The 71,943-nt window shown below is 36.9% G+C and overlaps 4 protein-coding genes across 6 annotated transcripts; 2 read left to right on the top strand and 2 right to left on the bottom strand.

Moving 5' to 3' along the window:
• Positions 1-932: 932 nt before the first annotated feature.
• LOC110738289 (zinc finger protein CONSTANS-like) lies at positions 933-4,043 on the bottom strand. The gene is made up of 4 exons (XM_021918658.1): positions 3,472-4,043; positions 1,858-2,004; positions 1,564-1,695; positions 933-1,148 (listed from the first exon to the last, which is right to left on the bottom strand). The coding sequence occupies exons 1-4, from the start codon at positions 3,874-3,876 to the stop codon at positions 1,023-1,025; spliced, it is 810 nt and encodes a 269-aa protein (XP_021774350.1). The 5' UTR covers positions 3,877-4,043; the 3' UTR covers positions 933-1,022.
• A 10,440-nt stretch (positions 4,044-14,483) lies between these two features.
• LOC110738416 (uncharacterized protein At4g15545-like) lies at positions 14,484-21,857 on the bottom strand. Its single transcript, XM_021918812.1, has 10 exons — positions 21,441-21,857; positions 21,281-21,349; positions 19,051-19,101; positions 18,832-18,892; positions 18,629-18,703; positions 18,270-18,530; positions 17,783-17,828; positions 17,625-17,703; positions 17,049-17,172; positions 14,484-14,895 (listed from the first exon to the last, which is right to left on the bottom strand). Exons 1-9 carry the CDS (start codon positions 21,702-21,704, stop codon positions 17,080-17,082), a joined length of 999 nt encoding a protein of 332 aa, XP_021774504.1. The 5' UTR covers positions 21,705-21,857; the 3' UTR covers positions 14,484-14,895; positions 17,049-17,079.
• Positions 21,858-38,916: 17,059 nt separating this feature from the next.
• Positions 38,917-45,372, top strand: LOC110738415. 3 transcript variants are annotated; one of them, XM_021918811.1, is made up of 7 exons: positions 38,917-39,279; positions 39,378-39,454; positions 43,990-44,273; positions 44,377-44,580; positions 44,679-44,771; positions 44,866-45,003; positions 45,125-45,372. In XM_021918811.1, exons 3-7 carry the CDS (start codon positions 44,025-44,027, stop codon positions 45,350-45,352), a joined length of 912 nt encoding a protein of 303 aa, XP_021774503.1. In that variant the 5' UTR covers positions 38,917-39,279; positions 39,378-39,454; positions 43,990-44,024; the 3' UTR covers positions 45,353-45,372. The 3 variants fall into 3 exon arrangements, with proteins under 3 accessions (XP_021774503.1, XP_021774501.1, XP_021774502.1); XM_021918809.1 differs by having other exon boundaries at positions 44,374-44,580; XM_021918810.1 differs by having other exon boundaries at positions 39,362-39,454; positions 44,374-44,580.
• On the top strand, positions 45,357-50,779 carry LOC110738414. Its single transcript, XM_021918808.1, has 8 exons — positions 45,357-46,270; positions 46,433-46,690; positions 47,126-47,433; positions 47,520-47,705; positions 48,604-48,714; positions 48,825-48,909; positions 49,022-49,120; positions 50,427-50,779. Exons 1-5 carry the CDS (start codon positions 45,359-45,361, stop codon positions 48,653-48,655), a joined length of 1,716 nt encoding a protein of 571 aa, XP_021774500.1. The 5' UTR covers positions 45,357-45,358; the 3' UTR covers positions 48,656-48,714; positions 48,825-48,909; positions 49,022-49,120; positions 50,427-50,779.
• The last annotated feature ends 21,164 nt before the right edge of the window (positions 50,780-71,943 follow it).

The following is a 71,943-nucleotide window of genomic DNA, read 5'->3' as shown; positions in this document are numbered from 1 at the left end:
GGTAATTTATGGAGGTTCAGAATATTCAATAGGAGGAGGTTGAAGGTGGGTGTGAGAATTGCAAGAAAGGGAGAATCGTAAGAGTGATTGAAAAGAAGATGATTGTTAATTGGGTGGGCCCCACTACCGTCTACAGTTACAGTTTTCGTTATGTGGTAGCAAAATAAAAAGAAATAGAGTTTGAGTGGTAGTTAAATAAAAAAAAATTGTTCTAATAGTTATTTTCAAAATTGAGCATTTTAAAGGTAGTAAAATACAAAATTTCCTTATAATTTCTCTACATATATGTGCCCCTTTCATGTAAATATTATTTGTGCCTCACTCACATATTTTACTTCTCTCTCTCCCTCTCTCTCTCTCTCTCTCTCTCTCTTTTTTAATTTATTTTTTTTAAATGTATTTCATCGTTTTATGTACTTCCTTCTCTTATTTTTTAATTCTTGTGAAATTTGATAAATAGGAAAAGTAATATGGGATAGAGGGAATATTATTGTAATTTTTACCTAAGTCTCCATATCAAGTAAAATATTCTAATTGTTGATCATAAAGATGCGAAATAAAAAAAAATAAAAATAAAAAAAACATTGCAGGCACACTAAGGAAAAATCGTCTGTGTTTGTTCGCGTAAGACAAAGACGCAGGGTGCAACGGTATGAAAAGTGGAAGAGTGTGATCATGGAGAGGTTAAACAATGTAGAGGCCAAGGAGACCGAAAGTGACTTGGTTGGAATGGGGTAGGAAGGATATGAAACATATGGATTTGCATAAGAATGAGATATGTGATCTCAAGGGATGACGGATGAAGATTTTTGTATATGACTATACGGAAATCACTTTTTGTTCATGTAGCCAACTCCACTTATGTGATTAAGGCTTTGATTAATAGATTTATACTCAAAATGAACACAATTTCAAAATTTCATTACTAAAAATGAATAAGATTGTTCGTACAATATTGTATTCAATTCACGGATTTAAAAGAAGCACAATTTGTATGTAAATGCTTTGTCTTCCTCTAAATCCTACTTGTAGTCACTTAAAAACGATGTAGTTCCATTGGGATGCCAACTAGAGATAGAAGGCACATATAGTAGGCTAGACATTGCTTCTTGCACCCATTCTCCGTTGAAGTCACCGCACTGATAGATCTGCATGGTAAAAATCATTTTTTGTTAAAAAAATAAATAATAATAAAAAACTAAATTCGTCATACTTAACTAATAATTCGTATAATTTTTTGTTGGTAAAAAGAAAAGCCCTATTAGTCCTAAACCTAGCCTCAACTGTCAACCCATTCCAATTAGTAGATTAGATACTTTAATTTAAGAACGGAGGTAAGGATAAGCGAATTCCTATATTTATAGTACCCTGACTTGTAATGGAGATTGACGCCCTATTTCAAAGTTGGAAGATTCCTTCTTTATCTTAGGCCAAATTTTTTTTTTTTTTTTTTTTTTTTTTTTTTTTTTTTTTTTTTTGGTTTACCGGAAGTATATAAAGCTATACATTATAGTACTACGGAGGAGTACGTACGTATTAATTTGATCTTTAACAACAACATACCTTGTTACTAGCCTTATCTTGGACTATGTTACGATAATGATCGTAACTAGAAGGTGATTCTTCTTCTTGATTCTTGGCAAATCGACCTCGAATTCGAACCCTCCTATCAGCTAACGTCTTACGACAAGCATACTGTTGTTGAAATGACAAGAATATAAGCATAAGATTGAGACATAATAGTGACTTACGTAGTACATACGTACTTAATATTAAAGCTAAGTCGATCGCATATGATAAGTAAGAGAGTGGCTTATTCAGACAGAAAATTTAAAGATAGATTATATAATAGTGTACCTTGATAGTTTTACGGAAGTTTCTTTGATTTCTTTTCTTAAGATAGCGAAGAATCCTTTCTTTTTTCTCTTCCACCGAATATTTTCCCACTTTATTACTACTGTTCTCTGATCCTGTAACTTGTGAAGTCGTGTGGCCTTGAAATTCCTGTCCAATAGCTTATTAGATCATTAATTATTAGGCAGAATAAAATTATTTTCAGTTTCTCTAATGTGTGTCTATGAACATATATTACGTTACAAAAATACAAAATTCTAGAAGTCTCGAATTTCAAACGATAAAAATGTCTTCATCATAGTGTTACTACTAATATAAAGTTTTTGGAAATAATTTTTATTTTAACTATTTTGCCCCTATATCCCTAATTTTAAATTTTACAATGCATCTAAGTTATGACTATTGTCATGATTTGTAATGTACCCTTTTTTGTATTGTCTATAAATCACACTAGTATGTTCTTTCAAAAAATATTAATACATTTTTAAGTTAAATCCTTAATTATTTATCTAAAATGATCTTATTAATTGAGCAAGTAGATCACGCTCAACTTGAATACTCCGTAAGAATCCACTCTCCGGATCAAGAAGCTTGATTACTCTTATTTTCGAGATTATTTTCAATTAAATCAAGTTTTATTGATAATACCATCAACAAAAAGAAAAAAAGTTAAAAACTAGTAGAACAAAAATTAGTAATAGAACAAAATAGTACTAGTAATTATAATTGCTAAAGCTTGAATTAATCGAGTTAAGTTTAGATTTGATCGGTTTACATACTTGACTCATTTTGGTATCAACTCGAGCTAAAAATCGAGCCATACTTACTATATCACCAATAATATTAAGTCATAAAGGAGAGGAAAAAAAAAACAAATAAACAAAAGTTACATTTCGTGAGCAATTTGTGCATAAATTGTGAGAAAATTAATTATGGGACTGTAACGCATTAACTTATAGCATAATTGTGCGATCTCTGTTTAATATAGGAATATCTTGCAAAAAGTATAGGCAGTAACTTTCTATAGTCTTACAAAAATTAGCAAGTGATGATCTCATCACATAAGATAAATCATGGTGTTTATATGCAAAGTACTTAATACAATGTCTTTAAGCTCCCATTTCTCATCCTATGAAAAGACAACACACACTCTAATAAAAGTCATCGAATAAAAAGCAACTTAAGAACTTATAAATAAGTTAAGGAAATCATATTCAATATACTTTGTGCAAATCATGCTCACGATAAAATACACATAAGGAAAAAAAGAAAAAAAAAGTAATAATAATAATAAAATTGTGAATGTCAGCTAGATTACTTGGTTAATTTTTTATAGTCTTGGTAGATCATCCGGTTCTATACACCTAATAAATTAAAAAATATATATATTTATACTCCTCAAATAAGTACTCTTATTAACCTCAAGCATGTATAAGTACAGTTTCACGCATCAACTAACATCGTAGTTGGAATTGTCATTTAATAGTTCAAATTACTTTATAATTATGGCCATTTGCGTAAACACCTAGATTATATGGCTACATTTTTTTCCCTGGATTATATGATAATTTGCATCTAAGGAAAAAAAAAAAGGAAAAAGCATAAACATATACATACCCAACACTCAGGCGGAGTGGCAACATAATTGTTAGCACTAGGGACATAACTATGTAACGCTCCATAACCATTACTTTCTAATTCATCATATGTACTCCCTGATGAATTAGTATGTCCATTGCCATGGTTGTTGTAGTAGTCAAAAGCTGATGTCCCAAAACATGGTACTTCCATTAAGGTGGAGCTTGAATTACATGAAGAATCAATACTAACATTATTATTGGTATTTTCTGAGAGAATCAAGTCATCAAAGCATCCGAAATTGTTCGAAAATGGGAAGAAACAATCATCTTGGTCTTGGCCTAGCCACATTGTAAGACCATAATGCATAGGGTAATTAACATTTGATTGAGTCACTTGATTTTGTGGTGTGAAAAAAGTGTTTGAAGGAAGAGTTGAAGCCATTGAGAAGAGAGAAAATGATGAAAAGGAATAATGACTGGTTGGGTGTTATTTTTGGTTTGGGCTGTTTGTAAGTATGTTGAAGTACTTTGGGAGTTTGGTAAGATGATGTGTATATATAGGAGTAAGCTAGCTTAATTTGTAGTGTTTTTGTGCAAGTGGTATTGCCCTAGTCTGGAATTCCGGGAGTCTAGCTGCCTATGTTAGATACCAAAAATAGTATACAAGAATAACTGTTTTAGAACATAACTAGCATAGTACCTGTTGTGCGATGCACGATTTATAAATCAAATTATTTATTTCGTAGGAAAAAAAAATCAAATATAATTCAACTAGAATGAAGGGCTCACTTGCTAATGATCGATACAAAAATAAAGGATTGTAATTTAAATTTGAAAGTTATTTGATTTTGATAACGTTATTTTATTAATTGAAAAATAAATGAATAATGCTCCACATAACTAATATAAGAGAAGTAGACTAATTCATATTCTATCTCCATAGGGAAAAAACTAAAATTTTCTTGTCATACCATTCGCTTTAGTTACTAAAATATGATACATGTTTTACCCGTTGCATTAACCAAATCTATAAACACAATAATAACCTTATATCCGACTCACCAATATTGTATATGATGTATTGTATGTAATATATGGAATAATATTTATAGTTAAGAATTAATAGATATGGAAAATATTTTAAGATAGATTAGGGAAACATGTGAATAGAAAATATCATAATAATATGATTTGTTGAATATTTTGTACATGATTTATAATAAGTAGTTGATGGCATCTATTAACTATTACTAAAACAAAACGTTGCTGACGTCATCATTGTCCACATGTCACTCACATAATAAATTTTTTCCCGCCTAAATGCAAGGATGATGTCATCTTTCTTTTCTTCTTTTTTTTTTTTTTTTTTTGTGGAGCTACCATATTTAACAATTTTGAAATTTGAATATTAGAAACTTCTACATTACAACTACAACCTATCAATTTATCCCTAAAAGCTGAAATGATTGTAAATAACACACTAATAAATGGACTGGTACATTGAAATATGCATTAGGCGACGTTGAACAGGTTTTATATCATAATTTTGATGAAAATCTAAAACTATAAAATTACAAATATTTTTGTACAAGGTGCATAATTCTTATTTATATTTTTCCATTTTTAAAAAAAATGTAAAAATATAAAAATATATTTTATATAAACCGTGCATCGCACGGTATCTAACCTAGTTGACAAAAATAAAACAAAAAATAGGAAAATAAAAAAAAAAGGCAGGGGGAGTTTTGGAGGTAAAAAAATAACACCAGGAAGTGACATGTATCATTCTTGGTGTCTGTTTTAGTATTATGTTATTATTATTGATTTAGACTTTTTTTTTTTTTGAGGAAATATTGATTTGTACTTTGTTAAAAGAATAATTACCCAATTTCAATTCAACAAAATCAACAATTTTTTTTTTTGGTAGGTTTTAGGAAAAAGAATCGTTTAGCAAAAATGATTCTTTTGAAAAATAAATAAATAAATAAATAAAAACCACTTTGAAACTTATAATAGTACAAAAAATTAAAATTTTATATGTGGCTAGCAACACGATTAGTTGATGAGAGGACCACTTCACATATAAGCAATTAATTAAGTAATATGGGTCGGGGTTATATTTAAGGAAGAATCCACTTCAACATGAGAGGACGAAACACATTGAATTGGACCGTTAAGCTTACAGTTTTTTATTCAATAATTTTAATTAGAAACTACAATAAGTTTTGTTTTGAACATGTTCCCGTATTTTTGGTAAAAATTAATGTGGACGGCTACTCTAACTCCGTTTATAGGTGGACCCGTGAAGGGTGTGTTTGGTTTATATAATTTAGATATTAGGTATGAGTTTAGAATGGTTTAAGTTCATACCTTATGTTTGTTTTATGATTTTAACAGTTTTATATTCCCATACCTCAAACCCCCAAAGGATGGGGTTTTGTTAGATATATGAGATATCGAAAAATATATGTGTGATAAATTTTCCATAAATATCATTAAGAGAATAATATATTTAGGTTTATTTTATGTTAAGATATTATTTAGAGAATATATCTATAAGATTTATGGTTAGGCTAGAACATCTCTTAGGAAGATTATTTCCTATCTTATAAGCTTAGGTTTTGTATAAATACTCTACCTAATGATCAATAATAAACAAACCCATTCCATTATCTCTTTCACCCAAATTTGTCATGGTATCAAGAGCAGGTTAAATCTTGGGGTTGTTCATAAAAAATTTCCCCTCGCCAGTGGGTTAGAAATTAAACCCACCGGTGGGTCGTAACAAATTTCTAGTTCCAAACTTCATTGCATAATCATATCAAACGTCGTATGGTATTAAGAATAAAGTTCCAAACTTATATCCTAACTCCAACCCCATACCAATCTGCCAACAAAACTCCCCCTACTAAAAGTTAGACGTAAAATATTTTTGAAACACAAATTCTTATATATAGTTGGTCACACCGTATGCCCAGCCATAATGGGTTATTTCATTAGTGTTACAGGGGTTACTTATAAGGGTTACTCGAGGGGTTACTATCGTCAGTATTACAGGAGTTACTTGGTCAGTGTTATAGGCGTTACTTTGTTCTTTTACAATCAGCCACACACAAGACAGATTGTTTTTGAAATTGTTTCATTCATTTCTAGTTTCTATACCTTTATGCAATCTTATATATCGCATAAGAAATGAAATTTCTTTTAAATTAAAAAAAATGAATACATAATCATAAAAATTCAATAAGATGATAAGTACTCCGTAAAACTTTAGATGTTTGTTTGGTATCATTGTAGTTTTGTTTTTTTGTTTTTTTTTTAAATAAAAAAAAATCATATGATATATGTCATGTAATAAATTTAAAATTAGTCAAATTTATTAAAATCATAATAATTTAAAAACTGATAACTAAAAAGTAAAAACAACTTTCCATTGTTTTATGTTTTTGGTATTTATTTTCAAAAAAAAAAAAAAAAAAAAAACCATGTCAAACAAGTTGAATCCCAAAACCGAATTAATATGGTTCGGTTTCGGTTTTAAGATTTGAAAAACCAAAAACCAAAATTCAAGCCAAACTATGCCCCATATCCAAATTATAGCCTAGCCCAATATTAATTTCTACCCTACATATATAAAACCAAAAAATAATAAAACTTGTGCTTTTTTATGTCCTAGAATGTCAATTAATGTGGGCGATGTTGGAGTGATGACCAGTTAGATGGAGCAAAAAAGAAAAGGATGAAAAATTTCAGTGTGGTTCGGTTTTCTTTTGGAAAACCGAATTTAAAATGGTGTGGTTTGGATCGGTTTCAATAGTAATATGGTGCGGTGTGGTTTGAAAAATCCCAAAACCGAATTAATGTGGTTTGATTTTGGTTTGGGCTATAAACCACACCGCAAACCGAACTTTCACCCCTAATTACGGGCCTTAAAAAATTGTGAAAAGCTGCTTCGATCAATTATCTTTTATATACAAAATTATTAAAAGAAAAATTAAATACTTGGTAGTAAAATTTGGTTCTAGGGGTCGGAAACTCCTACTAATATATATGATGACTTATCATTTAGAGTTTGCGCAGTCGAATGGCCGCATATAAAACCGATCTAGAGGGGTGAAGCAACTTGGTAGTGGTATCAGGTGCCCTTCTACTTTGCATCTTGTAGTACACGGTACACCTCTTTTACCTTCTGAATTTGCTGTCCTTTACACTTTTCTGTAACACAACAAATTACGTAATATTTTTTGTACATTGCCTAGTTTCTACATGCATGGACAACTTTCTAATAGAGGATGATTTATAAAAGAAAAATTAGGTAAAATTGAAAAGGCAATCCCTATTTTAGGTCCCTCACTTTAAATAATCCCAAGTATAATTTATTTAAATAATTTAATTTTAGTAATGCAGTTTTTAACAGACCCAAGTGACTAATAATAAACTAAAATTGTCAAATTTTCAGTTATATCCTACTCACAAGAGTCACAACAACCACATTAACCAACTTTCTAGGTCAATAAGTGGAAATGTTACCAATATTTGTTGGTTTTTAGTCACTTGGGCCTGTTAAAATCGGGAGAAGGTATTGGGTGCGGACTGTCGCACGAAAATTTGCGTGTGGCAGGCTGGCTGATATATACATTTTACTTGTTGGCTGATATATTTCATGTGTTGACAGATATGTTTCAATTGTCGGCTAATATGGTTTTTGTGTTGGCTAATATATTCCTATTGTTGGCTGATATGTTTGTTTTTTATTTTTTGATATGTTCCTTTTGTTTGCTGTTATCAGATATCAGTTAGCTGATATATTTCTTTGATAGGTTGATATCTTTATTTTGTTGGGTGATATGTATAATTTAATTGTTGGCTTATACGTTTCATTGTGTTGGCTGATGTGTTTATTTTGTTGGCTTAACTGTTGCTTTTGTTTGCTGATTTCATCGTTTTGTTGGCTGATATGCTTCATTTGTTGGCTGATATGTTCCTTCTGTTGGCTGGTATGCATCATTTGTTGGATGATATGTTTCATTTGTTGGTTGATATGTTCCTTGTGTTGGCTGATATATTTCTTGTGTTGAATGATACGTTTTTTTTTTAATGTCTGATATGTCCCTAATATTGACTGATATAATACATCAATTGGTTGATATGTTACTTTTATTGGCTGATATACAAAGTATATACAATTACAAACTATTTTTATTTCTTCTCTCTCCTCTTTCCTCCTCTTCTTCTTCCTCTCTTTCTTTCTCTCTCCTGTTAGCAGCTTCTCACACCACCCTTCACTCCCTCTCCTTCTCTTTCATTCCCCACATTTCCTTTTCTTCCTCGATAAATCAGTCCGGCCACCGACCCTCGCCTCGTCGTTTGTGCCGCCGCCGTTCATCGAACCCACCGCACCCACCTCAAATCGCAGCCCACCACCACAAATTACAGCGCCACCACCACAAATTGCAGCGCCACCACCACTAATTGCAGCACCACCACCAATCGCAGCCCACCACCACCAATCGCAGCCCACCACCACAAATCACAGCCCACCACAAATCACAGCCAAAGTACACTTCTCCGGGGAAACACTACTCTCTGGTGATTGAAGAAGTGAAGATTGAAGAACCCTAACAATTCGATTAGTTCTGGATTCTTCATGGCCTTTGTTAAATCGATTAAGATGAAGTATGGTTTGATAATCTTGAATCTAAGTTTTTGTTGATTCGATCTTTGATCGACGATTACTCCTTCGTTGCAATGAATACGGAGTTTCCCAACGACTTTTCCGGCAGTTGCGACCTCCACCTCTGCCGCTGCCACTCCCAATACCTCCTCGTCGCACGAACTATTGGGTGCGAACTTCCACACCCAATAGTTTATGTAAAATCAGATGCCTGTTAAAGATTAAATTATTTAAAATAGCTTATAGTTAAGATTATTTAAAGCAAATAGCCTAAAGTTAAAATTATTTTCACCAAATCTTCCTTAAATATTTCATTTATTTGGTTTTAAATACAACACTTTCCTAGCAATATAAAAAACTCTCTTTCTCCCTCCCCTCTCCTCTCTTGTAGGGTTTAAATAAGTCTGGTCGTGCATTTAGGCTGGACATAGTCAATTTTCAACCCTTTCTCTAATTTTCTTTAGTTTTGCAATTCAGATTTCAATAAATCTACACACAGTGTAGAGATGTTCGTTTATCTTCCTATGGTGGATTGTTGTTTATTATTGGTTAGTTGTACCGCTTCCCCTCAGGGAATCTTTGTGTGTTAGGCTTTATCAAAAAAAAGTAATAATCATCTTTTGCCCTATTATCAGATTATTGGTGAAAATTTGTGGCGGGTCGCAACAGTTGTTCAATTTTCAAATACATTCAAGTGATTCATGTGAAATTAAAATCATCCTCACGACTACAACAAGACGTTAGATCGTCTCTTCAAAAAAGTTATATATTACATCATTGTACGCGATTCATGCATACAGCGCAAGATCTATTCAACGAACGTAACTTTGATGAATGAAACTTTTGTTTAATTCTATTTTATGTATTTTTTAAATTTAGATTTCATTTGTAAATGTCGTATAATTATTACTAAAAAATTGATTAGCTCAAATAAAAATGCAACACTTCCTACATATGAAAATGTCATATTAAAGAGTACTTTTCTTTTTGCGCAATTACATTTGCACCCTTACCGAATAATACTACTTGTATTAGTTTATTCCAATCCTAATTTTATATAATTGCCATATCCTACCCCTTCCCTTCACCATGTTTAACATTCCACCACCAAGACATAGCCACACCTCAACCAGCACCACGCCACCCTGTGCAGGCATGCAGTTCGTTTTATGCGGCGAAAATGTCATGAGTTCAACATGAGCGACAAAAGACAATGGAATCGCTTTATTTGAAAAAATTAAAAACAGTGGAATTTGCTTTGTTATGAACATCATGAGTATATGAGAATCTTTGACACGTACAGTTGATAGGATCTTTACTAATCAATATACATACTGCCCATCAGAAGAGTCCTAAAATGCATAGACTACAACCAGGAATAAAGTGTAAAAGAAGATGAAGGAAGAAAACACTTCCTCAAGATATGGTCTAAAATAATCCAATCCACAACTAGAAAGACTTTAAACAAAGCTTGTCACCCTTGTAGTCTGTCTGTTAACTAGTACTCCCTCCATCCCTTATTTTTTGCCCCATTGTAATTTTATGGGTCAAACTTATAGAACTTTGACCATAAATTCCCATTAATCTATACGTAATAATATATTCATACGGGGTCTTGTTACAATCATCTTATTGTCTATTTTATTAATATCAAATTTTTATAATTTTTATGCGTATAGAAATTGAGATATATGCGTTTAAACACGTGTCTTAGAGACCGTGAAAAGTCAAATGGGACAAAAAATAAGGGACAGAAGAGTACTTCTTTAATTTCAAATTAGTTGACATAATTACTTTTATCACGCACGTTTTCCATCGTATTATCTAACTCTATAAAGCTGATATTTTGATCGAATATACACAATGAGGGAATTTCAATTTGATCCATCGGTCCATCTCACATGAACACATTTTTTCTAAATTATTATTCACAAAATCTAATCAATATAGAGCTTTTTCTGAAACCAAATCAATATAGAGCTTATGAAAACCTATAAAAAGTCAAATCATGTCAGTTATTTTTTTTAAAAAAAAAATAATAATAGATAGCAATAACTTGGGCGTAATTTTACAAAGAAAGTAAAATCAATAAGAGTTTAGTAATAACTAGATTAAAATCTCGTGCAATGCATAGTTGTTTAATATTTTTGACAATAATATTACAAAATATAAAGTATATAAAAGATATTTAGAAATATTTCATTTGAGTATATATGGAATCCGATTGTCAAATTGGAAAGAAAATATCATAAGGTATAAATAGTTTACTTATTGATTTTGCAAAAAGTAAAAAAAAAAATGCGGGAAATTTTTTCACAAATAATGATTTGCTTTTAGTATAGGTTAATAGATAGATGTCATATATACCATTCCCAAACAAATGTTTTCTTTGATTTGATCACAAGTTGCAATAGTCAATAGATAATACTTCGTAATAAATACATGAAGAAAATTAGACAATTGAGGTGAATAAGTTAGCATTACATGGGCCTTGATAAATGACTTTTGTTATGAACTTTTAATATTAATTGATTTTCATTAACAACTTCAATAGTTATAGCTAGGAATTTGCTTGCGATTTAAAATATTCCATAACTATTAGCCTAACTATTGGAGCTTGAAAAAGCAATTAGTTTGGTCAAAGTTAATTTGCTTAGAAAAAAACTTGCCAGATTAAAGTAAATTAAATAAAATACAAAAAATCAACAAAGGAAGTAGAATTTATTTAAAATTTTTAAATAGTTAGCCACTAGCTATCCATTGAAGCTGAAATTAATTAAAATGACAATTAGTTTAAAAACTTACGTGGCATAACAAGCTCATTATTGATTTGCTCTACCAAACCGTGCATTAAGGACACTGCGCACTCATCCTTGCATGAAAAAGAATAGAATCAAATAAACCTATGAAACATACATCAACATCTGAATTAAATAACAACGTGCAATCTTTCAAAAAAAAATAGCAACGTGCAAATAAAATCAGTACTAATGCTTAATGCCCCAGTCAAGTGACATACGTATTGTACATTTCTTAATACGAAGTATCTTTTTATCCCTTCTCATGGAGTCATGGTTATTGATTTGGCTGAAGATGTACTAATTGTCACTAACATATTGCAATAAAGTCAATTTTTCACTCATTTGTCTTACAATTACATCTTACCCTGTAAGATACCAATAGTTAAGTAGACGGTACAGTTATTGTGTAATACTCAATGTTTACAAACTTCAAATTTAAAGGTAATACTTCGTATATATTTCTGATTTACAAATAAACATATAAATGGTACATCATCAATAACTTAATACTAAAACAGATACCGAAAGTGACACATGTCACATCCTGGTGCTGTTTTTTCCCTCTAAAATTCCCCTTTCCTTTTTTTTTTTTTTGTGAATATTTGATACAATTATAATAATATCATTTCAAATTTTTTATATTATCTTTATGACAAAAATATTCCTTTTTATTTGGTGCTTATAATTCTTCCCTAAAATATTAATCTAACTCCTTTTTAATTATCTGATAGACGGAGTAACATTAGATTTTGCTAAATAAGTAATACTCCATAATAAAATTGATTCATATTATTGATATTAAAGAAATTACTTTAAAGCATCACTTTTATTTGTTAGACATATAATTTTTTTATAAAAAAGTTACAATTACTGTGCATGGCACGAAGCCTAAGCTAGTATAATATACACCAAAGTGACAAAGTATGATCTAATTAATTATAGTGCCAAAAAAGCAACAACGTAATTAATAATATTTCAATGATATTACATATCCTCGTATTAGCACACAAAAAAAACACCTTAATACCCCCCGAAAACTCCTCTATATACCGGATATCGATTAAGAAAACTCCTCATATTGGCCCAACCTGATTTTAGGGTTCCGGCAACTTCACATTGCTGCACGTTTCTTCTGAGGACTGAATCTTAGACTGCTAAACTTTGTCGGCATAAAATCACTGGAGAAATCTTATTAGAATCTTACCCTTTTTCAAATGGAAATGACCAAATAATCTAAAATATGTAATCTTTGGAAAATTTCTTTCTGCAAAAAATATACTTGTATATCATTGGGAGTCTTCTTTTTAAATTAAGGGTACTTTTTTATACGGATTTGTTACACTTTTTGTATACAAGCGTCATCTTTGTGCTTGAAAACATGAGAAATGTTGGCCCTAATATAATTGGTTCCTTGATCAAAGATTTGCTTTCCAGGGTGGATATTTCACTCTTACATGAGAACGACATAGGCTATGATATTCATATTAATTTGACTACCAATTTTAAGATCAACTTTTCACAATCATAGAATGCAAAATAAGCATAACATATTATTTTGAATTTACAAAAATTATTATTTTAGAACAATAAAAATATATATAAAGTTTTAGGATAAGATAAAACTCGAGTTTTTTCAATATAACCGCATAGAGTGTGTAAAAAACAAGATTTAATAGAGCAATATTTAATTAAAAAAAAAAGTTAATGTGATAGAGAGTATAGTATAATTAATTGAAAAAGTAGATTATACACAAATATTTTACAAATAGAAAGTTTTCAAATTAGTATGAGATAGTTAAATTTTTTTATTGTTTAAAGAGTTACAAGGGCGAAGGTGTGAATCAATCTCAAGATCTCCTGGAATTGGGAGGAAAGCTCTAACAACTTGAGCTATCCCTTACTTTCAAAGTTCAAATTATTGTTGAAGAATAAAGTATTCTAAAGGCGCGTAAAGAAAGTGAGGCTTTAAAATGATGCGAAAAAATTGTAAATATTTCTTTATTACCAAGTAAAATAAGATTTGAAAATGTTAATGAAAAAAAAAAAAGATGGCTGCTTTAAAAAAATAAATAAAATAAAATAAAACAAAATAAAAAACCTTTAATTGAAATTTTGGTTAGAGAATTGTGTGTGACTATAGAACAAGATTATCAATCTTCAATTCACCACCAAGCCAAATGTAGTACCATCTGTTTACAGGGTAGGGTCCGTCAATAAGGCAACTTGCGAGAATCTACAGGTTCTGGGAGCCACGGCAGGAATCTTATGCCCTTTTAACTATGGCTCGTGGGTCTTTACACCCTATTCACATTTATTTCAATAAGGCAACTCCGTACAATACGCCCGTTATATACGAACATAAACTTGCAAGCATCTTCACTAATCAAAAATTACACTGCATCACCTGCCCACTAATCAGTACAGTTATCACTATAACCACTATAATCCATTATGCACAGCAACGGATTACAATACCCATCTGACGGTAGGGAGTGTAGACACGAGTCAAAGACTAAAAATCATTACCTGAATACACCATTCTAACAACAATTACGCTAAAGAAGTCACAGCAGGTCAGGCAAAACTTCACTCTTCATCCAAGTCAGGATACAATGCAAGGAACCAGAACCTTAACAAGCTAACATGTTCACGAATTTTACCGTCTTGACATAATATATGAATGCAGTTATGAATTTATTGGTCTTGCAATTGCAGGAAGTAATAAATAAGCTTTCATCAGAGAATTTTCGCTTCAAGCAAATCTACAATCAGGGCAAGTTCTCTTCAGATCTAACTCTTCTCAATTTTGCAGGTGACACAAAGTAGAAACAATTTATTTACATTGTATAACCTGCATGAAAATTGTACAATGATGTTGACAACAGTCAACCTTCCTTTAAATAAACTACATTAGCTTCTCAATTTTACATCGCATGAGTAAGCAGATGACATTCAGCAAGCAGCTGGAAGATGTTTGAACAAACACCTGCAAACGGTGACCAAGTTGGCCTATCATCAACAACTAGCAATACACTGAAGCCAAAATATTCAAACAAATAGAAATAAATTAACATGCAGCACAATTTTTCTTCATCAGAGTGTCATGATTCATTGAAAATCATAATACAGGATCTAAGTGTATGAATGTGGTATACAGTGATAGTTGATGAGCAATCTTTTTAACTACAAAAATGATTGCTAGAGATCATGCACCTGACATTTTTTGTAGTTATGTTAATATTTCTTTATGCTACAAATTGAAATTATGCACATTTATTCTTACTAGTGAGTGCATGAGTGAGTGAAGGAGGCACCAAGGGCTTTGTATAGAAGCACGTAAAGTAGGGATAGTAACCTTTTAAAAGATAAATGTCCCAAGTTTTCCTTTAACCTCTTGTATCATCGGCCTTGTTAACAGTTAATCCGTAGGCATTCAGATTTCAGAATAAAAGGAAAGTGAACAAAATGATATTATCAAGCCAAAGAGAGATTTTTTCCCTTTCGTTTCATGAGCCTGTAGCACTCTTATACTACCTCTATTCTTATATATTCTTGATGTTTACTATTCTCACGGGAATTAAGGCAGTAGGAAAAAGAGTATTAATGAGGTGAGTGAGTGTAAGAAAAAATAGAGAAAGTAAAAGAGAGTTAAAAGATGGTTGAATGTAAGAAAAAGGTGGAAAAAGTAAGAGTGAGTGGAAAAATACAAGTATTGCGGGGTAAGAGGGGCAGGGTAGTACATGGAATTTGCCAAAATCCAAAAATAGAATAAAGTAAAACTGTAAGGAACTCTGAAAGAACAGACTAATGAGGAAAGTGTTAAAAACATTTAGGAAAAGAGGTAATACATTTTTAGATAAAAACAGAAGGGGAAATATTCCCTCAAAATTGTTATGGTCAAGAAAAACAAAAATTTGGGCACACTGAAATTTAAGTGAATATACAGAAAGGGACCAAGCAAACATACCTAGGAATTGCCATATATTAATAAATTATCTAAATAAGGATTGATAATTATCTAGTTCCAAAATATGCACAAAAGATGAAATAAACAAAGCACGGACTGATAAAGATAAATTAACAAAGATAAATAAAAGGAAAAATTCACAAGAATAATCCAACCTTTTACATGTCTTCTCAAAATAATCCCAACTATTGAAAATCTAGGAATAATCCAAACTTTAGGTAGGATCTTCTCAAAATAGTCCTAAAAAGCGGTTACCCTTTGAAAGGGTTTTTATCAGGTCAATTTTTTTTTTTTTCCTCAAAATAATTACTTACCCATACTCCAATAAGGGTTGTGGCATCACACCTGGCAAATAAAGCTTCAAAGGTTGGGCTGTTCACTCCTAATTTCCGCTATTACTGCAACAGGGGAGATCAACTAGTACTCCCTAATTCGATATTTCACTTACAAAAAATCTCTTTCCCATTAAAGTCATTAATTAGTGTTATGTAGAGGGGATAAATCATTGCTTTTGTGTGGTGGGTAATTAAAGAAAAGTGGTAATTTGAAATTAATTAAAACACAATCTGATTCAAACACTAATTTGTGGGGCTTTTATTTTAAATAAATTTTTACCTTAATTTCAGAATTCTAACAACAATTCATGACATTTATTGTGCATTAGTGTGCTTACAGGCCATAACAAACACCCATGAAACTTCAATCTACAATTTGGAAGCACAATTGAATGGGTGTTGTACTGTTGTGGTGGCACTTATAGGTTAAAATTCGGAACCGATTCAATGATGATGACCCTGACGAGCCGAATTTAGTTTCAACGTGGCATGTTAACAGGGGAAGGGAAGGAGAATACATGGAAATAATTTTTTTTTTTTTTAATTAATGGATCGTGGTATGTTTTAGGGGCAGGGAGAATGGTTAATGGGGGTGTTTGTTCTGGTTGATGTTATCTAAGAGCAAATACAAGAAAATTAATAACCTTACCAACTGTTAATGCCACATAAGGAAAATCCACTGCCTATAGCAGGTCAAAAACAACATAGGACTATTTTGAGAAGATCCTGCCTAAAGTTTGGATTATTCCTAGGTTTTCACTAGTTAGGATTATTTTGAGAAGACATGTAAAAGGTTGGATTATTCTTGTGAATTTTTCCTAAATAAAATTGTCATACCACAAGGCTCGAAACTGCATGTTTGCAAAAACTAGTTCACGTTGCGGTTGAGCAGCCCTTGGAATGAGAGGTAAAGATCTTTGTTATCTGTACCTAGTATTTCTTCTGCTTTCCGTAAAGTTTCCTGATATGAATAAGAACACAGAAGTGATTTGTCTGCTTTAATAAAAAGGAAAATGGCTGTTCCTATCTCTATGCTTGTGTCAAAGAAATTTCACAAACACCAAGTCCGAATTGCCTAAACATCATGCTCAAAAAGAAATAAAACAATAACATTTTCTGATTATCTTTCTTCCTTGATTCTTCTTTTACTGACTTCTATAGAAGAAGAGAGGGGGAAAAAAAATCAAAGGCTCATAGCTCATATAGCTTGTCTCCTTTCACTAAAAAGGGCTGACAAATTATCTTGACTAAATAAACAGTTACAGGAAACTAGAAGCTCACAATTACAGGATCAGATTTAGCTCATGTTAAGTACAACTAAAATTTGTTAAACATGTCTTACCACTCTACAAATTTACTAGATAGAACCAGCCACACTAAGGGTAATGCTTCTTGAAATAAAGCTAATATTACCTCTCGTGATTGCTTGTGATCATTTAGCTGCTTAATATTCGCCAGGAAAGCACTAAATTGCTCATATGACAATCGGCTCCTGATACATAAGAAAATTTAGATGTAACACTTTCATAAAACACAGTAAATTATTGTTTTAAATAGAAAACAGAACTCACCGAGCCTGCCGGAAAAACTCCTTCCCATCAATTCTAGGGGTTCGACCTACATTGTTAAGAGCGATTTCAAAATGAGTAAACAAAATAATAGCACAAACCGTAGATGAATACAGAAGTTATTCTCTCATGTAAGCAACACAACACCACTGACCACAAAGAGACAAGCTAGCAATAAGAATGGTCAGATATACAACAATGAACACAACTCAAATGTATAGAGATGGAAACAGAACTAGAGTGGACAAATTGCGCAGATACAGTTCTATGGTCATTCAGCAAACTAAATTTTCAGAAGACAGGATATATTGCTAAAAAAAATTGCAGTAGTATCCAAAAAAAACAAGAAACCTTTGAGCATTGGTAACTTGACACAGCTATATGAACCATAAATTCTGGCAGAATTCTCCCTAAAATTGGAATTATTACGTAGATTGGCTTTATAGATAGATACAAATCAATCAAAATCATAGGTAAGAAAATCCCATACTTGGCAAAGCCCGAGCACGAGGTGGTGAGTTTGCCGCTGATGATTGCTGACTTGACGGATACCATGATGACAATGAAGTTCGCCCATCATATTGCATTTTAGTAGGAGTTGTTGCCCCAGAGTTTTTCTGAGGAGACCCAACAGCGGAATAAGATCTGGGGGAACCAGTAGCCGAAATAACTTTGGGTGTTCCAGTAGGAGTCAGCCGAGGGGTGATCTGATAAGGAGTCAATGAAAATCTTTGACCAGTTTGTTTCACAGCTACAGAACCAAAAAAAGAAGTCATTACGAGAGAGATGCTAAAGCATGCGGCCAAATGAGAGTCCAAAGATAAAATCCGAAAAATAGAAGCAACATACATTCATTGCTTGAGTATCTGGATTCAGTGGTGCCATTATAAGAATAGTGTCTTGTGTGGCCATTAGCACCGTCAGCTTCAGGCAGTAGTTATATTTAGAAATACATAAGTTCCTCATAAGAAGATATCACATTCATATCACATTACCAGATCTCATCAAATTAATATGAACTTAACAAGAAAATTATGAGCTGAATAGAATACCTTTGTCTGGATAGGATCTTGGAATTGACTGATCACAGGTCCCGATATCAACAGTTTCAGTCTGTCATTCATAAAACATATACTCATTCATTGCTACAGTTAATGAAGATCACAAAACAAGACTACACATTTTGGTGATATCAATCAAGCACAATTTGGGAATTCAGACAGATCCAACTTCCATAATGATTAAAAGGAAAAAAAAAAAAAAACACTTACAGAAGAATCTTCACTAAGTGATTGCATTAGTTGTCTCTTGAATGTCTCCAGCTGCCATGTAAGGGAAGGACTTAGATATGGACAGATGAAATCCACTAAGCACAATTCTAAGGTTGAACCAATTATTGATATATCATTCTCAAACCAAATGAAATAAGGAGCAGCAGATGTTGAATTACATGTAGTGCATGATGTTCTGGTTCAACAGCCCATATGATGAAAACATGATGCCAAACGCCTCATTAAATAGGAGCTTAAAATATTGTTCTCTTACATATAGATCAGAGACTGAAATTGAGGTCATACATTAACAAACTCCTAATAATTAACAAGGAAGGCTGCACTTAGTTTCCTTCCAATCTATGCCTGACCTTGAAAATCGAAATTTGGGGAAAACACTCATCATTGTAGCATTAGGGTCATTTTTGCTAATTTATTCTCTCTTTTTTTCACCTTTTTGTGAAATTATTATTACTTTGTTAGTTTCTATAACCATCAATATCAATTAATTTTACTAATATTTTGATTTTCTATGTTTAAATGAATACATGTCTTTGATAAATACACATTTCTTTATTATATAAATTTCTATTTGATGTATGTTCCAATGTTGAATTTCAATTTCTGCTTCTATTTTGTTGTTACTAATGGTAATGAGGTTAATCATCCAGATTCTCAGAGCATAGTTAGTCGGATCCAAACTCAAACTTGAACTCGGATATTGGATTAGTTTATTGATCAATTTAGGTTAAGATACTATCAAGTCTAGCCTGAATCCGACCCGTAGGCCGTAGCTGTTCCTAAATACAGCAAAAGGACAAGGTATCTTCACAAAGTAGCCAAAAAGACTACTACAAGTTAATCCAATTCCTTTGAATTTCTTACACACAAAGATGCAAACAAACTACATGTTAATCCAATTCCTTTTAATCACTAACTCCACAAAAACAAAATATAGTCTGACCATATACTCTACAAGATTTCCATCACAGTATTACTTTAACATGTCTTCTTCTCCTAAGACATTCCAAACACCACATTCTGAATTAGCAATCAACCAATAATATTCAAAGGACAAACCATTTCTCTTTTTTCTAGATATAATAGCCTACTCCAGTGAAGCTAGCTTGTAGTTTATACATAGTTTCTTTTCCAATGTATCTTTAGCCACTATGAATACAATTTGGCTTCACTCTCTCTTCCCCACAAACAATTAAATAATTATGTTCATATGTTGCCATATGAACCCCTTTGACAAGCTAGTTGGTATCAAGTACATTCAAGCTACAAGTGAAAATCTATTGTAAGATGTAAGTTTATATTGGTAGTTTTGGCAAGATTTTGTAAAGTTATAAGTTCAAGGGTCTATGGGGAGGCTAGTCAATAAAAAAATAAAAACCAAGCTAGCCTAGACCCCAAGGGTATATCTCAATGGCAATTCATGAAACAATATTGATAGTATTTTAGCTAACATATCCCCATCCCCCCTCCCCCCTCTCTCCCCCTCAAGCTTCACTATCCCACACTCTCTTAACCAGTTAACCGTCTTACGAATGGCAAATGATCCCTCTTTCCTCCTATTCTAATTTCTTCATAAATTTCTTATAGTAAACATAAAGGACATCAACACTCCACATATTCAAACAAAAATTCTTGCAAACCATGATTAAGTAGCAATTAATTAACCAATGGAAAAAAAAAAATGCGCATATCCATACAATACACTAAAGAAAAACCACTCTATAAAGTTTCCCTTCCAAAATTCCCTCCTTGAAACATCAAGAATTAAAATCTACATTGGAGATTTATGCAATGGTTGTACTTTTTCAAGGGGTATGAGATGAGCCCCACGATACCCATGGGTAGGGGGGCAATGAGCATCAAACCCAAGACAAAGCCGAAGTAACCGAAGCTAATACATCCTTGCATTTACATCACTGGTAGATTTTAGTTAATTAATGCTCAAATTATTAACAAATGCATTAGAAATTATAGCTTGATATAAAGATAACCAATTTTTCCATAAATTAATTAAATGCACCAAAAATTACACATTGACTCGTGAAGTAGGATGTAACCAAGTTCAATTGGAATTTAGAGTGAAAAGTTCCAAAAATAAATGATAGACAACAATTTTTCTGCCCCATCGAACATACTTCGTATATTACAGAAATAATTAAAACTCACAATTCTACCAATTTCAAATTCCAAATGAGGTAGAAATTCAAACCTTTCCCAAGTCCCGGTTCAATTTCTTCACAGTCGCCGACAACGAATCTCTCTCCTGTACTAATTTCATCTTCAAACAACCAAATATAAACCAAAATCAAGACCTATATCAAACTACAAAGAAAAAAAAAACCCCAAAAATCAGAGGAGAATATTCATACATTTTCATCAAGGACAAGTTTCAACCGAGAATCAGCTTCCTGAAAAACTTGCTGAAGGCGAGAAGCTTTCTCCTCAAGTTCAAAAATATGGCGGTCTTGATCAGAAACCTTCTTCTTAAGTCGACTAGTCTCAGACTCAAGATTCGAAACTCGAGAAGCAATCGCCATTGAAGTAATTTTGCGAGCTAAATCAAGCTGGTCGTAAGGATCCGTCGGAATGACTGCTAAAACTTCGTCAGGTAGGTGAAAATCCGGCGCCTCCATTGCTCCGGCGTTCAGCAAAACCCTAGAAATTGGGAGGAAATCGAGAGGAGAGAGAAAGTGGGTGAGAAAATTGGGAAAATGGAGTGTGACGATAGCAGAAGAAACAAGTGACGTTTGGGTAATGGATTCTGGATTGTTTGCTTGTGTTTGGGTTATAGTGGGGGCGATGCTTAAGGAGTCAACTGCAATTTGAGGGGTATTTTTGTCAGATTCTGGACAAAGTTTTTAAGGGTTTAAATTTTGAGTATTTCCCTCCAATTATTGTTTTGATTTGGGGGTGGGGAAAGAGGGTGCTAATTAATTATTGTTTGTCACCATTTTTGAAATTTATTATTCCGTACTTCCTTTATTGTTATATAAGGAGTACATCAATGATTCATTAGCAATTTAGCATGGCTCATATTGGGTTGTTCAGTATTCCTTAGTTTAAGATAGAATCGGATTGGACTGCAACAAATAAAATCGTACCAGGCCAAAAATCAAAATTGTAAGACCTTACAAGTTTTGCTTCAATTGGAATGATAAAGTTGGTTTAAAACTCATATCTAGGGTTGTGCACCGATTCAGGACCGGACCAAACCAAAACCCGAATTTTAGAAAAACTAAGACCGAAGACCGGACCTATCACATTCGGTCCATGACCAGACCAACCCGATCGGCTCGGTCTGAGCCCTGGACCAAATAGATTTCTTAATGATGATGAATAGTTTCTAAACTAGACTTGTTATTAGAGCACTTACAGCAGTGAGCAAAAATTTTGCCCACGAGCTAAATGTTGAGCAAAATATATAAAATCGTATTGAAAGCAATGAGCAAAAAAAAATTTGCCCGTGAGCAACTCTCAATTTGCTCAAGAGATGGGCAAATTTGCTGATGAATAGTGCACGTGGGACCCATTCAGAAGAACCAACAAAAATCTGCCACATGTCCAAGCAAAATCAAAATAAAAAAATAAAAAAAAGGACAAATTGTTTGTTGACACTTGTCCCAGCAAAATCAGAAGAAAAAAAACAACCAACCACAAGCCGCCACGTGGCTGGCGAAAATCAGAAGAAAAAAAATAAAGAGAACGCTGACTGGGCGCGTCAGGGGAACCAATCCAATGTCGCCACGCGTCCCAGTCAGATTAAATAACCAATCAGATTTTTCTATCCGTTTTGCAACGGCTATTTTATTTAAAATGATTTCCGTGCTTTATAAAATTACAAATAAATAAATAAATAAATTTCCAACGGTGATAAAATATTTTTCTCTACAAATAGACATCCATTTTTATATTTTTTGGTATAATTTCCGAAAACACAAAAATCCTCTATAATTTGTAATTTTCCAATTCTTCCTAAATTAATATTATTGTTGTTAAAAGCCTAAATTCAGGTATGTAAAAAAAATTTCAATATAATTTTTAGTTATTAAATATTATAGCTAATAATTTGTTGTGTTATAATATTTTTGTTTTGCTTAATAATATATTTTGGAACAAAAAAATTTTATGGTTGTGTTGTTAAACTTTGTTGTTGTTATTGTTATTTTCCAAATGTACCTAAATTTTTTTTTTAAAATATATGTTGTAGAAATTAATTTCTTGTTTAAATATTGTTATTTTGAGCATAATTACATATGTAGAAAAAAAAAACATTTCATTATATGGTTAATTATTTTAAAATATGTTGATGTAATGCAGATAAATTTCAAATGGATCCGAGCAACCCAAATTTCCGTCAACATTTTTCTGATTTAAGTGATGATTTCCTAACCAATCCCCAATTTCAAATGTTCTTGCAAAGATTAGGAAATACGTCTTTGCATCCTCCTTCACAACATCAAACACCCACTGAATTCCTGTACGAAAACAATGATGAAGAAGAACGTACACCTCCAACTTATCACGGGAGCAACTCCCAATTCGTTGACAGTGAAGAGGAAAACGTACCAGACATGCCTCAATACCCTCCACAAGTTCCCACAATACAATCCAACCAGGTTGCTGCACGAGCATATCGTGTTTGGTATGTTGCAGAAGATGAAGTTCTAATTGGGTTGTACCTACAAATAAGCGAAAGATGCTATTGTAGGTACGAACCAAAAAGCATCTGACCTATCACTACTACAAAAACATGAAAAGAAACCCCCTAAAATTGGCCTAAGAAACCTCAATAGAGGGGGTCTTAAGCTCAGTGGTCTCTTAAGTTAAGAAACCACCTTTTTTTAGGGGGTTTATTTGCTCAACTTAAGAAATCCCTTTTTGGAAGAAGGGGTTTCTTAAATGCTTCTGAACTGATTTAATAAAAGAATTAAAGGAACCCCTTTTCCAGAAAAGGGGTTTCTTATATTATACTTAAGAAACCACTTTCTAAGAAGGGGGTGTCTTTGTTATGTTCGTGATTAAAAAAAAATTATACTATAACTATCAAATACATACTGTTTCGTATATATGATGGTTATACTATAATTAAATTATACAGTAATTCTCTATTTCATGCCCTTTCGTATGAACCATTCAGTTAAAATCCACATGATTAATATTACAATGTCAAACAAAAAATTTCATATACTTAGACATTATTGGTATATGATTTACTATAAAATTATACATATAATCAAAATTTTTACTATAACTAATTATCTAAAACCTCTATATAAATTACAATTGTCTCCAAACAAAAATTGAAATACTTCCATCGTGCTGTTAGATTCTTCGAATGCTTAATTCCTTTGTTGAATATTAGTTTCCACCTACAAAACACAAAAAATAAACAAATTAATAAATTAAAGGTTAAAAGAACAAAGAAATAAAATACGAACTTATATTAATTAAAAAATTTGGAATGGAATATCAAATACAAGATATAGAGAGTAGTAGAGTAGTATGAACAGCTTTGAAAAATATAAAAAGTGAAAATTAGGCTCAAACTAAAAATTGAAAATAAATGTTAAAAACAAAATTAAATAATCTCAATACAAAATTGAAAAGCAGATTAAATCCGAATATATATTAAAGTAGAATATAAAAAAACGAAAATAAACAATTGTTTCGGGGTTTTCTGATGTCCTGCGGGAGAGTTACAATTCCGAGACTGGAACCGGACGCCTGTACCTGCAAAATAACGGAGACTCCTGAGAGCTCCGCCTCCAACGGTCAAGTTAGTACCTGATTAAGGAGTAGTCAATACAGAAATTAAAGTAATGAGATCTCTCTAGGTGAGAGTGCTTAGTGTTGGTAATCTGCGTCGTTAGCGAGATTAGCCGGTTGTTGATGTTCCGTAATAACTCTGTTCTTCTCTGCTTGATTACTTTTTTTTTCACCCTTAATTAATGAGGATTAATTGAGTATTTATAGCCTTGAGAAGCGTGCCACTCTCTAGGTTTAAGGTAAACCTAGGGCTGATCGGGCCTCTAGACTGAATTGGGCCTTGATGGCCGGTTTTCCCATTTGGCATGGGTGGACACGTGGCGTGTCTCAATTGGTCCGTAGAGGACGTATCTGTGATTGACACGTGGCAGGCTCCTGTTGGCCTTCGTGAAGGACACGTGGCGGAACCTGGTTGGTCCACTCGTTAGACGGTGATTGGTGGATAAAAATCCCCTAATCATTTGCCCCTCACAGGTGGCACGTGACTGGTCACGTGTCGCCTGTGACAGGTGTCGCACGGTGACAGGCGACGGCCTGTTACAGGTGTCTCCTTGCAAACGGCCGAGAGATTTTCCCGCCCACATTTTGAATTTGGAAGCGACCTTTCGCCTTCTCACCTTGCCTATATAAGGAAGTGCTGACTTCGGTCATTTTCACATTTGAGAACTTTGCGAGAACATTCGGACCCCTGAACTTGCTCTGACACTTCGGACCTTTTCTGCCTACCGCCTGTTCTGACAAGCCGACTGACCCGAACTTCCAGGACTTCATCAACCGTCACTCGTTCAGGTAACTCAGTTCTCTTACTCTTAATTTTCTTTTTATTTTTTGAAATGGCACCACGGAAGCACACGACACGACCTAAGTTAGTGATCAGCCGGTCACCGGGGACGGCTGAATCTAGGACTAGGAGTGCCGCCTGCCCTTTTCTGGACCCATCTTTGCTCTTTATACAAAGTCCGACTGTATCTGTGTCTATGCAGAACGTGATGGCCAGAACGAAACAGACTGCTATGATATCAAACTCAGACGGCTCCTCCCAAAGGGTGCTCCTTAGTGAAACATCTGACCAGGCGCCAGATGTAGAATTGAAACGAGGCGACTGTCAAGCCGACAGTTCTGAGAGAGGGGCCAAGGTGGTCCCTTCTCATCTTACCGTTGACATGTCTAATTTCCCTCCTGCTCCTTCTAAGGGAGAGGAGGCGGGCCCCTCTAGGAGAGGGGAGGAGTCGTCCTCTTCGGACTCGTCAGAGGACGAGTCCGAGTCCAGCTCCTCTGGCCACAGTTCTCCTGGCTCAGAAGAAAAACATAGCCGCCTACAAGAGGCGAGACGTTCTCATGCAGTTGAGAAGGGAGACAATTGGGCGGAGCCGTCCGCCTCTTCCAGAGAGGAAAACGCCCCCTACTACTGCAGGGTACCCCGGGGCCGGATCGCAACCATGCAAGACAACGTGGCGAGCTTTATTGCTAACCACAAAATGGGCCCGGAATTTTTACTGTTCGTGCCGGATCCAGAAGACACTGTCGTCTGGCCGGCTGGTACCAGCTATGGTGACGGCTGCTTTGGCTGTTATGTGGCGGCCATCAAAGCTGGACTGCGCTTCCCATTACATCCGGCTGTTCATCGGATTTTAGATGGGTATGATCTGGGGTTATGGCAGTTAGCCCCCAAATCTTGGGTAAACGTACTCGGCTATGTGGCCGGGTGCGAAATGAACGGGGTGGTGCCAAGCTTTGAGGCTTTCGCCCACATGAACTATCTCAGCCGGACCCCTAAGTCGGGAGGTACCGGCTGGTATCAATTAACAAGCCATAGGGGCTACCTCATGACGAGAGGTAAGGCGAACAAATGGAAGGATTGGCGGAACACCTTCCTTATTATCGAGGGTTCAGACACGGAGCTGAACAAACGCTTTAACAAGTGGAATAGGGATTCGCCTCTTCTCGCAGGCGGCCGCAGCATGCCGCCTGTTCCCCCAAAGGCTAAAAGAGAGATCCTAGACAAAGGACTCTTCAAAGTAGAGACTAGGGTGAACTCTACTTCAGGGGTACGAGAGCAAGTACCCCTAAACTGCGTCCCGAGCTTCAAGTGGCTCTATGACGAGTACTTTTTGGCCGCCTGTGGCCTCAGCAGTCGGTGCTCTAGAGGTAGCCGGCCTGACAAATACTCTGTTTTTTCACGCCTTGTTTTCTTGGGATTTTTACTAACTTTGCTGTTTATTTCTTGCAGCTGACGCCATGAGTAAAATAACAGCATCCAAGACTGCAGCGGCCATATTGCGGGCCTCGCTCATGAAACAGTCGTATGCCGACTCCCCTAACAAGGAGGCACCCTTGGTTAGCTTCGAAAACTCTTCCTCTTTTAGTTGTCTTATGCATATACTAACTCTTTTTGTTTTCAGTCTGGTACTCCAAGGGCTTCTTCCTCGCAACAGCCGGACCCCAAGGCCCGGAGGACGACTGTTGCAAGCTCTCCTGGGTCTTCCAGGAAAACAGTGGCGGCTGAGAAGCAGTCGGCCACTTCTTCAAAAACCCAGGCGGGGCCGCCTAGATGTATGGACACTCACTTGTAAAAACTCACCCTTGCTTCCTCCTTGATTAGGTCTAACTTGTTTTATCCTTTCGCTTAATGCAGCCGGCCCCCAGGGACTTGACTTGGTTGAGGTAGCCAAGTCTATGGTTAAAGTAGTTCCTCCATCTGACAGGGAGGCGGTCAGGGGTGCCGGCACCCTTGACCTTGATGGGATTTCAGGGGTCCTAGCTGAGGTATACTTAGCATATTTTTGAGCTTTTGAAATCCAGGACGCCTGTTAACTTTTTTGATTGGAAACTGACGCCTGTTTTTCTTTGTACTTAGGCCCTGCTCCGAGTCAACAGCCTTCGCAAGCCGATTGATCGGAAAAACAAAGAGGTAAAGGCCGCAAAAGCTATGGCCGCCTCCAGCTGTGATAAGGCAATGTTTCAAATTGCCCAAAATGAAGTACTGACCATTGATCTTCTTTATTATCAGGCGCAGGCTACCGCCGCTGTTCGGGCCCAGTTAGAGGCGGCCCAAAAGAAGGTTGACGAGCTGGAGGCGACCGTCACCAACCTTAAGGCCGAGCTGAAACCTCTTCGCCAAAAAATGCACTCTTACGAAGCTATGGAGAAATCTTTGGCCAACGTAAAAGAACGCTTGGTGAACCAAGAGAAGAGTCTTACCCAAGAGCTCTCGGATAAGGCCGAGCAAGAGAAACAAGAGCTCGTCCGGGAGATGGTGGAAGACTCCGCTCAAATCCAGCGCATGACCTGGGAACGACTGTTCCCCAGTGCCGACTTTGCCTCATGGGAAAGAACGTACCGCCAGTGTTCGGAAATATATAATCAACAGATCCTGGCGGCTGCTGAAGAAGAGGCGTTGGACGGTGCGTTGGAGGAGGAAGAGCCGGTTGTGGCGCTTGTGCCACTTGGGGGTAAGGCATCAAAAGAGGGTGCAGCTAAGGCCGAGTCCAGCAAGAAGAGTGCTGACCAGGCGGCAGCTGCTGATACTGAACTGCCCCCTTCTTAAGCTTTAAGTATTTTTTCTTTTCACGGCCTGCGTGCCGTTTGCTTTGTAATTACCCGGCCAGGGGGCCGGGGTTTTGAATATTCTGCTGGTCTTTAATGGCCGGCTCATTTATCAAATTTTTGTTTTGGTTCAAATTTGTCTAAGTATTTTTAATTTGTTCACTAGACCGACTGTTGTGTATGGCTCTCCGTTAAGACAGGTACGAATAGTAAGTATGCCGCCTATGCCCCTGGACGACTGGTTGTCTGTTTCCAGGATAGATGATCAGTCGGCCATTTATTCAATCGGTATTCGAACTCTTTATTCAATTTGTCTGGCCAAGTAAATAGAAATACCTAGTCGCCAAGGAATTAAGTAGGAAAACAAGCGGCGGGTACCGGTTGTTTCCCTTTATTGCCAATGTTGGCTTTTAACTCGTAATTTGTTAACCTAGCAAGAGTATTGATTGAGAGCCTTTGTTTATTAAAAACAAGTGGACGACTCATACCTTTTAGGCTCCATACTAAGTTTGAGTGACTATTAAGTTAACATAGGAGTTACTTAGTCTTCGTCACAATCTAGATTGAGTAGTAGAGGTACCAGGCGGCGTAGGCCGGCTAGACCCCTTGATTCACCAATGTTTGTTGGCTATTAACTCAATAGGTTATCTAGTAGGAATAGGGGTTCGAGTGCCCTTGTTTGTTTAAAACAGGCGGACGACTCAAACTTTTTAGATTCCATACCAAATTTGAAGGAGTGACTATGAGTTAACTTTGGAGTTACTCAATCGCCGTCACTTTTGTTTGAGAAGTAGAGGTACCAGGCGGCGTAGGTCGGCTAGACCCCTTGATTCGCCAATGTTTGTTGGCTATTAACTCAATAGGTACCCCCTGCATTTATCCCAAGTAATACAGGCGGTCATCTGACTCAGATGTCAACTGCTACCACTGGTTTGGTTAGTGATAGAGTTATCCTTGTCTCAAAAACGGCTACGTGGTTGCCCTTGGGGACAGTCGTATAGGTGCCGTGTAATTAGTTTATAGAACAATGTTCCACCCAAAAGGGAGCTGCTCTCTGCGACGAATTTCATCCGGAGGGATGCCGTCGGACGCCTGCTAGGATGTTGGGACAGGTCGTATTAGTTTTGTATATTTGATCAGGTGGCTTGGCGCCTGGTCTGATCATTCGGCCGGTGGCCTTGGTAAAGTTCTTGGTGAACGTAGGTGCTAAGTAAAAGAAGGGTAGCCGCCTGTTAGGCACAGGGTCGGCCAGGCCCTAATCTTTTTAGCTAAGTATTGTGAGTAAAATACTCAATGGAGAGTAGCCGACTGTAAAGGAACAGACGGCATGCCCCTCTGAAGATTGAGTTAAAAAACTCAATGGAGAGTAGCCGACTGTAAAGGTACAGACGGCATGCCCCTCGCAATACAAAAATTGAATAGTAAGTGCAAACTTTATTAAGTAGCTCTTTACTTTACATCTTTCAGAAGAAATATTTTTTAAGGTTATCTACATTCCAAGTTCGAGGCAACGGTTGTCCGTCTGGTGTTTCCAGACGGTAGGTACCGTCCCTGACTTCCGCATAGATTCGGTAGGGTCCTTCCCAGTTGGGAGTTAGTTTGCCAGACTCATTAGCCCTACCAACTGCTTCCATTTTTCTAAGTACAAAGTCCCCTACTTTGAGTGGACGCCTGTGTACTTTTTTGTTGTATGATCTAGTCATTCTCAGGCGATAGATCTCATGGCGCAAGACAGCATTGCCCCTCTTTTCAGGAAGTGAGTCTAATGCCAGGCGCATGGCCTCCCAGTTTGCCTCTTCGTCATATAGCATTACTCGAAGAGTCGGCTCGTAGTGTTCTATTGGAAGAACAGCTTCTGCACCATAAGTTAGGAGGAATGGAGTTTCTCCAGTCGCCCCTTTTTCAGTCGTCCTAATGGCCCAGAGAACATGCGGTAGTTCATCCGCCCATAGGCCGCCTGCTCGTTCAATCTTTTTCTTGAGACCGTCTGAGATGATTTTATTAAAGGCTTCTACCTGGCCGTTTGCTTGTGGACGGCCGACAGATGCAAAGTAATGTGCAATTCCTTGGTCTCCCAACCAGCTTTTGAGAACAGGCGTCTCAAATTGGGGACCATTATCAAAAACCATAGACATGGGAACCCCGAACCGAGTGATGACATTTTTCCAAATGAATGAAATTACATCTTTCGTCTTGATTCCCTTTACAGCCTCCGCCTCTACCCATTTAGTGAAGTAGTCAACGGCAACAAGTATATACCTTCTGCCGCCTGTAGCAGGCGTATATGGACCCAGAATGTCCATGCCCCACTTAGCAAACGGTAGTGGGCTGTGAATGGTAGTGAGGTCAGTAGCCGGACGGTGAATTAATTTGCCAAACCTTTGGCACTTGTCACATTTTTTCACCATCTCCATTGCATCTGCTTCCAAAGTAGGCCAAAAGTAGCCCTGCCGCCTTGCCCTTTGAGCAAGCATCCTACCACCTATATGGGAAGCACAGAAACCAGAGTGAAGATCATCTAGTATCTCTCGTCCCTTTTCAGGAGTAACACACTTTAAGAAGGGTTGAAGGTACCCCCTCTTGTGAAGTTCTCCCTGTATCATTTCAAAACAGGAGGCTCGTTTTTTCAGTGCTGCCGCCTGTTGAGGATCATCCGGCAGTGTACCGTTTGTCAGATATGCCCTGATTGAATCCATCCAGGTTGAGCTTCTGTCTAGGATTCCAATAGGGTTTATCTCGATGCTTCTCTTCTCCATTACTTCCCAAAAAACAGTTCGAGGAGTATCGGAGGAGACGGATGATGCTAATTTCGAAAGTGCATCTGCCTGGTTGTTTTCTGATCTCGGCACTTGGATCAGATGGAAATCCTCAAGGGAGCCGACTGCTTGTCGGACCGCCTGTAAATACTTGATCATGGCCGGATGTGTTGCTTCGTATTCGCCATTGTACAGACTCACTATCAATTGTGAATCAGAACAGGCGTCTATTTTTCTTGCCCCTGCCGCCTTGCACATGCGGATCCCGGCTAGTAAAGCTTCATATTCTGCCTCATTGTTTGAAGCCTGAAAACTGAAGCGTAGAGCATACTCGAACCTGTCGCCCTCTGGAGATTGACATACGACGCCTGCTCCACAACCGTTTGAAGTAGAGCTTCCGTCCACATATACCTTCCATACTTGGTTTGGAACTTGAGAGTCAGGAGGACGAGTCATCTCTACAATAAAGTCAGCAAAGGCTTGCCCCTTCACTGCTTTTCTAGGCTCGAAAGTAACTTCGAGACTCTGCATTTCTATGGCCCATTTGATCATTCGTCCGGACGACTCCATGGTGGTAAGGGGCCGCTTGATTGGTTGGTCGGTATACACGACGACTGCATGTGCCAGAAAGTAGGGCTTCAATTTTTTAACAGCCATGAAGAGTGCAAGACCAAATTTCTCCACTAGGGGATACCTCAACTCGGCATTTTTCAGTACGTGACTGACAAAGTAGACCGGGAGTTGACAGCCGTCCCTTTCAGCAAGGAGCACAGCGCTTAACGCATGATCAGAGACGGCCAGGTACATGTAGAGATTTTCTTTGGGCAAAGGGCTGACCAGCCTCGGCAAGGAATGCAAGTGAACCTTTAATTTTTGGAAGGCGGCCTCAGCATCCGGCCCCCATTCAAACCTTGCCTTTTTCTTAATTGCCTGGAAAAAGTATAGGCATTTGTCGCCTGATCGGCTTAGGAATCTCCCCAAGGCCGCCAGACAACCTGTTAACTTCTGAACCTCTCGGACGGTACGAGGCGACTGCATGTCAATGACCGCCTGTACCTTCTCAGGGTTCGCCTCTATTCCTCTCTGGTTGATAAGGAATCCGAGAAATTTCCCAGACTCAACTCCAAATACACATTTCTTGGGATTGAGCATGACATGGTGCCGCCTGAGTGTGGCGAAAGTTTCTCGGAGGTCCGTCAGATGATCTTTCTGAAGTTTAGTCTTGACAATCATATCATCAATATATGCCTCGACGTTTCTCCCAATCTGATCAAAGAACACTGTGTTTATCATTCGTTGGAAGGTAGCCGGGGCGTTCTTAAGACCAAACGGCATGACCGTGTAACAGTACAATCCCTGATCAGTGACGAAGGCCGTCTTCTCCTGATCTTTCTTCCATAAAGGAATTTGATGAAAACCAGAATAGGCGTCCATAAAACTCATCAAGGCATGTCCGACTGTTGAGTCGACCAGGTTATCAATTTTAGGCAGAGGGTAACTGTCTTTGGGGCACGCCTTGTTCAAGTCTGTGTAGTCTACACACATTCGCCAGGTGCCATTCGGCTTTTTAACAAGCACCACATTTGCAACCCAATCTGGGAAGTAACATTGCCGAATGAACCCTGCATCAAGTAATTTTTTGACTTCGGCGGTTGCCGCCTGACCTCTTTCTTCACCATGGTTCCGCTTCTTTTGCCGTACCGGCTTCTTTTTCGGATCCACAGCGAGTTTGTGTACTGCCAGATCAGGACTAATGCCTGGCATTTCATGGACTTCAAATGCAAAGATGTCCTTGTACTCTTTCAACAGGTTGTGAAAGTCGTCACCAAGGTTTCTCAGAGCAGTCGTCCCAACTTTGACTGTTCGGTCAGGACGGGAGTCGTCTAATATCAGGTCCGCATGCTCACCAGCCGGCTGAGGGCGGAACTCATCCGGCCGCTCCTCTGCCAATGATTGCTATTTTCTTGCTTTTCTTGCGGACTCTGTTTGGGACGCCTTTCTTTTTTTGTCGCCTGTTTCTTGAACAGGCAAACTCTCCTTGACCTTGTCAAGGTCTGTTTTTTCTCCACTTGACCCAGTGGCCATAACAGTGGGCTTGACATCCGAGAGATAGCACTCTCGGGCCATCCTCTGATCTCCCCTTAGGGAGCCGACTGTTCCATTATCCCTTTCAAACTTAAGCAGCATAAGTGACGGGATTATAACAGCCTTGGAATTATTCAGGGTTGGTCGACCCAGAATCATGTTGTAGGCCGAGAGTTCCTCTACTACTAGGAACCGGACTACCATGTGTCGTCCTTCCCCTTTTTCGCCCAGGCGAATGGGTAGATCTACTCGTCCCAGTGGGTGGACGACTCCTCCTCCAAACCCTATTAAAGGGTGGGAGGCCGGATGTATGCAGTCCGTCTGATATTTCAGTTTTGACAGACATTTGCTGCTGATGAGATCTGAGGAGCTCCCGGTATCTATGAGGATTCGGCCAACTCTCTGGTTGGCCACTTTACATTCAATAACGAGAGGGTCGTCATGCGGCCCCCTTATTCCTCCTAGATCCTCTTCAGTGATGACAATCTCAGGAAATGTATATTTGGACGGCCGTTCTTGGTGAACGGAATTTACATCTAACCGCCTTATATTATCTTTGTTGCCCCTAATAGTGGGGCCGCCTCCTGAGAAGCCGCCTGCAATGGTGTAGACGACTGCATCATCTGTATCGGAACTGTCGGCCTGTTGATTCTTTTTGGCCGACTGCTTTTTTGAGGAAGTGTTCCCCGTAGATTTCTTGACATAAGTGTCAAGATCACCTTGATCAGCCAAGCGGTCTAGGTACCGCATGAGACTGATGCAGTCATTGGTGTGATGACCAACGTCATCATGATAAGCACAGATTTTGTCTTGGTTCCGGTTGCTTGCAGAACCCTTCATGGGGAGCGGCTTCTCAATTGAGAGCCGTCCCTTTATTTCTTTTAGGATAAACTGGTTATCCTTGTTAAACACATACTTCGGGGAGTATGGTTTGAATTCTTTTTTCTTTTTCTAAGTCGGCTGTTTAGAGGAATCAGCCGCCCAGACCTCTTTTCTTTTCTCATCTTTGTTGGAAGACTGTTTCTGTCGTCCCTCTCTTTTGTCGAACCTCTTCCCGTCCGACTGTTTCATCGTACACAGATCAGTCGCCTGTATATAGGCTTCTGCTTCAATCAGGGCCTCTTGAAGAGTCGCCACCCTTTTTCGAACTAAATCAAATTTGAAGGTAGACCCGTCTTTGAGACCTCTAAAAAAGTCAGTATAAGCTACCTCATCCGGTAACCCTTGAATCTGTATTCTCATCAGGTTGAACCGCCTGATGTAGGAACGAAGCCCCTCCTTCTCGCCCTGCTGAATTGTTCCCGAATCAAGGGTCGTTTTCTTCGCAGGGATGTTCATTGCGAAGTTGGAGGCAAATAAGTAAGCAAGCGTCCTGAAGCTGTTTACACAACCAGTCGGCAGGTTGCCGAACCATTGCTGTGCAATTCCCTTGAGAGTCGCTGGGAAACACTTGCACCAAGTGGGATCATCCAACCCTTGAAGGTACATCAGGTTGGTGAATGCCATCAGATGGTCTTCTGGGTTAGTAGTGCCGTCATAGGCGCCTACTAGAACATTTTTTACTTTGGCCGGCTGAGCGGCTTCAGTAATTTCCTTGGAGAAGGCCGACGGCTGTTCACCAAGTCTAAGCAGCCGTAGCTGCCAGTCCATAGGTTGGACGTTTTTTGCTGCAGGTCCACCAAATGGAGGTGGCTGCATAAAATACTGTTGTTGCGGCACAAATGGTAAGTTTGGTACTGCCTGGGCACTATGAAAGCCGTACTGACGGGAGGTGCCGCCTGACTGACTCTCATGGTACGACTGAGTATGCCTCATCGAGGCATTTCGCAAACTGTCCTGAAAATTTGAAGTAGAAGCCGACTCTGATAATCGGTCACTCTTCTTCTGTTCTAGCAGGAGCCGAGCATCTGTGAACGTTTGCTTTGACCCGTCCGCCTGAATATGACGAACCGGTTTCCTATTTCCCGTAGGATAACGGAGTTTTGTAAAATCAAGAGCAGGTGGCTCCCGCTTCTTGGATTTAGGATGGGGAGTCGCCTCTCGCCCTTGAACTGGCTTCCTCTTCAGTGAAGTGGAAGGTTTCTTGGCCGACTGCTCTTTGACTGAAGCAGGCGGTTTTTTGTTGATCAACTCTTGAATCTCTCCCTTGAAGTCCCTCATGAAGGTCATGAGTTCGTTCCTTGTGATGGGAGCAGACCCATCAGTCGGCTGTTGCCGAGCAAGCGGTGCGCCTGCTGGCTCGCTTCCTGTTTGAAGATGCTCCCGTTCCCTCCTTTCGGTATGGCGGGTACGTCGGGCCCTTAGGGTCCCGTCTGGAGCTGTATGAGTTTCAACTTCAAATTCACTTTCGGTATCATGGTCCGACTGAACTTGAGGGTCGTCTAGGGGACGCCTCTCTTCTGGAGTCGGTACAGACTTGGATGCCATCTCTGAAGTACTCTCCCCACAGACGGCGCCAGATGTTTCGGGGTTTTCTGATGTCCTGCGGGAGAGTTACAATTCCGAGACTGGAACCGGACGCCTGTACCTGCAAAATAACGGAGACTCCTGAGAGCTCCGCCTCCAACGGTCAAGTTAGTACCTGATTAAGGAGTAGTCAATACAGAAATTAAAGTAATGAGATCTCTCTAGGTGAGAGTGCTTAGTGTTGGTAATCTGCGTCGTTAGCGAGATTAGCCGGTTGTTGATGTTCCGTAATAACTCTGTTCTTCTCTGCTTGATTACTTTTTTTTTCACCCTTAATTAATGAGGATTAATTGAGTATTTATAGCCTTGAGAAGCGTGCCACTCTCTAGGTTTAAGGTAAACCTAGGGCTGATCGGGCCTCTAGACTGAATTGGGCCTTGATGGCCGGTTTTCCCATTTGGCATGGGTGGACACGTGGCGTGTCTCAATTGGTCCGTAGAGGACGTATCTGTGATTGACACGTGGCAGGCTCCTGTTGGCCTTCGTGAAGGACACGTGGCGGAACCTGGTTGGTCCACTCGTCAGACGGTGATTGGTGGATAAAAATCCCCTAATCAACAATGAAAAATGAAAATTATGAACAAATCTTATAACCAAAAACGGAGATCTACAAAATTAAGAAATGTATGAAGAGATAAAAAAATGTAAACGAAAATAAATTAACAAGATCAAAAGTAAATTCAATGAAATTCGAAATTCGTTAAAAATGATGATTAAACACAAAATTAAACGGGAAAAAAAAACAAAGAAGAGATTTAGATAAAATATAATTGACAATAAAAACAAATTATAAAAATAATTGATAACTCTTACCTTTGATTGCTCCCTTGAATTCTAGACCAAAAAGAGAAAGCACTAGATCTATGCGCTTGAATAGAGAGATAAGTTAGAGTAGGCTAGGCTTCAATGGAGGAATTGTATGTAGTGATTGTTTAGAAAGGGGGGACGAAAGAGAGAGAAAGAAGAGAAGAATAGAAGGTGGCGGCTAGGTATATGGGGTATAACTAGGGTTAGTCATCAAAAGGGGGCAGCCGAATGATGAGTGACATTTATGTCGCTCTCAGGGTAGTCTTTTCTACTAGTTTAGTAATAATTTGGTCCATTTTAGTATGTTTTTGCTATGATCCGCCTAGTTTGAGTATTCTACCTTTGTGATGCGTAATGTGTATTCATGTGGTTTAGGTAGTCTATACTCCCCTCCCCTTTCGTTGTATTACGCTTTGCCTTCCTGTTCCATGATTGTAGGTGTATGCCGTTGATTCAGAGATGGAAGGAACAAGGGCAAACCGAGAGAATTCCTGACCAGACAAATAGTGCGGGCGCGCCACCAGAGGAGCGAGCGCGCCACCTATATGCGCGGTCGCGCCTCCCTTGAGCGCGGGCGCACTGATGAGCTGGACCAACCATTAAATACCCACTTTGGAGCGGGCGCGCATTTCGAGGAGCGGCCGCGCCATCATTTAACGCGTGAGCGCGCCTTTGTTTGGCGCGGGTGCGCTTGTCTGCTGCGGATTCAAATCCCGAATTCAGTCCAATCAACAAAAGGGAGGAAAAACAGCTAACATGGGACAACATTCTATCATTACGATACTTTAGCATAGAAACCTTGGAGGAGAGCTTTTGAGGAATTTTTCTAGGTTATTATTTTAGCCACTTTTGTATTGAAGAATCTTGATAGTTTTTAGTGTAATTTCATTGCCCATCAACATTAGTTTTACTCCTAGTTTTTGAAGAAGTATTTTGCAACATTGATGTATGGTCAAGCTTGGAGCTTGGACGATGTATGGTTCTTTACTTGGATTTCAATGAAGGTTTTGGTATATTTCTCTATTTTCTCTTGTTTTTATGATTAAAGTTTCTACCTTTGTTAGTTTAGTTGGTAAAAACCTTGTCTTTCTTACTATTTCATTGGTTATAATGTTGCTTAGTATGATTGTAGTTGTAGTTGTGGATAGTGAGTACTTTCTTGTTGCTAGGGGTTTGGTGAAGGTATGCTATGAGTTTGATGTATGTTAGGCTAGGCTAATTTGGAATATTTGTGATTAAATCTTCCTTGTGCTTATACTTATTGGCCACTCCATGTTTATGGCCATATGCATGTTGTGGTTGAGTGACTTGAACCAAATCATGACGATAGTGTGATTTAAGAATAGTCATTAGATGATTGATTATTGCATGACCTTAGTTTGTATGCCTTATGACGATAGTGTAAGTGTATGCTAGCTAAGATAGCTCTTAATCCCGATAGGTGATTAGAGAGTATTCTTGACATTGCCTGTATGAGTTGCTTAGGTTACATGTAAACCTATTTTCCGATGCCTAACTTCGTTGAATTCATAGCATGTTTGATCCTTCCTCCTAGTGCTTGTTTTAATTGTTATTCTATCCCCTTTAGTCATTACTTTACCCACCATACTTCTTGATCGAACTAGATTAACATTAGGAGATAAATAGCGGTGCTTAATCGTTTCCCTGTGTTCGACCCTTAACTTGCCTCTATACTCGTTTAGTTGCATGTTCAGAACTACAAATATCATTTGATAGAGGTGTCTTAGTAACGACCTAAAATACCGCCTGTCACCGAATTCATTTAATATTATATGAAAATACAAGAAACCCCCTTTTATAAACAGTGGTTCCTTAAATAGTAGTAATTCTGAAGAAAAACTAAGGAGCCATTTTTCTTAAAAAGAGGTTTCTTATAATCATGTATAAGAGACCCCCTGTTCGAGAAAATAGGTTTCTTCCATTAAGAAACCCCTTATTTGATAAAAGGGGTTTCTTTTTAGTAATTCTTTTGGCCAATTTTGTAGTAGTGTATGGCGCAATGTACACGCAGCATATCAAAGAGCTCAGGCGGAAAAGCCGAACATACTCCCGCCAAGACAAATGAAGAGTTTGTCGTCACCTGTTACAAGACTTAATAGGTCTCTTTGGTCAAAAAGACCTGTTGTTACTGATTACAGGTCTCTAATGAGCTGTTTGTTGGCGGGAAAAAAACAAAGAGACCTGTTGTTAGTGTTAAGAGGTCTCTTTGTTTTTATTATTATTTGTTTAATCTTAAAATTATTTATGAGTTCTTATATACTAGTATCACGTGTACACTAGTATCAAATACTAAGAAGCATTCTACAAATATTGAGTAAAATTTTGTTAAAAATAATAAAATAAATTTTCTTTTTTGGTAAATAAAAAAATAATAAAATAAATTTTTTTTTTTGGTAAATAAAAAAAAAAATTAATTTAAAGACTACTAACTTCCTTTTTTTTGAGGAAATGTGTACTACGCTACTACTAATTATATTAGACTAACACTTAACAAAAAAAAAAAAAATTAAAGTAAGAGTTAAAAGGAGGTGGAGAGTAGTAGCACTGTAGCATAGCAGTTTCGTCTTCCTCCTCCAAAAAAACCCAAACCCTTGAACTTCCATGGTTTCCCTCCCAAGTTTTTCACCATCATCCACTTTGTAAGGCCGCCACCGTCCACTTTGTAAGGCCGCCACCGTCGTCTAGTTTACAAGGCCGCCACCATCTAAAGCGTACTCGGGTCACGACTATCAACCACTTTGTTTCAGGCGATTGTACAAAGGTAAGCCGTTCGCATTCCGGGCCACGTCCCCCAACCACAAATTCGTTCTTCTTTCATTGTTCACTATTAATTATTATTAAAGATTGTTTAATTTCCAGCCATAACACAAGCAATTGCACTACTTTACATTTGATCGATTTCCCGCCACAACCAGAATATTGTTATTCTTTTTAAGGTATTTTTCATTCCTGTTCCTTACCCAGTCAAATAAGCATGCTTCTTATATGTGAATATACTTGGCCTCTGGCTAGATTGAATTTATAGCATTCGTGATTCGTGAACTTCTGTATTTAAGTTGTGCAACATCACCGATTAGCCAATTGTTATCGTAATAATTTGTTCTGCCTTGTTTATAGTTGTACAATGACAATTACGCTAATGAGGCTATTGGGTGATCATTTTGTAATATCAGATAGCGTAGTAAATGAGTTGAGGAAATTGGATACTTATTAGAAGTTCCATTTTTCTTTGTGTTTGGTGCTTCTTCTGGTTAACAATAAATTTTGGCGGCTTTTGTCCTCATTTGTTTGCCCCATAGTTATATTTTGATTGTGTGGAGTTGATGACAAGGAAAAATGGTGATTCTAAATATTTAATATACGTTGTAATATTTGAGTAAAGTTGTGGTTCCTCGTGTATATGTATGATATGGGACAATCTTTTAGGGATACTCTAAAAAAGATAATGTGGCAAAATTTAAGGGACAAAGAGTTGTTTGATTCAAGTGTTGAAGAGTAAGAAGCTCAACTCAAAAATTGAAACTGGCCCCAAGTCGAAACACTAGGTTATGATCAGCATTTGTGACTTTTTTTTTTCTTAAACTCGATAATCTTTGTTGCCATGGGTTATAGTATTAAAATTTTGTCTTGCTTTTAAAGTCTATTGTACTGTAAATTGATTTAATGTTTCTTTTTATTATTCTCTAATTGAATACAATGTTCTGAATTAATATGATATTTAAATTCAGATGATTCATGTTTAGTTTGTAGCCTTAAAAATTCTGCTTGCATATGTGGTGGCTGCTTGGGTTATGGTTTCAAATTTTATTTTCCCGTGAAAAGTATGGTTTTGTCGTTTTTCGGTTGATAAAAATATTTTGTCTAATCTAGTAAATATTTGTTGTATTCTCTAATTTAATATCTTGTCACCCCCTTCGCTATAATCAAGACTTACATGTACATATATGTGAAGACATTATCGCTTTCGAAAATATTATGATTATTATAAAGTCTTGAATTGCTATTGGTGCATATAAAATGGATCGAATTTGGATATCAACAAAAAAACCGGGTGATCCAGAATATCAAGCAGGTGTTAGAGAGTTCATTAATTTTGCAGTTACTAATAGTGGTGGTCGTCCCAAGCTACCATGTCCTTGTTATATGTGCCACAATTTGCTACATAAGAGGTCGGACGAAATACTTAATCACTTGAGTAAGTGGGCATTTGATAGAACATATACCAATTGGATTTGGCATGGAGAATGAAGGGAAAAACCTCTTGTTAGTAATATAGCGGGTAGTGTATGTGAAGGTGATAGCACAAATGAGGCAGATAATTTAGAAGATTTGTTGCATTCAGTGAAGGATAACTTTGATGATAATCCTACCATGTTAGAGAGCATTTTAAATGACTCTGAAAAGCCTTTGTATGACGGTTGCACTAAGTATACTAGATTGTCTGCTGTAATCAAGTTATACAACTTGAAAGCAGGTCATGGTTGGATTGATACATGCTTCAGCATGCTACTAGAAGTTGTCAAAGACATGCTTCTAGAAGACAATGTCCTTCCATCTACTACTTATGAGGCAAAAAAGAGTTTAAGCTCTATGGGTTTACCTTACGAGAAAATCCATGCGCGTCCTAACAATTGCATGTTGTATAAAAATGAAAATGAATCTTTACAGAGCTGCTCAATTTGTAAAGCTTCGCGGTATAAGAAAAGTGATGGCATAGTCCCTGCCAAGGTATTATGGTATTTTCCAATAATACCATGGCGTAGGCGGTTGTTCTCAAATGCAGGGGATGCAGAGAAATTAACATGGCATCATTATGGTCGATTAGATGATGGAATGCTTAGACACCCCATCGATTCTCCGCAGTGGAGGTTTATTGATGGAAAATACCCGGACTTTGCAAAAGAGAAGCGTAATCTAAGGCTTGCATCGTCTACAGATGGGTTCAATCCATTTAGGAACTTGAGTAGCACATATAGTACATGGCCCGTCATATTGGCTACTTATAACTTACCTCCTTCGTTGTGCATGAAACCACGATATATGTTTTTAGCATTGCTAATTTCTGGGCCTAAACAACCTGGAAGTGACATTGATGTGTATTTGGAACCTCTCATTGATGATTTGAATATTCTTTGGGAGGATGGTGTACAGGTGTTTGACGCACATCGTAACGAGAACTTTATCATGAAAGCAATGTTGTTTAACACCATCCAAGATTTTCCTGCTTACGGTAATCTTTCTGGGTATACCGTGAAAGGAAAAGCACCTTGTCCCATAGGCATGGAGGATTGCGGGGGAGAATGGTTGAGCGCATCACGCAAGCATGTGTTCCCTATACATCGGCAATATCTTCCTTTGAGTCATCCATTTCGTAAGAGGAAAAAGGCCTTCAATGGGAAATAAGATTTTAAAGGTCGCCCAAGAGTTCTGTCAAGTGAAGAGGTCTTTGAAAAGGTTAAAGACATTCAAATTACCTATGGGAAAAAGCATAGGTCTGCTTTTCCTACGCAAGGCTTTAAGAAGTGTTCATATTTATGGGGCCTACCTTATTGGAGATTCCTTTTTGTGAGACATTCGCTTGACGTGATGCATATTGAAAAGAATGTGTGTGATAGTTTGATTGGTACTTTATTGAATATTCATGGGAAGACTAAAGATGGCACGAAAGCTAGAGATGACTTACAAACCATGGGGATTAGAAGTGAACTCCATGCTGTTGTGAATGACAAAGGTCGAGCATACCTCCCTCCAGCAGCTTATACATTGTCAAGAAAAGAGAAAATTGAATTTTGTGAGAGCTTGGCTAGAGTAAAAGTGCCAGAGGGTTATTCTTCAAATATTCGCAACTTTGTGAATATAGAAAACTTGAAACTTGCGGGCCTTAAATCTCATGATTGCCATGTTCTAATGCAACATCTTTTACCAGTGGCTATTCGTTCAATTTTGCCTAAAAATGTTCGTTTTGCCATAACCAGACTTTGTTTATTTTTTAATGCAATTTATAGCAAGGTCTTTGATCCTAAAGAGTTGACTGCATTGGAAGATGGAATTGTTGTAACTTTGTGCCAGTTAGAAATGTACTTTCCACCATCGTTTTTTGATGTCATGATTCATTTACCAGTTCACTTGGTTAGAGAGGTGAGATTTTGTGGTCCTGTGTACTTGAGAAATAAGTGGCCTTTTGAAAGGCAAATGAAAACATATGGCGGTTATGTCAAGAACGCTTTTCACCCTGAAGGTTGTATCGCTGAACGAATTTTTTATGAAGAAGTTCTTGCATATACTAGTGAATTTATATCAAATTCTATGAAGATAGGGCTTCCCGTTTCTCGACATATGGGAAGAATGGGTGGTCAGGGGACCCTAGGCCGTAAACAACTTGACATGTCTTATGACGATTGGCACAAGGCCCATTCGTACATTCTTCACAATGAGGATGAGTAATGCCATATATTCAAAAACACATGAGAGACTTGAGGAAATACAATAGAAGAGCAAATGAGAAATCAATAGCTGATGAACACAATAGATCATTCATTAGGTGGTTCAAGGATCAAGTTTTGAGGGAGCTTCAGGATTCTCCGAGTTCTATTTCTGATTGACTTAAGAGTTTGGCATATGGACCTAATTTCAACGCTACTTACTATTCAGGTTATGTTATCAATGGTTTCACATTTTACACAAGGCTGCAAGATGAAAATAGTACTATGCAAAATAGAGGGGTTACTGTAGAGGCTGAAGCTATTCATTTTGTTAGTGCAAAAGACAAGCATCCCGTTTCTGGCACAATGCGATGCAATACTATGGATTTATTGAAGAGATTTGTGAGTTGCATTACTCCAACTTTTCAATACCAGTTTTCAAATGTCAATGGGTTGATAATAACAACGGGGTTGATCATAGTAGCCTTGGAATGACTTTTGTTAACCTTAATAAGATTGGTCACAAGGAAGATCCTTTCATTTTATCTAGTCAAGCTAAACAAGTGTTTTATATGACTGATCCATTAAATAAGAGAATGTCAGTTGTTATAACACCCAGACCACGACAGGCCATAGATGATTGGGGCGATGATAGTGTTTTGGAAGGTAGTTCTTTGCTGGGAAAGGGACTAGTTGATGATGATGTTGCTGATGATTCTTCGATCTACGCAAGAGATGACCACAATGAAGGTTTATGGGAAGATGATGATAACAATAATAAAGTGAAGCGAAAGCGAAAGAGAAAGCGTAGTCGTAAAAACTCTTAAGGGGTTCAAGGTGAATTTTGCTTTTATATATCTACTTTTATTACAAAGAGAATGTTTGCTCTTAAATGCTAATAACTTTGAATTTATTAGGGTTATGCATGCTTCTACAGATCATATACTCTCACGTACCATGCTAGCTATCTTTTACTCAAGTATTTTAATAATGTGTCGTGTTCTTTTATATAACTAACAAAGTGAATTTAACTTATAAATTTAATGTAGGTACATGGCCAAAAAGAAAAAGAAAGTACAACCGAATGATGATTCCGAAGAGTCAAGTTGTGAGGAGAGGTCGTACTATACTTAAAAAGGTGGGGAAGACTATCCATGCTGGCACCCAAATCCCATTACAATGGAATCCAAGTAAAAGAGTTCCCACTGGTGAACACAAGACCCATTTTTCCACCTACATTGGTGTAATGGCACGTGAAAGAATAAGCATTGCCTACAAAGATTGGCATGAAGTTCCAACAGGAGTGTTAGATGAAGTTTATGGATTTATCTCGGTAAGATATACTAATCATGTATTAGAATGGCAAGATCATTTTAAATTTAAGTTTTTCTTTTTTTTGTACTAACTTATAAATTTGTTTTGTTTGAACATAGAAGGGGTTTTATGTTCCTGAGAATTGCAAAGGTTATGTACTAACACGAGCATCGATTCGATGGAAAGCTTTCAAGACTAGATTAAGAACCAAGTGGCTATATAAAAGAGTTAAAACACTTCGTCAAAAGCCACCACACAAGTATCATTTTATATGTGAATCGGATTGGGATACCTTTGTTCAAATCTGCACTTCTGATGAATTTAAGGTATACTTTGATTTATTGCATCATCTAAACAATAATGTGAATATATATGTACAAGTAAACAGTTTTATCAATTGACTTTGAGCTTTAAAAATATGTAGGAATTGAGTGAAAAGAATCGTGAAAAGGCAAAGAAGAAGTCCTCAAGTTATCGTGGCGGTAGACTTGGGTACCAATATTTTGAAGAGGAGATTGTAAGTGTTAATTACATGATGTTTACTTACTATGATTTTGCACAATTTTAATAATATTAACTAAATATTCAAAATTGGTTTTCTGTACTATTAGGTAAAACAACTTGAAAAGCAAGGAGTCCATGTGTCACAAGTGCCGCAGCATCTAACTTGGATTAAAGCTCATTCTCATGTCAAAGATGGAGTTATAACATTTGACAATCTTGCTGATAAGGAAATCCATGATGCAATAGTAAGATAGTATATTTAATCTTTTTAAATGTTTCACTTTTCAAGCATTTAAAAATTTTCTTTTCATAATAATAATCTTTGCAAATACTTTTATTAAACTTGATCTTTTGTATGTTTTTCAGATAGCATTAGAGGGTCAAGTTCAAAGAGGTGAAATCATTGTTAAGGGTCGAGATGATATCTTAGCAAAAGCAATGCATAAGAGTGAGCATGGTGGTTTAGTGAGAGGTGTTGGTTCAGGCATTACAGTGAAGGATTATTTTGGTTATAACAAACTTGCTCCACCCAGCCAATTGCATGCTGAAATAGGCATGATGAAATCGAAACTTGTCTCCATGGATAACAGATAAAATTTTATGATGTCCTTCTTGATGTCATGCTGCAGCCAAGAGCAAATAAAATCTTTCATGGCTGTTGGAGGTCAACAGGTTGGTTTAGGTGGATTTTTTGGTTGGGACAATACTTCTAGTAGTTTAGATGCTGGGTTTGGTGGCCTGACAGGTGGATCAGGTGGGTTACGTGGGTTTGGTGGCCTGACAGGTGGGTTTAGTGGCTTGACAGGTAGCTTAGCTGGTGGGTCTGTTAGCTTGGGTGGTGGGTCTAGTGGCCTGGGTGTTAGCCTAACAGGTGGGTTTGGTGGCCTGGAGGGTGGGTCTGGTGGTCTAGCAAGTGGGTCTGGTGGCCTACAGGGTGGCCAGGCTAATGGGTCTCTTGGCCTGGCTAATGGGTCTGGTGGCCTGGAGGGTGGGTCTAGTGGCTTGACAGGTAGCTTAGCTGGTGGGTCTGTTAGCTTGGGTGGTGGGTCTAGTGGCCTGGGTGTTAGCCTAACAGGTGGGTTTGGTGGCTTGGCAGGTGGGTCTAGTGGCCTAGAGGGTGGCCAGGCTAATGGGTCTCTTAGCCTGGCTGGTGGGTCTGGTGGCCTGGAGGGTGGGTCTAGTGGTCTGGCAGGTGGGTCACGTGCTCCCCAATTGGATGATACTTTTGGTCAGGGGCTTCAAGGTATCCCTCTAACTCAACTGTTAACAGGCAAAATTTTCGAGCAAGGGAGCAAAGGGCATGGGTTTACCCCTGATTCATTAGGGGAGGCAGATATTTATGGTACACAAGGTAATGGGAAAGAAGATAATTGCACAAAAACGCAATCTCATACTGAAAACCTAGAGACTGAGGCATATCATGTTCCCTGGCCTCAAACATATCGTAACAATCAACTTGAGCCTACAACTAACCTTGCGAATCAGAGTTGTGATTTGAAAGAATTTCCCGAGGTATGCCTTTTCATTCTAATTAAGTCCTCATGACTGAATTGTTTAAACCAATACAGAGGAAATGAACTCAATATGTATAAAATGGTGATTAGTTGCAAAAATTTAAACGTTATAGTCCTGTAAGTTTTGCCTTTTGATAAAAATGGGTGTATTTATGTTCAGGGGTGGAGTGATTGTTGTTTAGAAATCGAAGGAAACAACAAAGAGTTGCAAATTGTTGCTAACGGACAGGTAGAGAAAACAACAGATGTCAGAGCTACTCATTCTAGATTAATTCCACCTGGTCATGCTCGAGTCACAATTACAGAAGATATTGTGCCAACTGCTCTCTTGCCATGTCCTAATGAGGAACTAGTTTATGTTTGTCATGCAAAGAAAAGCTACACACCTTGGCCGATTACCTTGATTTTTCCGAGAAAGGTATGAAATTTAATAACTGGTACATGTTTGCAGTGTAATATTATTCAGCATGTGTTATCAACGGGGCACTTTGTTATGTATGCAAATTCTTTAAAAAATTTCAGCTTAATCCATCCAGATATCTAGTAGGAAATGTTAGAACATATATAGTACTTAAAAATTTATTTTCTAAATTCATTCATCAAAAGCAAGCAATGACTTAGGCACTAACCATCATGCCACGAATATTCTAGACCTTTATTTACTTTATTTTATGGTGAAAATGAAAAGATGTGTTATTAGCACTTGTTTCGTGTATTTAATATGATGATGCTATTTGTATGCAGACATGCATCATTTGTATATTGACTTGTATAATACAAGTAATCACTAGTGCATTTTCCTTATATATATACTATAATGATGTTATAATGTTTCTTATTCATCACGCTACAGACCATTACCCACTCAGAAAAAGTGTTAAATGTAACAACACCATCTCCACATTTAGCATCATCTCAAGTATGCACAACTCCTAAGTACGTTATCACCGAAAAGGATCGTGAGATGGTGACTTCCACGTGGTTACGTATGTTAAATACTCATGCTATGGTATTGAAAAAAAGGGGTGTGACACTCTCTATACCAATACCAAAATGCATGTTTCTTAATGAAGATGTGGGTGTGACGCTTGACTACGAGGACTTGTTGGATTGGTGTTTTAAAAGAGAGGTTGGAGAATCCCAAATGAACATTTTCATAAAGTGAGTGTTTTTTTTACCAATTACCCCTTTAGTCTTGAATGTATTTGTGTATTAACTTCAACGTATACAACTTTTGATGGGGTAAGGTACTTGAAAGGTCATTGTCAGAATGAAGGTGTCTCGGGTATGTACGGATTCTGTGACACAAATGTTTTATCTCCAATGACACCAACTATAGATGAGGAGGTTCGATCCGACTATCTAGCTCGTGTTTTTGGATACAACGAGGGAAAGAATGTCAATCAACTCTTCTTTGCTCCTTATAATGATAAGTAAGTGTACGTAGTAGTTAGTTAGAGTATGTTCGTCGTTTTCCTCAAAGGCAATGGCCTGGCTTTGCATCCAAGTATTGGTTGGTTAATTTTGCTTCTTTGACCTTTTCATTGGTCGTATACAGTAGCTGATGTCATCAGTTTTTGTAAAGATGTTTGGTAAATTCAGGCATTGTTTGGGTAGTTTGATGATGCTTTGATGCTAAAAGGTCAATTGCAGAACTATTTTCCTATTATATACTTGCTGCTTGACCTCGTTAATGGATTTAAAACTAAGCAAAAAGGCTGGAAATAATTAATGTACCAAGTAAGGTCAATGATGATCAACTGTATAGCTTGATGTTTAGATGTTGTCACTGCAATGCTCATTCCCGCTGTGATAAGGTGTTAACTGGTTTAAATTCTGGTTTGTTGCCTAACTTTCATCTAGGAATATGTAGTTTTCAGAAATTTGTTCGTCGTAAATCTCATGCTTTGTATCCAGGCTTCTGAGTTCTGACCAAGGCTTTTTATGTTTTCTTGTATTGTTCTTCTGAGTTCTGACCAAGCCTAAATGCCTAATGCAAACCGTTATCTGAGTTTAGGGACTGTGATACAAACATATACATAAATCTTCAGGCGTCATTATGAAATTATCTCTCTGTTTAGATATAGTTGTCATGTTGTCCAATCCTATCATGATGCCCTAATGTAAAGCAGAATGTGAAATTTCAATCATCTATACATGGTACAAAGAGACCCCCGATGCCCTAATGTAAAGTAGAAGCTACTTTTTTTTAACAAATTGTGCTTTGCCTAGAGCCTTAGCTTCTTAAAAATTTGATTGGTTATTCTATACAATTACTATTCAATATTCACCATTGATTTTTGCTAATATAATCACTATCATTGTGTGTAGTATGCATTGGAGGTTAGCTGTTATTAGTCCTTGGAATGGACTAGTGTGCTAGTTAGATCCGGCCGGGGAAGAAAACGAGATCAATGAGTTTGCTAAAAAGATCATAAATGAGTACGTGTTAGAGTAATTATCGAACATATCTGTTTTTTTTTGTATTATATATGCTCTATTATTAATTATTCATTTCATTATTTTTGTCAAACAATGTCACAATTCTATAGGGGATTAAAAAAATTCAACATGGTCCATCGAAAGGACATTAAGAAGATAAAAAAGGATCCATATATTGAGTGGAAGCAACCTAAGGTATGTCATTTTAGTTTATACTCTTGATATTAAAAGAATAATGTGTTATTTAAATGCTTGTGTATAATGCCAAATTTTCATGCATTTAAAATTTGAATGTCTTTTTTAACAGTGTCCTCGACAACCTCAATACTCCAAGGTTTGTGGATACTATGTTTGTCGCTATATGCTTGAGATTATACAGAAAAGGGTATTGTGGGTTTCTGATAAGGTATGTTTAATCTGATTTATGCATTGTTTTTTGATGCGAATTTATGTAGATACTCTTGATCATTACCTTGTTGTCCAAGTATCTTGAATATAGGAAAAAACAATTATGTCTCTTGACTTATTTCGAGCTTCTAAATATGCAAGCTTGTGTTCTTTTTCTTTTTTCTTTTTTTTTTTTTGGTAAGTAAGCAATTTTATTTATACCAAAGAGAAGAGGGCAAGCCTTCAAGATTACAATGGCTAAATAGCCCAAAAAACGCACAAAAACACATGGCACACCCAATCCTACCCAACTGCCTATACACAAAAAGCCGAGAACAACAATGGGCCAAAAGCACAACAACCCCAAAGAAAAACTAACAAACAACATAACAGTACCAAACAAGAGCTCTACCCCACACAAAAACACGCCCAAGGGAAGCAAAAGCCTCAGGCAACCAGAACAAAACACGCTGAAACCAGAAAGGGCAGCAACCAAACACAGCAGAAACCACAACAAATCAGGCACACCACGAGCCTAAATTGTCAGAAAACTGAAAAACCAGAAGCAAAGAAAAAGCCTCCAACAGCCCTACCAACACCAGATCACAGCACACAACAAGCAAGCCTAAAACACGCTGCTAACAGGACATTCTGCTGAAATAGCGACCCATACAGAGAGTAGCAGCAGACTCCATCTCTTTCTTTCCCATACAGGACAATATTGTCATCAACATGTTGGAGCTCTTCAGCATTGCTACAGCAGCTACCAGCATCTTCAGCCCACCTTAAACAGCCCCTTTTCTAGTTCTATCTTCTATCCTCCCCCTTCGAATTAATCCCACCAGCCTGCACACCATTAGGTTTGCCTTGATCCCTAGTAGCTGACCCAGAAGGATGCTGAAACTTCCTGCCAGGAACATCTACTTTCTTGCCAGCAAGTTGCACCGGTCTCCACCTTTTCCTAGCCATGGATTCAGTAGGCTGCTTCCAACCCTTTTTCTTAGGACAGAAGTTCACCATATGTCCCATGTCCATACAAAAGGATCATGTGACAGGCTTCCACTCAAAAAATATTTTCTGTTTCACACTTTCACCATTTTCATCAAGAAATTCAATATGTTCGTACAACTGCTGCTTTGCAGGGAAAATTTACCCCCAAATGGCTCATTTTAATCATGACATTGCATATTTTAACTCATCATTATATTCATTTGTTTGTATGTGTTATTTTTTTGTAATATAGTTATAATATAGCATTATCTTCCATTATTATATATTATGAATGAGTTATGACTATATACGGCGATTTATTGTTTATCTTGCAGCTTTTTAAAGCGGACCCCTGTACATATTCAACTGAAAATATTGACGAAATTAGAGACTTGTGGGCTAAGTATGTTCTAGAGCTTGAACAAGATGATGTTAATGAAGGAAATGAAGATGGTATAGACATTGCGTGAGTTTAGTTTGTCCATTACTTTTGGGAAAAGTATTGCGATTTTTAGAATTTTTTGTATAGTACTTTTGGAGCTTATCTTAGATGGCATGGAAATTAAATGAGTGGTTTAAATTTTTGGGGAATACTGGATTTTTTTTTGCAAATGTTGCTGTATAGTATTTTTGGAGGTTATACTATAATTAATGGATATATGTAAAAGTGTTTATCAACTTTTGTTTATTATTGTATGTTCCATGAATATTATAAAATTATGGAGTAATGTATATGATGTGCATATATATAGCAGGTGAAAAATATAGGTACAAATATCCTACAGGTGCCATACAGGAACAAATACTGCTCATATACCGTACAGGAACAAATACAAATATAATTGGACTTTGGGAAAAAAAATTAAAAAAAAAAAAAACAAAGAGACCTGTTATCGTTACTAACAGGTCTCTTAAATAACAACTATGAGACCTGTTGGCCATGGTAACAGGTCTCTTTGCTTTCTGAAATATATAAAATAATCACGCGCAAAGAGACCTGTTGTCTCACTTCTTAGGTCTCTTATTAATACCAAAGAGACCTGTTCTATTGACCAGGTCTCTTAACCAAAGAGACCTGTGAGCTAGAGACCTCCAAAGAAGAGGTCTCTTATGCCTATTTTAACAGGTCTCTAAGGCATATTTTGTAGTAGTGGCTTATCTATTCATGTTGGAGCAGACGTAAAATTTTAATAAGTCTGTTTGTACATTGCATAGACGATATTTATGGAGAAAGAAATAAATATGATTGAAAATAAAGAACAACCTTTAATTGATAAACTTCATTTAATAAATTTTTGAAGTCTTAGAAGTAGTACTTGTTTAAGTTGTCTACATTCCAAGTTCTGGCTGGTTGTTTATCGTCTGGGGTTTCCAGGCGGTAGGTGCCACCTCTTACTTCTTCATAGATCCGGTAGGGGCCTTCCCAATTGGGAGTTAACTTTCCTTGCTCATTTTCCCTATTGGTTGCCTCCATTTTCCTTAACACAAAGTCCCCTACTTTTAAGGGCTGTTTGTGTACTCTTTTGTTGTAGGCTCTTGTCATTCTCAAACGATAAAATCTCATGATGCAAGGAGGCATTGCCCCTGCGCTTCGGGAGTGAGTCCAATGCTAGCCGCATGGCCTCCTAGTTAGTCTCTTCGTCATAAAGCATGACTCGAAGAGTCAGTTCATAGTGCTCAATAGGCAAGACGGCTTTGCGCCGTATGTCATAAGAAATTTGGTTTCACCGGTTGCCCCTTTTTCAGTTGTTCTGATGGCCCATAGGACATGAGGCAACTCATCTGCCCAATGCTTTCAATTTTCTTCTTAATGCCGTCTGAGATAAGCTTGTTGAAGTCTTCAAACTGGTCGTTTGCTTGGGGATGGCCGACTGATGCAAAGCAATGTGAAATTCCTTGATCTCCCAACTAATTCTTGAGGGTAGGCGTCTTAAACTGAGGGCCATTGTCAAAGACCATGGACATAGGTACCCCAAACCGGGTGATGATATTCCTCTAGATGAAAGAGATGACATCTTTTGTCTTAATGCCTTTGACCGCCCTTGCTTCTACCATTTGGTGAAGTAGTCAACAACAACTAGAATATATCGCCGTCCGCCTGTAGCAGGCGTATATGGACCCAGAATGTCCATGCCCCATTTGGCAAATGGTAGTAGGCTATGAATGTCCGTTAGGTCAGTGGGCAGACGGTGTATGAGTTTGCCGAATCTTTGACACTTGTCACATTTCTTCACCATTTCCATGGCGTCTGCCTCAAGAGTGGGCCAAAAATAGCCTTACCGCCTGACCCTTTTTGATAGAGACCTGCCGCCTATGTGTGATGCACATAAACCCGAGTGCAGATCCTCTAGAACCTCTTTCCCCCTTTCTGGGGTGATACATTTCAATAACGGCTGCAGATAACCCTTCTTGAAAAATTCTCCATTATGAATCTCAAAGTTTGCAGCTCGCTTTTTCATTGCAACCGCTTTTGGGTATGCATCCAGTAAAGTGTCGTCTGCTAGATAAGCCCGAATGCCATCCATCCAGGTTGAGCTTCGGTCCAGAATTCCAATGGGATCTGTGTTAATACTTATTTTTTCCATAACTTCCCAAAAGACTGACCTAGGCGTATTATATGAGGTGGATGACGCCAATTTTGAAGAGCATCCGCCTGATTGTTTTCTGATCTGGGCACTTGACTTAGATGAAATTCTTCAAGTGACCCAGCCTCTTCTCTAAGCGCCTGCAAATACTTGATCATGGCCGGATGGGTGGCCTCATAGTCACCATGGTATTGGCCAACGATTAATTATAAATCAGAGCAGGCGTCAACTTTTCTTGTCCCTGCCGCCTTACACATGCGGATACCGGCTAGCAGGGCTTCATATTCTGCCTCATTATTTGAGGTCTGGAACTTAAATCGTAGTGCATATGCATACTTATCCCCTTCAGGATACTGACATGTAACGCCTGCATCACAGCCGTTAATAGTAGAGCTCCCGTCTACGTATACTTTCCAAACCTGGTCAAGATTTTTCGGCTCACCCGGCCTTGTCATTTCGACAATGAAGTCGGCGAACGCCTGACCCTTCACTGTCTTCCTTGGTTTGAAAGATATTTCAAGGCTTTGAATTTCAATAGCCCATTTGATCATTAGATGGATGAATCCATAAATGTCATTGGCCTTTTAAGGGGTTGATTTGTGTAGATCACAACCGGATGTGCCAAGAAGTAAGGCTTCAACTTCTTGACTGCCAAATCAATTATCATCCCTAACCCTAGCTAGGAAACTATACTAACATGACTAAATCAACAAGACAATGAAACTAACACAAACTAAACTAAAATGAACAACTAACATTAACCAATAAAGAAGAACAACGAAGAAACTAAGAACAAGAACAATGAAGAACAAGGGAAAAACAACAAAGAGGAACTATTGAAATAATCAACTACTCTAAACATTCAATAAACTAAAGAAAGCAATAAGTAAAGAAAGCAATAAAATTGAGATAAAGTTTAGAATGCTCATTGAAGTATTGAAAAGGAATCCAAAACAATGTCACATTTTGCATCTTCAACCTCCTCAATCCACCATTGAAGCTCTTCACTTTCTCTCTCTAAGCTACTCTTAAACTAAATTACAAAACAAAGATTAAAACTAAATCTAAGCCCTAATCTAAGTGGTGAAATGATGGAGAAAGCAAAGGGGTTTCATCCCCTCAAAGAGGAGAGAAGACCCCAAAAACTCCCCCCCAAGTCTAAAGAAGGTCATGTTATTTAAATTACAAGAAGAGAAAGAAGAAAATCCGTTGAAAAAGACCCAGAAAGCCGCGCCCGCGGTAACTGCGCATCCTTTCAGTGTCGTGCAGATTCAAACGTCCATAACTTCTGTTCTAGAAGGCTTCTTGGAGCTTTCTACCTACTGTTGGAAAGCCTTTCAATTCTAGTTTCCAACACAGTTTGAATCGCTTCAATCCGATGTGTAGATCAAAAGTTATGGCCGAATGAGTAAGACAGGGTCTGTCTGCTGCTAAGTTACGGATTTTCACTATCTCCTTCGCCGCGCCCGTGGGTTTTTGGGCTGCGCCCGCGGACCTTCTGGCCGCGCCCTCTCATGGCCCTCTCCAAGGCTTCTCTAGAAAACTTGGGGAGGTCTTTTGAGGCCTAGAGAGCCCTTTTAAAGGCCTCTTACATGGCTCCATAGCGCTTGAGTTCTCGAGGCTCATGAACGGCTTCCCGAACTTCCCTCTTCTCTCGACTTCCACCTTTTCGGCCTACAAAACATAAGAAATATCCCAATAGTACAAATAGGCAAATAAGCGGGGCTTACGAAGGAATTAGCGTAATGATTGGAAAAACGGGGAAAATCGAGGCGAAATAGGCTTAAACAAGCGACAAGCGTAGGGAAACGACATGGAATTGAGGCCTAAATAGTGGCATAAAAGCCACTTATCATCGTCTTTGCATGTGAAATGTCATCGTTGATCAATTTGGCTTCACTTGCATATTTTTGGTTGCTTCCTGCATTAGTTTAACCTTTATTGGTTTATTCTTATGTTTAGAAACTCTTGGATAAGTTCATTTCAAGATTGAAGAAATATAAAACATCAAACTAACAAGTAATGAGAAATGTGCACTTAATTTGCAAAGATCAAACTTTAAATGCCAATATCTTTTGGTCTACAAAATATTTCTGAGTGATTCTAATTGGAGATGAAAGCTTATCCCAAGAGCTTTCCAACGACTGGTCACATGCCTTATTTTGACGAGTAACGAAGAAGTTATAGCCTTCCGAAATGAAACTGCTTCTAACAGGAAAATCTGCACGTCCGTGCTAAATGTTGCACGCCCGTGCTAATTGCGGCACGTCCGTGCAGGCCTGTGCTCCGGTTTTCTGAAGTATCTGCTCAAAATGCACGTCCGTGCCAACTTTGGCACGTCTGTGCAGACCTGTATCCGGGTCTTTTTCCTTGTTATCTCTGTCCTTTCTATTTGGGGTTGTATAAATACCCCTTGGCTTCATTTGTAAAGAGGAGATATTCCATTCTTAAATTTTAGTAGTTTAGGGTTTTAGAGAGAGAAACTCTCAAATTTTAGAGAGAGAAAGTGAGAAAAAACAATGGTTTTCATGGATTTTGGATAATCAAAGGAGGAATTCGATGATTTGAAGATCTCTATTTTATATCAATGAGCATTTCTTACTCTTTCTTCTCTTTATGCTTTATTTAATTGCTTTCATCATGTTTGAGTAGTTTCCCTTCTACTAGGTGTTGAGTTAAGCTTTGTAATGATTAATTGAGTTATTTGAGATAAATTTGATGATAATTGTGTGATTAACTTGATTGAATTGATGATGGCATGTTGTTTGTTTTAGATTGGATTGATCTCCCATGATAGCAAACTTAATTGCATATTGGTTCTAGTTTGACAAGGGATTGTGAATTAGAATTGATATATTTGATTGCATTTTGGGTAAATTTCTTCTATGTAACTAGTCAATGAGGGATCTAGGCTAGGAATTTGAGAGATTACTTTTGAGTGTAGTTCATTCCCATTTTAATTCTTTCTTTGCATGATTGATTACCAAATGGATACTCATTTGCTTACTAATTGTTCAAAGTGGATCTTTTCCCCTAGTAAATTTTATCATACCTTGTTCTTTATATGTGTTTTAGTGTAGTAGTAGTGTCCTCTATCCATAAACCGTCTTCGGCATAGCTTAAGCATTAGATCAAGAACAATCTAGCATTACCGTTCCTTGTGGTTCGACTCCGAACTTACCGCTAGACTTGTTTAGGGGTTAGTTTTAGGATTTATTAAATTATTTGACCGTTAGAAGGTTAGTCAACAACCTAATTTCCCCGCGTTCAAAATGGCGCCGTTGCTTGGGAGCGCTGTCAATGCTTGATTGTTTTTTATTGCTTGAGTCTAGGTATTTGTGTATACTTCTGTTTTTATTTTTTTTATTTTATTTTATTTTATTTTATTTTTTGTTTGTTTGATTGTTTTTGTTAAAAAATAAATTACATGTTTCTTATTTCCTCAATATGATAATGAGCCTTTTTGTGACTATTTCAATAGACTTGAGGGATTTGTAGATCATAATTGTTGTAGTCTTTGGAAGGCTTGTAATATTTGTTATTTTGGTTTGAATGAGGAAACTAGGGATATTGTTGAAAGCATGTATAATGGTGAATTTAGAGCATTAACAATTGATGATGCTTGGGATTTTTATGTATGGTCAGCTAGGGATGTTTTTAATAGGGGTAATCATGTTTCTAATATTGATGTACAATGTGTTGATTCTTCTAATGTTAGCATGAATTCCCATGATTTGTCACATGATCTCATTAGTAAACCTAGAACAAATTATTTCAACTCTATTTCCCCTATTGTTCATGATGATGAGGTGCATTCCAATGTGGATGAGCATGGTGTGTTTCAATATTCTTCATTATTTAGCATGCCTTCTTGTGATGTACCTTTTTCTCCCAATAATGAATCTTACATGCTTGATTGTGCCCCCTCTCCCCATGATGATGATTATACTCATCCTTATAATGTTGATGCTTACAATCTTGGTTATGATCCTTCTCCCCTTGTTAACCCTCAATTTTCTTCATCTTATGAATCTCCGATTGATTATTTAGAATCCCTTATTAAGTGTTGAGCTTGATTCTACTTTTGGGCTAAGTAAGGAGTTGTTTTTAAATTCTATGAGAAGTCAATTGGAGACGATGAATAGGAGTGAAGAGCGTATTGAGGAGGTAATAAGGAGAAAGGAAGGGCTAGAAAGCCAATTGTCATCTTTGTTGCATGATCTTGAATCTTTAAAATCCCACGTGTGTATTAAGGATGATGATAATGATGATGATGTTTTTGTGCAATCAAAAGAGTGTGAGGAAGATATTAGTGAGCTTTTGAGTGAAGGAAAGAGAGTGGAGAATGAATTAAATGACGATTTTGTGAATCCAAACCCCATTTCTTATTTTGATGAAGTGCATGTTTGGGATTCTTCTATTTATGAGTATTTGGACTCATTTGAGGTTATGTCCCATATATTTTGTGAGGTTCAAATGAAAAACCATGGCCTTTTGAGTGAGTTCATTGAGAATGCTTCATCGAAAAGAGATGAGTTTGAGATGAATTTGCATCCATTCATGCATGGTTTTGAGACTTTGGGCTTTGGGATTTCTAACGGGAATGTTGTTCATTGTTGTGATGGAGAGGATGATGTAGTTTCTCCTGGCGATTGAATTTTTAAGGGATATGAAGTTCATGAGTGTCCTTCTTTTGAAGATTCAATGATTGATTTCCATGCTCTTATTGCTGATGTAAGGAATGGTGGTGAGGAAGAATTCATTTGTGAGATCGTTGCTCCTATCCCCTCTTCTCATGTCCCTTTTTCAAGAAAATTTAACCATAGCCCCTCCTATCCTATGTCCCTCCCTTCTTTTCTCAAAGAGCCTATTGGGGACCCTCCTTCTATTTGTGATATTCAAGCTCCCCACTCATCAATTATTGAGGAAAATGGTGATTTTGCCACAAAAAACATATTGAGGAGAGTTTGCCTTTTATTTTTCGTCGTCGTCTTCTTCTTCTTCTTCTTCTTCTTCTTCTTCTTCTTCTTCTTCTTCTTCTTCTTCTTCTTCTTCTTCTTCTTCTTCTTCTTCTTCTTCTTCTTCTTCTTCTTCTTCTTCTTCTTCTTCTTCTTCTTCTTCTTCTTCTTCTTCTTCTTCTTCTTCTTCTTCTTCTTCTTCTTCTTCTTCTTCTTCTTCTTCTTCTTCTTCTTCTTCTTCTTCTTCTTCTTCTTCTTCTTCTTCTTCTTCTTCTTCTTCTTCTTCTTCTTCTTCTTCTTCTTCTTCTTCTTATTCTTATTCTTCTTTTGTTGAATTTTCTTTTGATTCTTCTTCTTTTTCTTGGCATCTCTCTCCTCATTTGCGTGCACTATCCTCGTTGCACGTTATCTTCCCGTCATTTTCCAACCTTCTTTCTTATGAAATGTGTAGTACTGCATTTGACAAGCTCTTGCGATCGTTGCAATATTATTTACCAGAGCGGTCTAGCTTGGACCTTAAGCAAGCCTTTCTCGGGAAGTAACCCGTGTTTTATTGCTTTCATTCTTTTTTCTTTTTAGAATAGTTTTTGTCTCATGGAAATGTTTGTGTGCTTTGTGCTAGGTACATAACTTAATATACTCTTATGCATTGGTTTGGATCAAGAATCAAGGAATTTTGACTCCACTTTTGCTAGAACATGGAAATCAAGATTCAATTTTAGAGGTAGTCGGCTACAAAAAGGTTTAATTGGGTCATTTGCAGGTATTTATACCCACCTAATATCCGGTAATATCCTTCCTTGCTCTTCCTCTAATGATTTGTGACTTGTTGGACATATGTTGGTTGGTTGGATAACTTTCTTTCTTTTCCCCACCCATGTATTCTTTTGTTTATGGTTTGAGAATTTTGCCTCATTCAAGCTTGGGGGAGGGTATTCTATCATGTTTGGTGGAATTTTGATTCATATATGCCATGCACATTTGTATATGCATTTCCAATTTGTATATTTTGAAATCCCAAAAAGATTTTTGTTTCTATCAAGGCAAATTTGCAATGTGTTTTTGTTTTGTTCTTGCCTTGGACTTGATACATTTAAACTTGTATTCTTGAATATCTTTCTTGCTAAATTTTAGTGGTGTGCACGATTTGAGATTGTGTTAGGTTGACTCTAGGATATGGTATGCTAAGGTAGTTGTTAAGAACTTTGGGACCATGAAGCCCTAGTTCATTTGCTTGTGGTAAGATGGAGTTTCTCTCTATAGTGGATATGAAATCAAGAGTTAGTTATTGCTATCCTTAGTGAGGTATAATTGTTCAAGCCTTCATCATACTTTGTTAAGTGGCATATTTGGATCCTTGACTATTGCATTCTCATATCTAGAACTTGACTTTTAGCTCCCAAGGTCGCGACCGAGCCACTTTAGGGGATGACAAAGGAATTTCTCTTTTTATAGGATAAATTTTCTATTTTTGGATTTGGTTTACATTTGCGCCTCTTTCTAGCCCTTTTGAGCCATATACATTCTTTTCTCTAGCCACAATACAAGCCTTCAAGCCTTGGTTTCACTTTCTACCTTTAGTTTTGTGAAGCAATTTTGTTTTGGAGCTTGTTTTATTGTTTATGGTGCTAAGTTTAGAATTATGAGTTCATTTGGAAAGCAAGTATAAGTTGTATATAAGTTTGTGCATAAAAGCAAATGCATTTTGAGAAAAAGTCTTCCAACGTTAAAAGAGGCAAGGACGTTAAATGGAAAAAGCAAAAGCTTGAAAAAAAAAGTAAAAGAAGAACGAAAAGCACAAAAAGATTTTGTTATAGTTGTTTTTTTTTTTCCTATTTTTATTATTTTGTGTTAAATTAGCTTGGGGGAAATTTATTTTATGAGCATAGTTGGTACTTTTGTTTTGGATTCATTTGGATCTTGTGGAAAAAGTTCCACGTGGGCTTCACATGTAGGTTTACGAACAATTTCAAAATTTTTCCACACCTTTACTCTCCTAGCCTGTATATTACAACCTTGGAAGTTCTTTTGATACTAGAGGGTTAAGTCATTTAATGGTGGCGGGAAATAGGAATCAAGCTTATAGAGCGAGTTTGCATAGCCAAGATGTGTGGTAACCTTCTCATGTTTTGAATTTCTTACTTATTTTCCAGTGCCTTCGTGGAATCATGAGAAGCTAACTTGAAAGTGGATTTGAAACTTATAGAGAGGACGTGGTTTGATTGGTTGGAACAAAAGGTGGAATGTGTTTTCGTTAGTTCTCTATGCTTAGCATATGTTATGATTCAATGAACCTTGGACATCTTATAACGTGCATACCTTTATTTTTTTTTAGAAAGATTGACATTCTTTAGTGCTTGTTCCATAATAAAAGTCCACTTAAGAACGCTTGTAACCTCTCTTTTACTTCGATTTATTTTATTTATTTATTTATTTATTTATTGCTTTCCCTTGATTTTTGTCAAGAATTATGGGTTAAACTCTTAGGATACCCTTACGAGAGCATACTCGTCCTCTAGAGCGATCTAAGGGGTTTAAGGTGCTTGATGCATACGCTAAATTTATTCATGATTCCTACGAAAGTAATTTAGTGTATATTCTTTCTCTTCTAGTTTTATTTGTTTAAATAAAATGCATCGTTTTCCCTTGCGTATGTTTTGTTTTGCTCGAGGACGAGCAAAAGTTAAGCTTAGGGGAATTTGATAAGTATCATTTATGCCACTATTTTTTAGGAGTTTCTAGTTAGTTTTTAATTGTTTTGATTTCTTTTTACTTGGTTTTAATAAGGTTTTATTTCATTTGTCGTGTTTGCATGTGAAATGTCATTGTTGATCAATTTTGGCTTCACTTGCATATTTTTGGTTGCTTCCGGCATTAGATTAACCTTTATTGGTTTATTCTTGTGTTTATAAACTCTTGGATAAGTTCATTGCTCAAGATTGAAGAAATATAAAACATAAAAGAACAAGTAATGAAGAAATGTGCACTTGATCTGCAAATATCGAACTTAAAACGCCTATATCTTTTGATCAAAAAAATATTTTTGAGTGATTCTAATTGGAGATGAAAGCTTATCTCAAGAGCTTTCCAACGACTGGTCACATGCCTTATTTTGACCAGTAACAAAGAAATTATAGCCTTCCGAAACGAAATTGCTTCTAACAGGAAAATCTGCACGTCCGTGCTAAATGCGGCACGTCCGTGCAGGCCTGTGCTCCAGTTTTCTGAAGTTTCTGCTCAGTATGCACGTCCGCGCCAACTTGGCACATCCGTGCAGACCTGTATCCGGGTCTTTTTCCTTGTTATCACTGTCCTTTCTATTTGGGGTTGTATAAGTACCCCTTGGCTTCATTTGTAAAAGGGAGATATTCCATTCTTAAATTGTAGTAGTTTAGGGTTTTAGAGAGAGAAACTCTCAAATTTTAGAGAGAGAAAGTGAAAAAAAACAATGGTTTTCATGGATTTAGGATAATCAAAGGAGGAATTTGATGATTAGAAGATCTCCATTTTATATCAATGAGCATTTCTTACTCTCTCTTCTCTTTATGCTTTATTTAATTGCTTTCATCATGCTTGAGTAGTTTCGCTTCTTCTAGGTGTTTAGTGAAGCTTTGTAATGATTAATTGAGTTATTTGAGATAAAAATTTGATGATAATTGTGTGATTAACTTGATTGAATTGATGATGGAATGTTGTTTGTTTTAGATTGGATTGATCTCCCATGATAGCAAACTTAATTGCATATTGGTTCTACTTTGACAACCACTAGGCGAAAAACCCCAATCCCCACCGGTTCAAACCACACATTCCCCACCGGTTTTGAACCGGTTTTGATTTGGGGGGTGGTAAATCCCAAAAGATTTCCCACCGGTTCAAAACGGGTGGCCAAAACCACTTTTTCCACCGGTTTTGGAGTGAACCGGTGGCAAAAACATCCGATTTAGCAAATACCCGGAAGACTTTTCCCACCGGTTTTAGAGTGAACCGGTGGCAAAACCATGACTTTTCCCACCGGTTTACACATTGAACCGGTGCTAAAGGTTAGCGCGCCAGTTTTCAAAATTGTTTTGGGCACCGGTTCAATGTGTAAACCGGTGGGAAAAACCTGTTTTTTTTTTTAAAATTTTTTTTATAATTAAAAATAATTAAATACCTACACATCCGGTATTAATTCTGCCATTAATATATATTATAATAACAGTAATAATAATAATAATAATTATTACCCGTATTATTATTATTATAATATTATTATTAAAAATACTAATAATATAATAATTTTTACATTGGAATAATAACAACAATACATAAATATTAATTAATAACCGTAAATGCGATACAATGAAATTTCATATAGCTTTTACAACTCATTAATTAAAAGGTGTTATATTTACAAACTATACTAATAATTAATGTATAAGTTAACAAGTTCAAATTAAATTATATGTGATGAAAGACGCTAACATGTCTCGAACTTCATTCAGCTCTTTGCTCGTCAATGGACCTCCTTTCTGTACCTTGCAAAACTTGGTTAAACAAAAATGATGTTAGCTAGAATTAATTACTTAGGTTATGTATGTAAAAATACATTTACAATTTAAGTTAGGCAAAAATTTAATACATAGGCCTATATGACTACTACTTCACCTATTTTCTACATTTATTGCCAAATCAACTCACTCTTCCTCATAAAATGTCAATATTACCTAGTTAGAGGCAGCTAAATCTTGAAATCACATTAAAAGAACAAGTCAAGTGTTTTAAGACGCATTTTCAACCTAAATGGCCCGAATAAGGCCTATATCACTACTTGTATGCCTATTTTCTATATTTTTAATCAAATTAGCTCATTCTTCCTCTTAACATGTTATTATTACCTAGTTAGAGGCAGCTAAGGCTTGAAATCAAATTAAAAGAGCATTTCAAGTGTTTTAAGACGTAATTTCATTCAAAATGGTCGAAATAAGGCCTATATCACTACTTGTATGCCTATTTTCTATATTTTTAATCAAATTAGCTCATTCTTCCTCTTAACATGTTATTATTACCTAGTTAGAGGCAGATAAGGCTTGAAATCAAATTAAAAGAGCATTTCAAGTGTTTTAAGACGTAATTTCATTCAAAATGGCCGAAATAAGGCCTATATCACTACTTGTATGCCTATTTTCTATATTTTTAATCAAATTAGCTCATTCTTCCTCTTAACATGTCATTATTACATAGTGAGAGGCATCTAAGGCATGAAATCACATTAAAAGAGCAATTCAAGGGTTTTTGGACGCAATTTCATTCAAAAAGGCCAAAATAAGGCCTATATCACTACTTGTATGCCTATTTTCTATATTTTTAATCAAATTAGCTCATTCTTCCTCTTAACATGTCATTATTACCTAGTTAGAGGCAGCTAAGGCTTGAAATCACATTAAAAGAGAATTTGAATGGTTTTTGGACGCAATTTCATTCAAAATGGCCGAAATAAGGCCTATATCACTACTTGTATGCCGATTTTCTATATTTTTAATCAAATTAGCTCATTCTTCCTCTTAACATGTCATTATTACCTAGTTAGAGGCAGCTAAGGGTTGAAATCACATTAAAAGAGCATTTCAAGTGTTTTAAGACGCAGTTTCATTCAAAATGGCCGAAATAAGGCCTATATCACTACTTGTATGCCTATTTTCTATATTTTTAATCAAATTATCTCATTATTCCTCTTAAAATGTCATTATTACATAGTGAGAGGAATCTAAGGCATGAAATCACATTAAAAGAGCAATTCAAGGGTTTTTGGACGCAGTTTCATTCAAAATGGCCGAAATAAGGCCTATATCACTACTTGTATGCCTATTTTCTATATTTTTAATCAAATTAGCTCATTATTCCTCTTAACATGTCATTATTACATAGTGAGAGGCAGCTAAGGCATGAAATCACATTAAAAGAGCAATTCAAGGGTTTTTGGACGCAATTTGATTCAAAAAGGCCAAAATAAGGCCTATATCACTACTTGTATGCCTATTTTCTATATTATTAATCAAATTAGCTCATTCTTCCTCTTAACATGTCATTATTACCTAGTTAGAGGCATCTAAGGCTTGAAATCACATTAAAAGAGAATTTGAATGGTTTTTGGACGCAATTTCATTCAAAATGACCGAAATAAGGCCTATATCACTACTTGTATGCCTATTTTCTATATTTTTAATCAAATTAGCTCATTCTTCCTCTTAACATGTTATTATTACCTAGTTAGAGGCAGCTAAGGCTTGAAATCACATTAAAAGAGCATTTCAAGTGTTTTAAGACGCAATTTCATTCAAAATGGCCGAAATAAGGCCTATATCACTACTTGTATGCCTATTTTCTATATTTTTAACCAAATTAGCTCATTCTTCCTCTTAACATGTCATTATTACATAGTTAGAGGAAAATAAGGCTTGAAATCACATTAAAAGAGCATTTGAATGGTTTTTGGACGCAATTTCATTCAAAATAGCCGAAATAAGGCCTATATCACTACTTATATGCCGATTTTCTATATTTTTAATCAAATTAGCTCATTCTTCCTCTTAACATGTCATTATTACCTAGTTAGAGGCAGCTAAGACTTGAAATCACATTAAAAGAGCATTTCAAGTGTTTTAAGACGCAATTTCATTCAAAATGGCCGAAATAAGGCCTATATCACTACTTGTTTGCCTATTTTCTATATTTTTAATCAAATTAGCTCATTCTTCCTCTTAACATGTTATTACCTAGTTAGAGGCAGCTAAGGCTTGAAATCACATTAAAAGAGCATTTCAAGTGTTTTAAGACGATGTTCAAAGGTTTTCTCTTATCAAAACACACCATAAAAGCAAATTAACTAAGTCAATGGCATACCTCATCAAGCTGTTGTAAGTCTGTACAATGACTCATTATGTCCAACATGAATCTCATCACGTATAGTCCGCAATCAACTCCGTTATCTTGTTGTGCGCACTAGCATATGAACACAGTAAATGAATCAAACATGCATAACAAATTAGCAATATCTTACGCATTCTTTATTATACAAATCACAAAATCATGTAGCATTACCCTCGGTGATTTCCATGTAGGACCTTGAGGAGCTCGACAATTTATCTTCTTCATAGCACTATAGAAAAGTAAGTTCAAACTTGATTAGTATGACTAATATAATAAATGAGTTAAGTAAGGATAATCAACACTAGATAACTATATTTACTTTCGCAGTATAGACTTCACGAGGAGCTTTTTCGGATGAGGCAATCGAGCTGAATCAAAAAGGAAGATGGTGTTACTGGGGACACAAATCACTAGCAGGGTCCAATGTGCACTACAGAAATGGACAATACACAAACAAGTCAATAATTACCCGTGTACAACATATAATTAGGGGAAACAAATGAATTTGACATGGTCAAACGTACTCCTGAAAACATGGGGCGAATATGAACTTGTCACCCGCACGCAATGATTCCTTGATACCCCGTTCAACATAGTACAACACGTTAGGGTAGTTGCCTAAGATTCTAGTAGTGGAGATTTGCTCGGGGCATAACCACCCTACTTGACACGGAGAATACCTACATATATTGCTAAAGAATAACGCATCATTAATCAAACTAACAGATGCACAGGGAAGCCTCAATAGCCGTTACAGTCATTTACCTTGGCGACCTGAATGAGAGACACTTTCCGCAAGATACAAGCTTCAGCAATGAATGGGGTCTTCGTGTCCGAATCTTTAAGCTTGATAACTGCAGACATTAATGAAATGGTAATCTATTAGTATAGTCAGAAACAATTCTAAAAACATCCTAGTTGTAATTATGCATAAGATTGAAGGAGTGATGGCATGAATATATTGAAGTAAAATTATGCATAAGATTGAAGGAGTGATGGCATGGTTCAGCTGAATTATTGCTGTTGTAATTATTGACGGCGTGTGATCATTCTCATAATTCGGGTAAAGATGCCGAATTTATATGGCCGGAGTAGGATTTATTTTTATCCAATTTGATATATATTTGTTTGTTTATCATTCTGTTGTAGATGTCGTATAACTTTGAATAGATAATATAATTGTTCTTAATATAAAAGGTGTAGGAGGGGATTGATCCCACTTTGGTAAAACTGGTACATGTGCATATATGATTTTAGCATACCTTACATGAGGGTGCCTAAGATCTAGGTGTGAACCAATGGATTGTACATTGCATATAGAAGAGATTTTCGAGGTTGCTCGATGAGGGAGCAATACAAGTTTATTTACTCGGAAATTTTTGTGAAGTTGATATTTGAGATGTGATGAAAGACGGACTCATGTAGTGTTGTATTCATTCATATGAATGGGAATCAAGGATATTGTTTAGACTATTTTCAGTTGGATCGTCCATCTTTGATCGAATTTATCATTTTATTATGTGAATTATTCTCGTATAGGATTGTTCAACTAGCACAAGAGGTTTCCTAGAGTTCTTCCTACCAAGGAAGTTAGGAGGGTATGTATGAAAGTGTGTCATTTTTAAAAGGAAAATCTATTTACTTAATACAAGTAAAACAATAAAGAAAATGTGGGATGAACTTTAAGGAATGATTTGAAACTAGTAGTGTAAAAAACTTTTAAATAGCGTTGCAAATAAATCATGCATTCAATTAGCCAAAGTGAAAGCAAGCATTAAACACACCTCAATGAGCACTATACTAGCACTAATCAATCGCAAACAAACACTATTGATAATCTATTTAGTCAAGTAGATAGAATTGGAGAATTGCCTAACAACCTAGGTCACTCCCGCACACACTAGGCCATTAAACTCTCAACCCTGCCTTTGAGGTCGTGCTCAACTAAGCAACGAAATTCTTCTATTAGACTAGCTCAGTCCCGCACAACTAGTTTAATAGCAATTAAATCATGATATCGATTGGCTAAAAAGACACCAAGCATAAAGCCCTTCATTCTTAGTTCAATACACCGACAATCACAATCAAACCATCAATAAAGTGTCCATTTTGCACTTTAACCAACAATAATCCCTAACCCTAACTAAGAAACTAAACTAACATGACTAAATTAACAAGACAATGAAACTAACACAAACTAAACTAACAAGAATAAATAACATTAACCAATAAACAAGAACAAGGAAGAGTTTTGAGACTCAAATTGGGTGGAGGGATTGGTATTCACGAAGTCATAAAAAATCTCACCATCCATACTCCCTCCATCACCTACAATACCATCATCATAATCCTCAATTACATTTTCAAATGCCAAATGAGCTGTCTCACTCTCTTGATTACCTTTAGGCTCACTCAAATGGGAGGGGGGAGAAAAGGGAAAGACATTCTTTTGGGAAGATTCTATTTGGGCAATTTTATTGTCCATCATTTTAATCCAATCTTCCTCATCATTCATATCTTCCTTCTCTAATCTTTCTAACAATTTACCCTCAGAAAAAGGTTCATTAGACACATATGGGAATTCATTGGGAACCGAATATGAAAGAGGAGAATTGAATGAAGAATCATGCCATTGAGGATTTTGGTTGTGGGAAGCATCATAGGAATCCATGCACATATTTGAAGAACAATATAAAATAGCGTGAACATTATCAACATTTGAATGCATCTCTTCACAATTGGATTACAAAGGGGAGGGGGTTGCCATCATGCATCAACGGTTCATCATGGGGAACATAAGAATCATCATTAGAGTTCATGCAAGAATTAGGAAAATCACGATAATTGACATAATTATCTTGCTCATAACTATTCAAACCCCAAATAGAAATCCCAAGACTCTTCCGATGAATTGGCTCGAAAGTCACCATTAAACCCTTTTCAACTATCCCCCTAGTGTAGTCATTCAAACCCCAATAAATAATCTCACAAGCCTCCCATAAGGCACAATCATGGTAATTAGAGAATTCTTCAAACCTATTAAAGTATGCCTAAAATGGCTCATGTTCAAATTGAGGCAAAGAAGAACACAACATCTCATTTTTGACAAAATTGATCCATCATTCAATGAAGCAAAATAAATAGCAACCAAATAAGAAAGCTTAAATATTTTTGGATTTTTTTTTGTTGAAAAATATAAAAAAAGAAAGAAAAATATGCACAAAGACCTAGACTCAGTAAGGTATGTTGGGTTCCATAGCGTCCAACACTACGCGGAAGAGAAACCCACCCATTTATTAAAGCAACTAAGCATGCAATCACATAATTAAACAACAAAAGAAAGAGAAAGGGAAATGACATTCTTACCCTTGATGCGTGCTTCGCTCCTATAGAGCTCGGACTTCAAAAGTCTAAACTCCGCAAGCGCGAGAGCCTTCGACGGAATCCACCCTCGAGACCCGACCTGTACGGCCTCTACCCCAAAGGTTAGTCAGGGCTAGACCAAGAAAAGATTAGAGTATTACGAACTTTAAGGTTTTCTCACCTATAGGGAGATGCCTTATTGAGTTCAACTCAAGTGGTTTTTCCCAAACCCAAAACTTGGGTATTTATAGGGATGGGAGCTTTGATCTCCCCTTCTCCCATCAATGTGGGAGAATTTCATATTTCCACCAATTTATTTTAATCCAAAACAAATTAAAATGCAAAGAAATCAACAAGCTCCAAGTGTCACATGGAGAGCATGGGTAGGTGTGGACCACAAAAAGGGGGGGACTAAAAGTCCCCTTGCTCCCCAAGCAAGGCCACCAAGCATCGTTCCCCATCAAAACCATAACTGAACTCGCGCATGGCTGTCTGGCAGCCTACCTTGGCTGCCAAGGCTGCCCAGCTGGCGATTAGTACCAAGGCTGGGCTTGTTGGCCAACCTTCTATCGCATGCGCGTAGCAAGCCGCACACGCATTGTGGGTTGTTGCAGCAATGCATTGCGTGTGCTGCTGCTTGGTGCTGCTACGCTAGCAAACACACACAGCACACACACGCTAGCACGCTTCTTGCGATGCATGTGCTAGCGATGATGCGACTGGTGTTGCAACGCTTGCACACATCGCCATAGAAAAGCACGCATAGCACGCTGCTGGTGAGCTGGCGATGATGTGACTAGGTGCGTGGCCAAGCATACTCGCACGCTAGCATGCTTTCAGCTAGCAGTACCAGCCAAGCTAGCATGCTTGGCCTAGCTCGTACTTGTCGCTTGCTTGATTTCCTGTCTCGTCGAATTCAATACTCGACTCGACTTGCGACGCTCGGTTTCGACGCTCTAAGCTCGACATCCGACGTCTTTGATCGTAATACTCTAATTACTCATCTAATCCTTCGGATTGATTTGTCGCCTCGGATCGGTTACTCGATTGGGTGTGACCTGAAGGGTTCAGTTAAGATTAAGCTTTAATATTAATTATACATTAATATTACTGATTGGAAGCAGCCTCTACCTAGGTATTCCTATCACTTGACCTTAATGAAGAATTAGCTTTCTAATAATTCTGGACCCTCTATCAGAATAATACACTTGTTGGAAGGACACCATTCCTTTCAATCTCCCACTTGTCCTTCCGGACAAGTGTGCAATTAGTGTATAGCCCATTTCCTATGTCACTTAATGTCTCTTCATGAACTATGAGGTAAGATTCTTTGTCATCCTTATTACGTCCAGAATTGTTTCTCGATTTCCGAGTTTGACTATCAATAAGCAGATGATTTCTAAAATCCATCTGAGCACGACCATGCATTTTCAAAGTCTCGCTCTTCGAGAGGCCTTGTAAACAACAAAGACATATTCCCTATTGTCAATAATAGAGGGACATTCTCGGTCTTGTACTGTGAGCTTCCCTTACTAAGAGGATCTAGCCGCCCGAGTGTTGCTGTTATAATCCCCATTTACGGTAGATGTTTGACAACATTAAAATAGACTAGTACTAAAACAAGAGAACTTACTATACTCATGGTCGAGGAAAAGGGTTCCGATAGCTATAATGAGTATTGTACTTATGAGGATTTTTAAATTATTCTCACTGGTCGATCCGGTAAAGTTCTAAACCAATACCTGTGCAAATGATTTATAACAATAATTTCCTCGTAGCACAAGAAACGGTGCTATAAATCAGACTACACACTAATCTCAAGTGGTCATTAATTGTCCATCATTTAAAAGACCTTGATTTGGGATAATTTTCGATTGAAATATTCAATGTTCACTTAATAGGTGCTTCTTTATCCAAGACAATGTCTTGATTCCCTGTTTTGAATATTCTCAAAATCGAATGGACTCATTATTTAATTCTAAACCACAATTAAATAGTTTGTGGAATTTATTTGTAAAAATTATTATTCCACTATGAAACCTTTTGAACGTTTCATCTAGTGATAAATGGTTTCCCCAAATGTTTCAAGAGTAACACTCTTCACAAAACATTTATAGAAATCATACCCATATTTAATATGCTTGATTTCTTTCATACAATTCTGGTGAATGTTGTCGTTCACTTATTGCATAGGTTTAGTTATTATTACTTTGCAAATCTTAGCATCTTCATCATCGAAAAATTTCATAATAAGATGATAAAATTTTGAGAGTGTTATGGATCATATGTGATTTACGATTTATCATCCAAGTGATGGCTCCCACTCATTTTCATTACTTGAGATCTTTCAACTCGACAACCTACAATCATCAACGTTCGACAACGAACTTTCCATTGAACACTTTCTTATTTCAGTAGACTTTCTGATGGTGCTTTACTCGGATATCATTCCAAACGGCTCACAATGATTTGGGAGACCCTAATCACTTGTGATTATGGAAATTTACCTTAAATTTCCGCACATTACACATGGATGCGCGTCAATGTTACCATTCTCAAGCCACGACGCATTCTAGCTCGTGCTTCTAAACGGCTTCCTATATCAGGATCTAATCCTTGATAAGGATGTGGTTGCAATTCGCGCAACATCAATTCTCAAATTACTGTTGTTTCCATACGTCAAGAACTCATCCCTTCTACTTATCCAAGTACTTTGGGTGTTCTTGATCATAATTTAACAATCCATTACTTAGATTTAAATTGATTGGTATTTGATACTTCTCATGCTCTAAGCATGTAAGCTGAGTAACGACTCCATATCATAGCACACATGATGGTTTAAATTACGAAATTATTCCCAATTTATTCCATTTATGTGACCTTTTAGCCATCCAGTTTCATCGAGTCTTGTTAAACTGTTTGCTATATGATATGGTTAAAAGTCTCTCCTAGAGTATTTCTTGTTTGATTTAGTATTAGCCTAGCTTATACTCTGTTCAAACATTTACTTAGTTTTATACATATGGGTTGAAAGCCTTTCAAAGTCCTATATGTTTAACACGGTAAATTCCTCTACTCGTTTAAACATTTCATTAAGTCTATCCAATAGATCTTAATTCCCACTATGTACTAAGTATCGCCTTTTGCCTGGTCCATTGTCGAAAATCCTTTCAAATCTAAGCATTTAGCATCTGACATTCATTTCACAATAGAGTTCTTAAACTTCTTGTTGGACCATACAAGATTGACTCTTACTCCGACTAAACTTCTTGTTCATAAGAATTTTTATGATTCTCCATAAGCCACACCTTTTACTAACTTTATGACAATACATGTTCCAATTCCAACATGCAATGCTTCACTTAATCCCATAATGGATTTCTTGAGGTTGCTTTCAAATCTAGCATTATTTAGATTCGCAAAACCCTTAGACTATTTCCATAGTCTCTTCCTACAATCCCATTATAGGAATGCGGTTTCGTTATCTATTTTGCCATATTTCATATGTGCAATTTTGCTAGAATAATCACGAAAAGACTTAAGCATTCCGATTGGTGAATAGGTTTTTATTAAAATCAACGTCGTGAATTAATTGTATCCTTCTCTACCAATCTAGCTATGTATGCATTATGCATTTCACATTTATAAGTTTTCTTCTTGAAAACTTATTTGTGATTGATGAGTTTTTCACCTTTCATGCAAATGAATCAAGTTCCAAACATGATTTACAAACATAGAGTCTATTTCGAATTTTATAGCCTCTAACTATTATTCGGAATTTGGATTTGTCATAGCTAATTTAAAAGACACTATTCCTTCACCATCTAATGGTAAATAGTATGCTTGTAAGTCTTAGGATTATTTCTAACTTAATAGAAATTTATAGAATTCAATCCAAGCCTTTGGTGAATTCTATACCTATACGGGGTAATTGCATCAAACATTGAGTTTCAAGGTGCTTTTAAAGCCCTTTGATTATATTGATCTTATTCCACCACTTCTAAAGTTTTGTGAGTATTGAATTCTCATTTAAGGCT

The sequence above is a fragment of the Chenopodium quinoa genome, unplaced genomic scaffold, assembly GCF_001683475.1.
Source record: "Chenopodium quinoa cultivar QQ74 unplaced genomic scaffold, ASM168347v1, whole genome shotgun sequence".
NCBI lineage: Eukaryota > Viridiplantae > Streptophyta > Magnoliopsida > Caryophyllales > Amaranthaceae > Chenopodium > Chenopodium quinoa.
Note: the sequence above shows the minus strand (reverse complement) of the source record. Positions and strands in the feature narration are given on the sequence as shown.

Bases quoted from the DNA above. Each gene is read 5' to 3' on its own strand.
- LOC110738414 (XM_021918808.1), top strand. From the start codon at position 45,359: ATGATGTCCTTCTTGATGTCATGCTGCAGCCAAGAGCAAATAAAATCT. The intron at 46,691-47,125 runs GTATGAAATTTA...ATCACGCTACAG, and splicing joins CCTTGATTTTTCCGAGAAAG to ACCATTACCCACTCAGAAAA. The intron at 47,706-48,603 runs GTAAGTGTACGT...CATTGTGTGTAG, and splicing joins TTTGCTCCTTATAATGATAA to TATGCATTGGAGGTTAGCTG.
- LOC110738415 (XM_021918809.1), top strand. From the start codon at position 44,025: ATGATGATTCCGAAGAGTCAAGTTGTGAGGAGAGGTCGTACTATACTT. The intron at 44,581-44,678 runs GTATACTTTGAT...AAAAATATGTAG, and splicing joins GCACTTCTGATGAATTTAAG to GAATTGAGTGAAAAGAATCG. The intron at 45,004-45,124 runs GTAAGATAGTAT...TATGTTTTTCAG, and splicing joins AGGAAATCCATGATGCAATA to ATAGCATTAGAGGGTCAAGT.
- LOC110738416 (XM_021918812.1), bottom strand. From the start codon at position 21,704: ATGGAGGCGCCGGATTTTCACCTACCTGACGAAGTTTTAGCAGTCATT. The intron at 19,102-21,280 runs GTTTGAATTTCT...CTTACATGGCAG, and splicing joins TGAACCGGGACTTGGGAAAG to CTGGAGACATTCAAGAGACA. The intron at 17,829-18,269 runs GTATGGGATTTT...TTAACAATGTAG, and splicing joins TCGTGCTCGGGCTTTGCCAA to GTCGAACCCCTAGAATTGAT.
- LOC110738289 (XM_021918658.1), bottom strand. From the start codon at position 3,876: ATGGCTTCAACTCTTCCTTCAAACACTTTTTTCACACCACAAAATCAA. The intron at 2,005-3,471 runs GTATGTATATGT...GCTATTGGACAG, and splicing joins CCACTCCGCCTGAGTGTTGG to GAATTTCAAGGCCACACGAC. The intron at 1,149-1,563 runs GTATGTTGTTGT...TTTACCATGCAG, and splicing joins AAGATAAGGCTAGTAACAAG to ATCTATCAGTGCGGTGACTT.